This window comes from Zingiber officinale, chromosome 11A (genome assembly GCF_018446385.1).
Source record: "Zingiber officinale cultivar Zhangliang chromosome 11A, Zo_v1.1, whole genome shotgun sequence".
Lineage (NCBI taxonomy): Eukaryota > Viridiplantae > Streptophyta > Magnoliopsida > Zingiberales > Zingiberaceae > Zingiber > Zingiber officinale.
The window spans coordinates 78,677,097-78,748,980 of record NC_056006.1 but is presented as its reverse complement, the minus strand read 5'-3'; the positions used below and the strand labels follow the sequence as shown (position 1 = coordinate 78,748,980).

At 40.0% G+C, this 71,884-nt stretch overlaps 4 protein-coding genes across 15 annotated transcripts; 3 read left to right on the top strand and 1 right to left on the bottom strand.

Moving 5' to 3' along the window:
• Positions 1-28,726: 28,726 nt before the first annotated feature.
• Positions 28,727-36,744, top strand: LOC122032902 (chaperone protein ClpC1, chloroplastic-like). The gene is made up of 10 exons (XM_042592217.1): positions 28,727-28,879; positions 30,031-30,637; positions 31,482-31,597; positions 31,675-31,797; positions 31,880-32,065; positions 32,221-32,436; positions 32,518-32,735; positions 34,702-34,777; positions 34,844-34,933; positions 35,160-36,744. Exons 2-10 carry the CDS (start codon positions 30,076-30,078, stop codon positions 36,336-36,338), a joined length of 2,766 nt encoding a protein of 921 aa, XP_042448151.1. The 5' UTR covers positions 28,727-28,879; positions 30,031-30,075; the 3' UTR covers positions 36,339-36,744.
• Positions 36,745-38,223: 1,479 nt separating this feature from the next.
• On the top strand, positions 38,224-40,805 carry LOC122030958 (protein LAX PANICLE 2-like). 8 transcript variants are annotated; one of them, XR_006125684.1, is made up of 5 exons: positions 38,224-38,605; positions 38,700-38,753; positions 38,834-38,906; positions 38,987-39,940; positions 40,024-40,805. XR_006125684.1 is itself a non-coding variant. In XM_042590001.1 (5 exons), the coding sequence occupies exons 1-5, from the start codon at positions 38,238-38,240 to the stop codon at positions 40,228-40,230; spliced, it is 810 nt and encodes a 269-aa protein (XP_042445935.1). In that variant the 5' UTR covers positions 38,224-38,237; the 3' UTR covers positions 40,231-40,805. The 8 variants fall into 8 exon arrangements, 6 of the variants coding, with proteins under 6 accessions (XP_042445935.1, XP_042445934.1, XP_042445938.1 ...); XR_006125683.1 differs by having other exon boundaries at positions 38,685-38,753; XM_042590001.1 differs by having other exon boundaries at positions 39,833-39,940.
• A 4,417-nt stretch (positions 40,806-45,222) lies between these two features.
• On the bottom strand, positions 45,223-51,296 carry LOC122031913 (glutamate-1-semialdehyde 2,1-aminomutase, chloroplastic-like). Its single transcript, XM_042591138.1, has 3 exons — positions 51,023-51,296; positions 47,054-47,227; positions 45,223-46,504 (listed from the first exon to the last, which is right to left on the bottom strand). The coding sequence occupies exons 1-3, from the start codon at positions 51,197-51,199 to the stop codon at positions 45,437-45,439; spliced, it is 1,419 nt and encodes a 472-aa protein (XP_042447072.1). The 5' UTR covers positions 51,200-51,296; the 3' UTR covers positions 45,223-45,436.
• A 10,212-nt stretch (positions 51,297-61,508) lies between these two features.
• On the top strand, positions 61,509-65,967 carry LOC122031086. 5 transcript variants are annotated; one of them, XM_042590150.1, is made up of 5 exons: positions 61,509-62,074; positions 62,444-62,550; positions 62,690-62,916; positions 63,050-63,791; positions 63,979-65,967. In XM_042590150.1, exons 2-5 carry the CDS (start codon positions 62,496-62,498, stop codon positions 65,733-65,735), a joined length of 2,781 nt encoding a protein of 926 aa, XP_042446084.1. In that variant the 5' UTR covers positions 61,509-62,074; positions 62,444-62,495; the 3' UTR covers positions 65,736-65,967. The 5 variants fall into 5 exon arrangements, with proteins under 5 accessions (XP_042446084.1, XP_042446083.1, XP_042446086.1 ...); XM_042590149.1 differs by having other exon boundaries at positions 61,509-62,325; XM_042590152.1 differs by lacking the exon at positions 62,444-62,550 and having other exon boundaries at positions 62,551-62,916.
• The last annotated feature ends 5,917 nt before the right edge of the window (positions 65,968-71,884 follow it).

Below are 71,884 nucleotides of genomic sequence, written 5' to 3'. Positions count from 1 at the left end.
ACACCCGAAGCGGCGGACACCGGACACAGGAGAGTTTAGGATCTCATGATACCCACACTATAGTAGTCACGGGTAAATTCTATCTCGTTAATTCACGCATAAGGCCTACGATGTTTAGGAGGGATCAGATGTCCTCACATCATAAGTCCATATCATGGTAGACCCGATAGGAATAGGTAAATGCAATAGCACCCCGAGCGTTTACGTAGCCGCTTCTCGGGATAATAGGAGCTTTAACGAGGAGCAGAGTTACAGCCGACGGAATCTGAGAAGTGACTGTACCTTAGCCTAGCAGGTGCTCTTCTTGTGTTGACAAAGCGGAAAGAATTTTGACGGTATATAATAGTGGTGACATATAAAATGACAGACGACTGCCTCCATTGAAATCGGGCCACGACAGTGAACTTGCAATAGCTGCTCGGGTGGATGCATCTGCAGCATACATTGGCAAGCTTCAAGAGCCATGGACTTGGTCGATGTGTAGTGTCGCTAACTCTTTAAATTTAGACAGAGACTTGCCTTGTGGTGTGTCTGACAGATAAAGCATCATACATCAATGCCCCCAACAGTGATGCAGAGCTTTGGTGAAGACATAATATAGACATCCCACAAGAATCATCCCATAGGACGCATACAAAAGTCACCTAGCTAAGGTCCCAGCTTCATCTCCATCGGCGTATCTCTGCTCATCATGATAGTGGATAGTCTACGATATTAGAGTTCTACTCCTTGGCGATGATATCCATGCCAGTAATGATCAAGCTCGAGAATCACAAAGCAAGGTTTATTAGAACTGGAAGTGGAAGTCTCAACATCAGAGAGGCAGTGTGCTTGGCGGTTCGAGACCAACTGGCAGCGATTCAGATGAGAGGCTCACGGGAGAGACTTTTATCGATGATCCCGGTTTCCGTTCCAATGTACAGGGAGGACTTGAAGCGCTTGGGCTAGACGAGAGACGCTCCACTTGACCGTTCTGGCCGAAGGCAACCCTACGCCGTCGGACCGTGTTAAGGCAACGTGAGGAGGTCTTCTTATTCATTCAGGAATGGAGAAGACATTCTCATGGTTTAAATGTTGTGGGATTAGGAGAACGAACGGTTTGATATCTCTAATGTTGATAAATATTATCTTAGATGTCTACCCGTGGAGCAACTAGCCACCATCTCAAGAATAGCACGGTGTGTGCAGCCATCATCGAGTGGTGCATGAATGCCTTTAAACTCAGTTCATGACCTTCCTCCGGACAGTACGATGTAAATCGGTGGCGGTAAATCGTGTACTCATCAAGATGTCATATGCCTAGATTTCAAAGGGGGTTGGTGCAACATCTCCAGGTTCCCAGTGCGCAAATCAGTAATATCGTGGCACACACGTGCTTACATTAAGAGGCTCCTGGGCGGTAGATCTCAAGTGCTCGCTGGTACGAGAGTGTGAACAACATGCAGAGCTAAGCTAGAACATGATGAGATGCATTGCGACGGTTGCCCTTATCGCCTATCTTTAGATCCGGACAAAGGAGTGTTCAAGGCCGCCAGCAGGCTCCAGAGGTAACCTAGGAAGTTAATACAGAGTTCTAGTATTCGATCTGAAGCTCGAGATCAATGTCTCGGGACCAAGCGTGAAGTCAGACCTGTCAGCTAGAGCTCTTTGAAGATGTGTACATGACGATTGTCACAGCCACATATCATCGGCTAAGATTCCTCGATTATTCGTTGTATAAAGCGATGCGAGAGTCCATGCATCGCGAAAGACGTGCACCATACCTCGGCTAATAACCGAGCCCGTCGATTAGAAATCACAGACAGATCGGTACCATGGAGGCGGTCCGTCGATTGTGGTGAGATTGTTACGCACCACAGTTGCGGAGGCACAACTGGGGGTGGGGCGACCATGACAAGGTTGTTAGTCAGACGAGGATCAGGCGAAGCTTGAGAGTGTTATAGCATGGCCCCATCTTAGTGTTCTTTCTGGCTAAGGTGATACTTAGCGAGACCGAACTCTTTCAAGCACGATTTCGATAGGTTAAGAGATGAAACTCCTCCACGATCGAAACAATGTTCAGTAGGTTAGACTGTAGAATATGAGCGCCGGGAAATTAAACTTAATATGCGATACGGGTGGAACCAAGAGGACGACCATGCCTACCCTAGATCCGTCGGCGGAGGATATACAGAACCCGGGAGCTGGAATATGACACTCATTCTCGCCTTGGCACCACACTGCTTGATGATGATGCTATGTGGTCGGTGGATGGCTCCACGGCCCATGGCCCAGAGGCTAACTAAGTACTATCACACTTGCGTGGTCTCGAAGTAGTACATCAAGCGAGGCTTCAGGCCAAAGCTCTCAGCAGTCAGAGCTTCCGCAGGCAGGCTGTTAGAGAGGCAACCTATATCTGTCCCCGATGATATATTAACCGTTGGGTGACGGCGCCTGTAGCCTGAACTGTGCGCAGGTTCTTTGTTCGTGATCGCCTGTGGGGGGCCCCTCAGCGAGCCACCTGGCGTCCATGTATCGGCGTACACTATCGGACTCATGATCGGTCCTCGATACCACCCGATAGAGCTTCGATAGCGTGAGAATATCGGTGACGATCCTCAGCCTTAGGTCCGAGAGTGTTCACCGACCGTGACTCTATGAGTCTGCATGCATCGTTAGGTGGTATCGGTCAACTTGTCATCGTCGCCGCGGGTTCACTCAATCAAAGCCTTTCATAGGATCCAAAGTAACTCATAGATAAGTCGATCAACGATCGATCTCATCCATCCTTATGCCAGTTGCACCCTTGCGCTCTCGCATTATAGACTCTTAACATGACTACCTTAGTATACGCTACACAGATAGTCCGACAATTACTTCAAGGTACAGCCTTCTTGAGCCTCATCTCACAGACCTGGATCACCATCGCCGGCTTCAACTTTCTCAGAAGAACAAGACTGCTTTGGCTTCCAGACGGGCTTTCACGGGACTTTCACCACTGGCTCCACCACCAGACTTTCACCTAACTTTTCTCGCCTTTTTCTTAGGGTAGAGTCTTCGCCCCGCCGCATCCGGACTCGGGGATTTAACTTCCTTCAGCCTCTCATAGGACGATTCACTTTCGTGACTGTGACCACCGGCTTCACCGACTTTCACCGCTTAGCCGCTTTATTCCCGCCCCACAGTCGCCTACTAGGCACGGAAGGCTCATCCCTAGTCCCGGAACAGAACGGATGAGCCGCATGCTTTCAACCCATCGACGGCTCCGAGTTGGGTCAGGTCACAGACGGCAAACAGGCTCTCAGGCGACTTCCAGATGACAAGCTCCATGCTGGGACTCTCTCCCAGCTGCCTGCTGGACTCTCTATCTTTCCCCGTGCTAAGCTCGCTTTGGACTTTCGTGTGAATCAATCACCCTGTGTTGATCGAGCTCTGACGAGTGCCCAACAACCAGTTTTTTGTTTGTCGAACATCAAGTGCACAGGTTGCTGCCAGGGTTCGAAGGTCAAAGGTTTTGACAAGGGTTGCCTGGTGCCCAATCTCCCCATCGAATAACTTCGTCGATTCAGCCATAATACACAGGTAGGTCGTCCGCGGTTGAACAGGTCGAACGACCTTGACTTCCTTGGGTTGCACTTGACAATCCCACGACGATACTGTTCTTCCTTGAACCTCCCCAATCCTTCTCTCGTACACCACATGAAAAGGGAATCGAGGTCGGGTTCTAATAGGGTCCTACCATTGAGACCTTAATTCCTCGATACTAGGTCAACAATGTTAGTGATCAATCATCGAGTTAGAGTAAAAACCTCAAGTCAACCCTCGACTAATAGGTAAACTCTAGGTCCACTCTTCGTTGCTGTGCACATGATGTCTTCGAGTTCAACAAATCAAACTGGTTTGTCCTCACAGCGCAATAATAGGACGAGGTCTGCCGACTGTCCCCAGCAGTGTGGACCGATCTGACATCGGTGGACGGATTAGGGAACGGCAAGGACGACCTGGTGAATTAATTTAAATTCTTCCTCAAGATTTGTACCTCTCTCGTAAATTCAAAATTATAAAATTTGAAGAATCCTAACATATACTATCATGGAAAATAGTTTTATAAGAATTTCAAATCTTGATACAAAGTTTAAAAACTTGAAATAGTTCAGTTACCTCAACTCAGTATCGATCTTTTCAAATACTATCATAGAAAGTCATCTGGTTTTTCAATCAATTTTGAAATGATTTAAACCATTCAATTTAGGACCAATCTAGCTAAGTACATGACTTGTATATAGCTTCCTATGACTCGAATTAGCTCATCTAGGATACACGAACTACTGCACCTTGATCTAACTCATAATCCTAATATCTCACACATCAGGTGTAACATGGTTTTGAATGATGGTTTATTAAAATGAATTAATAATGAGATTTAGACATAAATAATATCCTAAAGTAAAAAACATGCAATGAGTATGTCGTCATAAAAGTATAAACTTAAATAAGGCATGTAGCCTAGTATATATCTTGACATTTCAAATGATAATAAATTAAATATGATGTCATAACATGCATATGGCAAACAATACATGAAAATAATATAAAGGGTAGAAATACCTAATTCATTAGTTGCTATTTTGATAATTTTGATTTTGCCACAATCTATGCAAGTAAGCTGTATGCATAGACCAAATATTACTAAGATTTAGACACATATTGATTAGATCCCCAGAATTTAATAGTTTGCACGTCTAATCTCATTTTAATTAACATCATCATTCATTTGAGAGCTTGATTACCCTCTAGAAGGCCACCATGACTGGGTTAACTACCCATTCAGGTGCGCTTAACATCGTGGGATGACGCTTAGGAGAAATATTGAGCCTAATGTCTATTTTCAAATACTCAGGGACTTCAACAACTCCTAATCGACCCTCAGCTTTAAGCCTTGGTCATGGACTCACGAATCAACTCTGGTGACTTCCCCTGTGACCTGTGATGGTCATTCACAGGGTCTTGTCTCATGTTGACTATGATGAGACTGAACCATGAAATTGGGTCAGGAAACCTCATGCATCCCAGGGCTGATTTCAATTCTAGACCTAAGTCGACCCGATTTTGACTTCACATGCGTCTTGACTCTGAGACTTGATTTCCGCTCTAATACCTCGAGTTTAATTGTCATTTTATCTGAGATATCCCAGTACACACGCTCAATTGAAATGATTCTAGGGTTCTAACCTCGATGAGTTAATTTAGGTTAGCATTTTGATTGTCTAAGACTATGTTGGCACCCAGCAAATGTATTGTTCCTAAAGTTATCTTATCATATAATTGTAAACTACTATGTGTCTTGTTGCAAAATGAGACTTTATGTTGCCTAGTTTCACCTCCCTATTGACGCTTTGTTGCCTTATCCTGGTGCTCCTGACTGTTATATTGGGATACTGGGCGTGGGCAAGCTTTCCTGGCCGATTCGGTGGCCGGTGGAGTCTCTCCAACCCCTGACACTTACCTGTAATGCTCTAATTCTCCACTCAGCATTATGTAGTAATTTATTTGAAATTAAATGGCTTGGGTTACCTAGGTTGAGGATGGATGCGCTTTCATCCTCCGAGGAATAGCTCTCTCTGCCGATCTCAGAAGACTTCTCTTCCTGTTAGATGTGGCAGCCCTCAAACCCCAAATCCATGCTCATGTGAGCTACTTGGCTCGGCTCGGCCTCTCTTCTTGACTGAGTGCGGTTTCCCTCATGGAACTGCAGTTGTTCAACTCCATTATCCTTAAATCATTGGAGAAGTAAAAGCCAGATTTCTAACTCATGATGGTTGGTTTGCCCTTCGTCCTCGCTCTTCTTCTTCGAAGTTCTTCTATCGATGGAGTAAAACCCTGCCTCGATTTCTGGGTTAGCAAGTACTTCATTCTATTTCCCGTGTGTGATTCGCGTAAAGTTGGAATGGGCGCTCCAATACCAATCTAGGCCCACTCCGTGATCAGCAGCCCACCGACTACTGTAGATGGTGCGCGGCCAAGGTGTGTGAATGCCACCAGTCTTACGTCTCTAATGTTACGTTATGTGGAATATAACATTGTGAACGTGAAATCAAACCCGCGGCACAGATAGTTGGAGATGAAACTCACCGCGTGTGTCAGGGGTGGGCGCATTTATCAACTGCTGCTTGAAACCCGTTATACGAACTCCCTTCCGGGTCCAGAGAGAACTGCCACCAGAGTCTTGCACGAAGACGTGAGAGGATTAGACAGAGGAGAAACAAGCAAAAACGAATGTAACCGTCTCTCGGCCTCCTCCTTCCGATGAAGGAGATCCCTTGCCAATGACATCATGAAAACCGATTCGAAGCTCACGTAGCAAACAAGAAACCAGCTTCCCATTCGACGGATGGAGGGGCCGGAGGAACCTTATTCACTTCCAGAGAGAGGCCGACCCTCTCTACCTATATAACCTGAAGACATAAACTGATGGGTCGTCGCGCAAACCGATCCACGATCGGTTCCAGATTGGAAGTCCACTAGTCGCCTGTCAGGACCGGATCGCACCATTGCGGAGGACAGCCACAGCCCAGCATGATGACGATCAGGTGCGATCTTAGTATCGTCTCTCCTGCAGTTAGATCGATTCATTCAGGTTCGACTTTTCGTCACCAGACGAGTTTACAGGTAGTGATCACGCCGACGAGACGTCAGTCCTTCGAAATCACCGTGACCGGCGGCTCCAGCCTTTACGAGCCGAGGCGAAGGTGAGCGAGCTTCGAGCCAACGGTCGGTCAACCTGACTCAGTACCGTTCACATCATGTTTAGTCATGCCGCACTCGCTGTTGGACCTTCACACCAAGTGTAGGGTCATCTTGGGCGAACTTCTTCTCGTAAGCGTGTTGGGCCCCTCACTTGGCCCTGACTCTGAACCGGTAATGTCAGATCACGCTCCATCCTGATTTTCATCGGCGCCCTGCGAGCACTCTGGGACTGCAACTCTGCACCCTCGAGACTTCGCCGGCCGGCTCCGTGACTTTCAAACTAGGCCCCACTGAGTTCTGGCAATCTGTCACGGGAGCGGTGCCACTTCATTTTCCAGACGGGAACTTTTAAATCTGTGACCACCAGACTCAGGACTCCGCCTGCCGGCTAAGATTGCATGTGATCACGACCGCCGCTCGCCTCGCCAAGGCCGCTTTCCTTTGTGACTGCTTCCTCATCCGCCGATCCCTCAGCAGAGATGATCCAGATTTTCACCGATTTTCACTGGCCTGTGGAACAGCTGAGCTACTACCGCCACTATAAGGCGCTCTGGGCTTGGGAGCCCTGCGAGCAAGAACGAGGTTCCTCTTTCACCATCGGCAGGAGCCAAGGCTGCAAGCCTGGAGCTACGCGAGCGACAGCTCTCTCAGAGCCTTCTTGCAAGTTCAGGTTCCATGCTGACCTACTAGGTGATGACAAGATGCTCCTCGTGGACTTTTGAGCCAAGTCCTCTCCAACGTTGACACTGACCAGGTGCACCTGAACAACCTCCAGAAGTTTTGTTGGCCGAGTCGAGCAGGAGATAGGGGAGGGTCGATCAAGGCGGTCGAGTCCGGTCGACTGGGTCGACCTGTAATCTCCCATCAAATGCGACCATTATAACCATCAACATCATAACTCGAACGGTCGGGGTCTCTTCCTGGTTTGGCTTCTGTCAACCAGTCAACCTCGGACCCAGGGTCCACCAAAATACTCAAATGTTCAAGGGGGCGAACTTTTATAAAATAGGGTTGATTGCTTAGAATTCTCAAAACTATTTTAGAAGTATTCGATTTTTCGAAATTTTGAGAGGATATTTGGATTAGATGATGAGGACAAATAAGCACTAGTCGGAAGAACCCAGACTCATGGGGTTCGGGATAATTCTAGTAACTACTCACCATCAGCCAGGCGTACGACGAGGAATGAACAATTTATTTTGTTAGGTCAAAATTACGATAGTACACTTACTTATAAGAGAATTATTAAGGGTTTTATTTTGACTAGAGAACTTTCCACACCTCAACTTGCGGCCTCTCCCTCTCTTTTCATCAAGACCAGACACTGCCAGTGCGCGTCGGACCTCGGCGGCAACATCAGCGAGGGGCCGCCCCTCACCATAGGCTGATGGGGAAGTCAAAGCTCAGGCTGCTTGAGAAGTGAAGCGAATAATGAATGACCCTCTGCGCAGCAAAGAAGTAGCGGTTATTATTGTGAATTCATTAGGTTAATATAGTGAAGACCGAGCGATCAGGAGAATGTGAATTAAGCGATCTAGTGTCATTAAAATTATTGTGTATACAAGGAGATGCTACATTTTGACGATTTTAGTTTTAAAATAGAAGCATTTTATAGTTCTAGTCTTGTCACCACAGACTAGATGTGTCAACGAATGGAGGCTCTTAGTTACCCTGAGGTTAGATAACTAGAAAGACAGACAGCAGGATGATGGTCATATGATTTACTTTGATTGCGCACTGAGTTAGTTAGATTAGATATCCTGGCCTGGTCGTCCGTAGTCCTTTGTCCTTGGAATAATCAGTAACTAAGTGACTTGCAAACAGTTGAGTTGAAGACCTTAGACGAATCGCCTAAGTTAAAAACGGCAAAGATGTTTATATTTCCCTATGTGGTTTAACCAAAATAGTTGAACGAAACGCGGCTTCAAAGATCGGCATGCTTCTCCACTACTAGCTTATGCTGGCATTTTTATGGGTATATGTGTAGTTAACACATACCGCCTTTGTTACAGCTTAGATGATATAGTACATTATGATTATATTATTGTTGATGTCACAACATCCTACGGGTGGGTACCGGGTGAAGGTGAATGCAAGGCCTCAGGTCCATGGGCTATGTGGTGCATCGGGATGTCCGTCACGCTCATAATTTACCCTACGGATGGTGCGAAATCGAGAGGGTCTAAGACTTCGTGATTACAGTACGCATAAGAGGCGAACATCAGAGTGAGTGGCTGGGGGACTAAACCTACTCACGGGCAGGCGCGTCTATCTAGATCGATCAAGATTCAAGGCATTGTTAGAAGTAACGAGATTAGTCATCGCATCAGCAGACCGAGGCTGTATGGCGATGTCGCCGGCCATTGCATCGGCCTTATGACTATTGATTGTTGGCAGACGGGGTGCAAAAAAATAGGTCGGTATCAGATGTCGGATGACAGAATCGATACGAAGAACTTGCGATTGCCGGGCTTCATTGGCAGCTCTGTCTCAATACAGGCCGGAGGGATCTCGTCATTCGATTAACTCGATTTCAGTTCATCAGTATCTGGTGCACACCTCACCACATTCAAAACAATAGAAATATTCAGGTTATTAATTCAATATAATACTAACAAATAAATAAATCTACCATAGTTAAACACTTAGGTCCAAAATGTACACACAAAAGAGGTTACTAGACTTCTACACTCTATTTATAAAACACGGATCTTATTCAGGTCAGTTCCCTCTTCCACTCTTGATACATTACTTCCGAGCTACATTATCGGCTAGTCCACTTTCCTTTACCTAGGTGTTAGAGATAAGGATAGTATCTAAGCAAAAAGCAAAGAGAAAACATCACCATCTAAATCGTCACTGTGATGCAATTATGCTTTAAATCATGCCGTGTTTGAATATCACTATATACGCATCGGGTATATCCTACCAGCAGGTATCACGTGGCGTGTGAGATTGATAAATATACGTACTAAAATCGATATGAAGCTATCATGTATAGGCAACAGCTGACCAAATCGGATGAAATTCGAGGCTTTTGATCTGAACTCGAATTAATGTTTTAAGCCGGTTGGAAAACTATTTCATATAATAGATAAAAATACTAAATGCTGTTGGGGAGGGCTCTCCTCCGTACTTCATTTGCTGATACTACCCGTCCTAGGGGATCAAAGTTCGATCTAGTAGGGTTTACTAGCTGGCTAAACTGACCCCAGGGTCCAGGATATCTAATCGCTGCTACATGCCCCAATGTTATATGCAGTCAATCTAGGTTATACCTCAGGGGAATTAGGTGTCAAACCAAGTATCGAGCAGAGCTCTCATCACCGTTGGATCGTCATAATGCTTGAATGAGTCCTATTTAGATGCTACAATGATTCTTACACAAATGCTGGTTGCATTCTCTCTTCTGGTGGTCTTGACCGAACACCTAGTAGTGTTTAACCTCTCTATTAGTGGGACTGCCTTAGGGCATGATGACATCAACCTCATCAAGGAAAAAAGAGACGTCAGGCCCATCAAGTACACAACCCCTAAACCCACGGGGTTAAATATGTGTGTGTTGACACAACTATACCTCCGTAGAGAATCAAACTAGCTTCCGCGGTGAGGTTTCACTCTGGGTGCTGTCTGACTTTCACTGATTCATAAGAGACCTTAGGGATGACCTCGACGATCCGTCCTGGCTCGGCCTGAGAAGAACCCGTGGACGACCAAGTCGTCCGAAGAATCGGTCCGGCGTATGTAAAGAGGAAGGAGGAAGGAAGAGTGGGTTTGAGGATGAGATAGGTCACAAGAAAAATAACTCATGAATTCCCTATTTATTTAAGACTTAATCGCGCTAACCAGTAAATTTTATTGTCTCCTCGGCAGCAGACACCGTGGGTATGAATCCTAAACCATAGGTCTAGTTGATTCCAAGCTCGCGGTCTCTTTTACCTTATTTTCCTACCGCCACCGAAAAAATTCGATATCTAAATCGTAAAAATGGTAATATTTATATCACTGGTTCTTCGTTTAAATCTGCCATTAACCCCATTAAGTTTGGTACTGTGGGCTTCGTTATGCTATCCGACAAGGCTCGCTCAAGCTTGCCTTCAGGAGTCTCAAGTTGTGCCATGCAAGCAAATAACTTGACTTGGTTCTGTTACTAATCTCGATTCCGCCTCCTGAACGAAATGAATAAGACGATAGGTGAGGTGGCAGGTCATCTGTAGATCGGCTGGCGACCCGGTGTGGCGTGCTTTTCACCTAGAGAGACGTTGTGAATGACGTTGTGAGTTGGCAGCTATGTGCTGCTTCCCTATACCGATCCGGTCCCACGCAGGCGTAACCTTCGCAGCGACTCCTAGGATACCGTGTGAGATGATCTGGCCACCTTGCTCTCTAAAGACACATGATGTCGGCGGCTCATTAGACGCGGCTCTGGTCAGTGCCTCGTCGCTCATATGTCGGATATTCCGGATCCGAGTACAGATGGCGTATCGATACGCTTTGATCATGCCTGCTCATTCTTTCGTCACCACTCATCGTACGTGTCGGAGTCACCCTCTATTAGGAGAGCCTGGGTGCCACAGACGTAGTGCTTGTTGTGCCATGAGTCCTAGGCCTAAGATGTGCACAACTCTAAATCTCCGAGCAGTCTGACTTACCGCTACCGAAATACGCTCGCTGCCATGATGCGAGATGGAAATGTGGAACCGAACTTGAACCTTGAACTAACGCATCGGGTACTCAACACACCTCTTTCATTCTTCTCTCTCTACGGATTCAGGTGACCACGAGTGCAGCGATCAGTGACGAGATACGGTATCAGCTTCTTTCCATATAGTGGATATCTTGATAGCTAGCTAAAGTGAGTGTTACGTCTTTGATTATTACCAGGATAGGCGAGTTCTCAAATCCCACTATAAAATCCAGTAGATATCTCTCCCACTTTCATCGGTGTTGCAGAGAACCTACCTGTCGCGGCTTCAGCACTCTATGTCGACTCTAACATACAAGCTAACGATCTCGTCGCTCAGCAGTTTCTTCTGATGACATTTGTGTTTGGAACCAGGAGTGGAGTCATAAGTCGTGAGCTCATCTAAACCTCCGCTGTATGGCCTCGTGACCATCCAAAAAATCGGCTGCGTTATTATGGATACCTGATCTTACATCTACTCTGTCTCTTGAATAGGCGTGGTCCTGATCTGGCCGTCCTCATCATCATCATCAGCCAAACAGCAGGTGTAACTCTAGGTCGTAGAGTGTGCCACATGAGTTCGCGAAATCTCGATCTCCTCTCGATTACAGGGCGGTGGCATACAGAGATAATAAGGTGTATAATTTGGTTTTCGCGGTACGTCTTTTTCTTTCCTCGGTAATATGCATATACGCATCCTTGACCAGCATGACCAGCTTGACTAGCCTACACTTGCCGTTGTATTGATCCATGCGAGTGTGAAAGAAATCATGGATCTGGCGACTGACACTCTACTGCAGATTCTTCAAGTAATGTCTCAGTTCGAAGTAGAACGTTCCGCCGATCGTGTGTCAGTTTTCCCATAATCCTGAGTTTCCGTCAATCAGCTATCACTTTTGCACCCTGCAGGATCAGCCCTTCTAATCCCATTTAGGCCGATTTAGTCATATGTCCGGTAAAGCTAAGGGAGACCTTTCGATCTCGAGCGAAGCAAGTGCTTCTCTGTGTCCGTCAGTCTCGTGTCCTTTGAATTTATGTTTGCTACGTCGCCATTGTTGTGAGGAGGCTATCTGGAAGTCCTCTAAACTTTTTGTAATTTGCAATCGGAAAAGTCGATTTTCACTAGTTTCGTTCTCTGGTCTCCGATCTACTCTATCTCTCTTGCGGGGTGCCATACATGACATTATCTGAGATGATGACCCAAGACCCGAGATAATTCCGCTGTGAACTGGCATGTGATTCGAGATTGATACGTCCGTCGGTCTTGGATATTTCTTCACAGTCACGAGTAGATGAAGAATCATCATGACACGATAACAAACTTATTCACTCGAACCTCATGAGATCTATGATACAATGAGAGCAATATTCAAGGCAGGCACTCACCACGAACTGTAATAAGTCGTGGTGTCCGAATCGTTGTCATATCACCCTCGACCGACTTTGATCGATCAGTCGAATTTAAATACCCTCATTCTGGCGAATGTCATGTGTCTATCCGGAAGGGAAGGAGATACTGTGTTAAATGGACGATGATTCTGTGACTCTTTCCGAGGTTCAAGCTCAGCATCGATGACAGTATACACTTTCAAATAACAGGGCTCCATGTGAGTGACTGGTACAAGCCTGAGGCCTTGCCGGCTTGCCAGATGAGTCTTTTCCTGGAGGCACGCACGGCGGCTGAAATAGTGTGAAGGTTATCAAAATTCAATCTCCGAATCGCAAGCTAGGTGCTCTAGAGGCTCACGGTATCACATCTCGACCTACGCGGTGTCTACACACGCTCTGCTCCCGCCGCGGTCCAGGTAGTGAGTATTGCACTACGAACTGTGCTGGGTTACATCATCATGGTGGATCCATCATTTCTGCCTCTTCAGTAACCGCGAGTCACTTAAAGCGGGTGCCAATAATAAGACTATCACAGGCACTTCCCGGGGTTGGCGCTGTTCTAAGCCGGGTTGACGAATGATCCATCTCTACGGCACTGTGGAAGTGGCACTAGTCTAGAAAGGTCCATGCTTCTCACAGGAGAGATGGCACTTCGTCAGGGATGGTGGTGTGATGCGCTGTGGAAACGCGCCCGAGAGATGAAGAGTGGAAGTACGACCCGGCTCAATTACTGCTTCGCATGGAGCTTCTGAAAGCACTTCGCGTGAGCGCCACTGAGCTGCTAGACTCGACAAATGCTAAGCTAAAGCCAACTTAAGTCGAATTCGACACTCTCCTCGTGATCGAGTGCCGACTGGCGTCGGGGGCTGAGACCCTACCGTGAGTTCGACCTGCGCATATAGGTGAGGGGTTTACAGCCTCGCCGGGCGAGCTCTGAAAACTGCTGCATGCCGGCCTATAAGGCTTGTTGCTCTTTGCTTGTGCCGAGGCCGAACAGGGCTTGGAACCTTTGCTTGCACTTTGGGCATATCTTTTGGCATGCACCTGTATCTGGCTCTCTGCGGCAGCAAACCAGTGAACCACACAAGCCGATGAAGATGCCCTCCGGGTCCCGATTTACGCTACTTACTGACGGACTACTAGTTGCCGGCGCGCCGAGCTTCCGCTTGCTTTTTGAAACTTGAGGACTTCGGCGCTTTTGTTGCTGCTCTTGAGGAGACACCTCATTGATTGCTCGTGGGTCAGGCACCGCCTCAGACACCTCGGTGTGTGTGATAATGTATGCCAGACACCCGACCTTTGCTATAGCCTAGCCTCTTGAGCTCGAGCGGATGCGTTCCCCTCCGGCCGATTAGCTACAGTAGCATAAACGACGAACACTGTTGAACTGTCTTCACTGACTCACTCCTCAGCCGAAAGGTGTTCGAGCTGCGATTGAGTTGCTACTGACAGAAACGTCAACTCTTAGTAGTAACCCGTGTATGTTGTAGACTCAAGAATTCCTCTCAAGACATTCCACTGCACACTCGCGATCTGTAACCGTCCCACATGCGGCGACTGTTCCACCTGTCGATACCGCTGGCTTCGATGAAGAGGCACTGTGTGCCCGAAGCTGCGTGTGTAGAAGAGCGGCCGAGTCACCTCTTGCCAGCCCACTTCCATCGCAGTGCATGATGCTCAGCATTCGAGAAGAAAAGCACTGCTTCTGGCGCACCGCACCGAGCAGGTTCCTCGCTTGTCTGAGTTCTGAACTGGTCATAATCGATCTTGGCACTTGCTGCATGTCGTGTGGTCTCAACTGAAGACTTCATGGTTCGGGATCCGTTTACTCCGATAAGCTGGCTCGATGTTGTTATTTCGGCGGGATCACTCAGATGGCCGTCAGAATCGAGCCACTGCCGACTGGGTAGCCCTCACTGAGAAGCAGGTCAACATTCTAAGAGAGCATGAGAATACAATACTAATTATAGTCGCGCGTATAACTAGTGTTGCTTTAAAAACCATCACGTATTTCAAGTGCATAAAACATGAATATAACAACATGGGCGTAATAAGTAGGGCACTCTTACTTGGATGGCGGGGTGCGGGTTCGCTCTCAGTCTGAGGATGTATGACACCGCTTTCGTCTCTGTACCCCACTCATACACCGGTACCGTAAGGTTTTTAGGCTTGTGTGGGCTGGCAATAATTAAATTTTACCTCTAATAATGGATTGAGACAAGAAGTAAAGACCTCGGCTGGTGTGTGCGGAATCGAAACATCCTACCGCGCGGCTGACAGAAACCAACTTCAACACTATCTCCTGGACCTGTGATGATCATGATCGCGTCGGCTCGGGATCTCCTCGGATGGATGATGCAGCTCATCCGGACCGATTCGGATCGCACACGATTAACGGATCTCACCGCTCCAGACTGGCATTCACAACTTGATCCGGGCACAATCGAATCTATCGCATCTTTGTACGTGCCGGCTATCAAGGTACAAGTATCGATAGCGAGTCCGGAGACCGATGATCAGTCCCGTCAACGGGCATCGGATTCCTCGGTGCATTGTGCGTGCGTATCGTAGTTCGTTGTGCGCCGTTCGGACCCGGAACACACATAAAGCACATCACCAACACAAGATTTAAAAATGAATATTCGCGGTCATCCACTAACAACCACAATAAATCCAAAAAGGCCAAAGAAGAATTAATTACACCTCTTTAAGTCATGCTATAATCGGATTTTTTACCGCTCCTACCATCTTGATCGATCATTGACCTCAGTGACTTTCGCTGAGTCTTTCCTTAACTTTCGGTTATGAGGAGGAAATAGATCTAAGCCAAAAACGAGAGAGAACCATTACTTACTAAATCACATAATGCAATTGATGCAATTATGCTAGGAACTGGCGTGCTGAAACACGCGCATGCATATGGCATGGTATTTACATAACATAAAATAAGAATGACAATAATGTATGTGTGTCTGTAACGTTTATAACTGAATATAAGCGTACTTATATGGCTTAGGCTTTAACACCCAAATGAGCACCGAGTGATGTGAATCTGGTGATCGGTCGAGTCAAGTACGATCCTCATTATTTTAAGGCTGTGAAAATTCTAATATAGAAAATATATGTTTTGACGAGGCTGCAGCGTGCTGACTGCTACATACAAGATTACAGATCTTAGGCTCAACAAGTCCCTGTAGGTTCGATCTAGGGTTTACTAGCAACCAGGACCACATATGAAGGTCACCCTATCTAATCTCTGAATGTGATGAAGTAAGTCATCGAAATATTGTGCTGAATCTGGGTTATTCGACTTAGAATTGAATTGTATCCAACCCAGGGCGAGAGAGCACCGTTGGGCCGTAGTCCGTATAAAGCTGGAATAGATCTACTAATTTAGATGCTAATGCATTATTGTGTGCATATAATGCTGCATACTTTCTTGTAGTATCATCCACTCAAGCTATTGCCCTCTATAGAGGACTACCCAGGCACCTTGAACAGATGACATAAACTCCCGAAGAGAAAGGCGTGTCAGATCATTAAGCCTCTAAGTTACCAACCCTAAACCGGGGTAATGAAACTCTAAGCGACATAACTCGAAAACCGAAAATGCACGTAAAATCAAAGTAGCTATTATATCGCAGTTACCCTCGAGTGGTTCTCCCACCACTCATCGATCATATTCAGATCTTGTGTGGGAATGACTCGACGATCAACTCCGTCCTGTCCCCCGCCCGAAGAACTCTTTTGGGTCACCTAAGATGCGATGATCCGTGAGGTACGTGGGGGAGTGTGGCGTATGGCTATGTGAGGATTGAGAGAGGAGATTCTGTGATGGAAAAAAATAACCTCTCCCATTAATTCTTCCTATTTTATTAAGACTTAATCGCCCAACTACACTCCACAATCAATATAAATTATCGTCCCTCTTTCAACGACCTGTGATTTGTGCTAAACATGTACTAAACCATGGGTCTTGTGTTCTCGATTTGCTTATTTCTGTTCTATGTTACCTATTCAAAATTCCGAAAAATATCTAAAATCAAATGGTATTTATAATAGCTAATTTTGGGCGCAAGATGACAACACATTTTAAGTTTAATCAAGACATATATTTAAAAAGATGTTTTAAGCGTAATGAGTATATGCGTATTTTGTGTTGTGAGTAGATGGTTTTATTGCTTTAGATGTATTTTTCCCTTATATCAAAGGTAAGAAATGGATTGTCAAGTCACGAGGCGTCGAAGGTGTCTGATCGATGGTGTGGTGTGTGGTGCACGGAATGAAGATCATTGAGTTTGTAAGACTTATTCACACTTTTACCGACACTGCATTCTAGTGGTTTTAATGCTTAATTAATAAACCTTGCACTATGTCGTGTTAGAATGCTAGTTATTAGATATTAGAATGTTTTCCATGCATCAGATAATTGTGTGAGTTGTAAACAGGTAGTCTTGTCAGGAAATCAGGAGTTTAATAATCAGTCCGTCGAACTCAGGATCGATGCGGATCGATGGATCGATTGGGATTCGGAATAACTTAACAGATTTTTCATGCTCACATGTGCGGACCCAGGCCTGTAAGGCACTACCGAGATCCACGGCGCCCCGCTATGTGCAAGCCTGTGAGCGATTCTGTAGGGTTTTTGATCGATCGTCGATTGGCTTCGATTGGATCCGACAGGAGTGGATCGGCCCGGATCGCGGTATAGATATTGATCCAATATAAAGTAAAGTAGACGATCACCTTACCGTTGGATCATCGACCGGACATCGGATCATTGAAATCGGAATTGTAATGTGGATCATTATCGAAGCTGATGAGTAGCCATCCATCCGATCGCACTGTCAGAGAGCCACTGTCACCCGGCATCCTCCTCTTGGAATCCAGAGGTCACCGAATTGAAAGTTCACCAAGACAAAGAAGAACCTAGTCATAGATACCCTTGTCCCTTTACATTCCGGTAGAACAGAATAACAAAAAAATTGCGATTAGCAATTAAATTTAAATTAGACAGACGCGATAGATATTAGGCGTCGACGCCAATGTGACGATCTATGTCATAGTAGTAGAAGAGCGTAAGGCGGTTAATGTTGATATTCTTGAATGTTGTAATTGTGTTGTTTACTTGTTATAGATTATGAACTTTTGTTGTGTTACTTGATAGTGTTTATATTGTGATCCTTATGTTTTGAATGTAAAGAGTGAATTTAAAGGAATGTGTGAATGTTGTGTTTTATTAAGAAATAGAAACTCAGGTAGTTTGATGTGATGTTAGGTTAGTTAGCCGGTGTGCCTGGGTCAGGCGGGAATTTAATTTAGGAAGGAAGTCGAAGCCGTAAAGGGAAGTCGACAAGTAACCAAGCAACACAGCGGTGGGAGGAGATGAAGTGGCCAAAGGTCAGAAGTGCCCAGGAAGGAAAGATGAGAAAGCAGGAAGAAGGAGCGCAAGGTTTCCGGGAAAACGGACAGTCGAGAGAGGTCGTTCAAGCTTATGGTCAGAATCTGCAGAGAGCCAAATCATCAGATAAGGTCAGCGTCAGACCGGGCCAAGTCTGAAGCAGAAGGGACCAGTCGTCGGGTTGACTTTACTAGTGGGCCCATTCAGTCTGACTTTATCCGATCGTTGGACATAATTTTATCCAGCGACTATTGCACATATATTTGATGAAAAAGTTTATCCTCAGAACCTAGAACCTTCGAGAGGCTGTGGACTAAATACAACCTCAGTCGAGAGTATCAAAACACTTATAATCGATTCTCTTATGTTTTGATTAGTTTTAGCTAGCGATCAGAGAACTCTCTTAGATTGTTTAGTGACCTTCACTCTGGATTAATCTAATTGTAAAACAAGTAACTTTTGTCTTCTTCGGTAGTTTCTATATTTACTGATTGTTAGATTAATAGTCAAAGTTCAAAAGTTTTGTTTGTTTATACTTCCCCTCTAGCAAGTCCAGCTAAAGCGATTAGATGCTATCAGCGAGTAGGCACCAAGCGACCAGAGGATTAACACTAAACTTATAGATTTGACCGATCGATGAAATCAAAATTCGGATTTGGTGGAAAAAAATTGAGTATTCTTTAAGGTTTGATTGTTTAATAATGAAATGAATGTGCTGGGGTGGTAGAAGAGCCATAGATGAAGAGACAGACTCGCGACGACAGGTTCCATGCTCTGGTGTCTATCTGTCAAATTGAAGCTCACGATCAGTCAAGCGGAGCTCTCGCATTACTCAACGAAACTACGATGACTCGAGAGACGGCGATCAGGGAGAACCATAGCATCGAAGAGGACTGTACTGACACTCAGAATAAGGAACTCGTCCTCTCTAATGAGAGTAGCGAGAGAGATTGGTGACGATTCTGACCACGAATGGACATCATTAGATGCTATATATATCTAGATCTAAATTAACACTTTAAATTATTTTCAACATTGAAGTCCCTGACAGATTATGCAATCTAAGAGATTCACAACATTGTCTTAAAGGAAAATGAACAGACAAATTCAAAAATCTCTACAATGTGATTTACTACATGATGAAAATTTAAAGTTATTTAAACTAAAAATTTAATCATAAGAGAAAGAAAGTAAGATACCTGATGGGCAAAGAGATATTACATCAATCAGCGAGCGGCGAGAGCGAGGATGTATGTAACAGAACCTTGAGCGGCCCGGTCAATATGAAATCTAAAGGTGACATTAGTGATGAATGAAAGCACTTTGGGACCCTCAGACTGATGTGGCAGTGGCGTGACAGAAAACAAAAGCAGTTGCGAGAGGGCACTCCGTTGCTAGAGGTGATGAGAAGAAAGACGCCGGACAGTCTACGGGACGCTGACACAAGGATGGTCAAGTATTAAAATGAAGTAGTTAATTAATGAGTTAGAAAGTTAGTTTAAGAGTAAATTTCAATATATCTTCGAGTTAGAAAGATCATAACCAAATAAATATTAAAAATTAAAATAAATAAATAGTATAAAATCATACATGTACACATATTAAAAGATATAATGGTTTAAATTGACATTTAAATATCATAGAATTGAATAGGAAAATATCGTATATAATCTGTTTTTAATGTTCAGGAAGGAATCTATTTAGGGTTCAAATCATATTATAATTATATTTTGAGCTCAGGAGGAAAATTAAATATTTACTATCATTAAAGATTATCTGTAAGGTGTTCACCAAAGCATGCTGTATGGCTAAAGGTGGGGGGCCATCAAATGTTTAATTACTAGCTATGAGTTTAATTTTAACTAATGCTTTTCAGTGTACGAAATCATTAAATTAAGTATTTTTTTAGAATAACATCCTTATTGTAGGAAAATTTCAATTTTTGTGTTAAATTTTTTAATATTCCCAATTTTTATCCCTATCATGTCTATTTAAAGAATTTTCAATTTTTACCTTAATTATTACTATATATATTTTCTTTAGAATTTGAAATTATCTAAAGTCGCTCTTTAATCGATTTAAAACTATTTTCTAGTTTATATAAACTTATAGATCAGAGTTTAAACTTTCCATCCAAGTTAGCTCTATGTAGAGAAAGATTAAGCAAGAGAGTACTGATTTTTTATATAATTTTTATTTGCAAATATTTATAACTATTTGTTTTAATTTACTTAATCCCAGGTTAATATCGAGGATGTTAGTACCAGATAGTTTGATCGACTAACGGGAAGGTCAAACGTCTGTACAAGTAATGAGAACTGATGCTAAATGCTAGCTAGTGTATGTATGCTCAAGCGCAGTTCTTCGGGATATAGAGAGGAGAACTGTGGGCTGCAGCGCAAGAGTGGGAACCGGACGAGAGCGCAGGCGAAGGTTTCGAGAATGAAATGAATCAGTGAGCCTTATTTAGTAGGATGATCATCAGGGGCGAACTAGCGAGCATGACGAGAGTTGGAAAGGACCAAAGTGAGTTGATTACCAATCGACGGACGTAACCTGGTAGTAATTTTATCAGCGCGATGACATTCTGGTACAGTTGCGAGAGAGTAAAAGTTATCCTCTCGTGGTTGTGCTGAACCCCTGGGTGACTATAACTACACTGGTCTGAGGTCAGAACACTATATGACTTTAGTTCTAATTGGAGCTTAGTCACAAAGCTAAATAGAAGAAGATTGTTTAGTGTTTCGATTCGATTGTAACTGATTCACCTAACCTTTCTTTTCTTCGCCTTCTTATTTTTGACGTCACAGTGACAAAGGTCGTAGAAAAGTGAGAGGTTTGTTTATTTACTGAGCACTCTCCCCAGCTTAATGCGGGACCAACAATTGTAGGAGTTAAATTTTATGATATAATAAATATTATTTAAAATATAAATAATAATAATGGCCGGCCCTGACTTTTCAGGGCCCTTGGGCGAAAAGAGAAAAGTGACCTCTATAGGAAAAAAAAATACTAACATACAATCTAATAGAGTTTAATAGAAAAACTTGAAAATCAATATATTCATTTAAAATATAATAAACTACAAAAATATGTCAAAGATTCAAAACACCACCATACAAAATATTTTATTTTCAAGCCAAAATGCACATTTGTAATACAAAAAAATCGAACAACTATTGAAATCTAGATTTTTATTGGCAAATCATCAATAATATCTTAATAAATTTTAACATATTTATTTACAACTTTCTAAGTGACAGTTTTGCTAATAATGCAACAGTGAACGTTAACTATAATGACATATTTGTGAGATCAATTTGTAGGGATATGATATACAAACAAGATTCGTGGTGAATTACTAGAAAAATCAAATCATTGATATAGTTCAAAAGATGACTTTGTTTCTATTGGTAAACATATTTATAGTACTTGTAATTTAGAAAATAAATCATCAGCATCAATATCAGATTTGTCACTATATTTTAGAGCAACTTGAAGATTATTACAACACTCATGCAATCTATTATCATTCATTGAATTCAATTTAATAATTGATAAAAAAAATAATATTCAAACTAATTTATTAATTTTGCATATTTAAAGAAATATTTTGAGAAAATTTGGTATCCGATTGTGAAATCTCTTCATGATAATTTTCATTAAATTGTTTCTTCCTATGAGTTATACGTTTTAAAGGAAAAATAGGATCAATTTCTATTTTAGATGCAATCTCTTTCGCTAATGTCATAGCAGATTGGAAACCTTCCTCCCTATATCTTTCAAAATAAGAAATCAATCCTCTCAAAATCTTTATTGCAATGTCAATTTGCATATCTTTAGATTGCAACTTTTTGCTAATCAATTCAATTTTTTTCAAAACTTTCAAGTTCATGTGTTACTAAAGATTCAACCTCACTCCTAGTCTTAGCATCTTCACTAACTTTCGATAATTCATATAAAGCTTCTCTTATCTCATTTGGCTGAGTTATTATGGCTGTGATACTATTAACATGACTTTCCCATCTTGTTGTTGACAATGACTTTAGAGTTAATTGATGAACATGATCTTGTAAAATCTTCCACCTTTTTGTAGAACTAGCAAATAAAGTATACATGCGTTGCACAACTCTAAAAAATGACACAGCCTTAACACAAGAATTTGTCATATCACAAATTGTTAAATTAAGAGAATGACAAGCACATGACATATAAAATGCTCTTGGATTTATTTCAAGAAATCTCTTTTGTATACTTTGATTCTCTCTCTATATTATTCCTATCCATATTACAATAACTTATATTAGTTTAATAAATATAAAAACATACAAGTGAAATGTCAACATGATATAATAAAAAATAATGAATAATTAATTATTTTGACTTACATTAACTTGGGCCAATTTATTGTTCACAAATTCTCTAGTACCTTGCTTCCTTTTTTGCATTCATGAACCTATATTTCATTTGATATGTTGTCAAATTTAAGCATTGTATCATGTTGCCTACATACATCATCATTAAAGTAAATATTATATAACTCAATAATTGCAAATTATGCATAGTAAGACATTTCACAACATAAATAATCCTTACTAAAATAAGTTTTCAATGTTCTTTCTCTTTCTTAATTTGTACTCGGACCTTTTTGTCAATTATTTCATTCTTTTTCAATATAATTTATAAATCAGTCCCATTTCTTATGTTGGTAATATGTTCAATGTCATTCTCATGTTATCTAAGTCTGTCACTTAAACATTTTCAATCGCTAAGACCTTCATTTGCTAGCAAACTTTTATTATTCACTGATTTAAACAATTTACAACAACAAAAAATATATACTTTGTTCACATCTTTCAAGTACACGAGCCATTTTCTATCTTGATTCTCTCCATTGGTAATTTTCTTGTGTAACAAGAATATGAAAAATATCTTGAAAGCGCATCTATAGGGAACTTAAGATTACCTTCTCTTATAGGACCTTTCTCTACCAAAAGATCTCTTGTTTTATTATCAATGTTAGTTCTTCTTGATTACTCAGTTGTTACTCATTTGTTACATGATCGTTTAGTTCTTCTTGACTTTCTTCTTGTAATTCATTAACTAAATCTTTAATTAAAGAGCTAGCTTTAAAAAACTTATGAAGACCACCTTTTTGAGTTTTAATAATCCGTTCCACTCTTTTTCTTTTGTTTCTTTTCTAACTCCTAGATTGATATTTCTTTGAAAATATATTTGTACTATATATTTCAAATGTAAAAATAAAACACACAAAACTAGTAATAAAGCTAGTAACAAAACAAATACAAGCAATACAAATAATAGTGAAAGAGCAATAAAACCTAATTTATATTTGAAACAATTAATATAATCTATTCTATGATGATTATAATTGGAATGATTTGTTTTAACCCTTTTAAACCTGTAAGAAAAATCATAAATGTTGTTGCTCACATAACCCCATTATCATGATAATAAGAAAAAAGATGAATAACTTTGCTTCTAAAGTGTTTATATATGATGAATAATGATATTGATAAAACTAAAATTTAATTAGAGAATAGACTTTTAATTAATTTAAAGATTCTGGGGAAGAGAAGGAGGGAGGAAAGTGTGTTCAATTTCTTCATAGGTCTCATCTTCTACATTCTTAATGAAGACAAAATTTACAACGATTTTCCAATGTGTTGCCATTGAGCTCAATTACAGTTAAGCATTGTTGTTTGCAGCTCAGCGCTGGTGCTGTCTGAGACATTTCGTATGTGGTCAATTCCTTTCTTCAACAGTCGTTGTCTTGTCTCTCCAAATATGATATTCGTGATAATATTGACTTATCTCGCTTGGTTTTGGAATAATATAATTTATAATCACTTCTATTATAATTCATTCAAAATATTAAATTTCAAATAAAAATATAATTTTCTAACATTCAAAAATAATATCTATAACATTAGAAGAGAAATTTTAATGACACAATGATATATGCAAGAGTAATGTAAGTCAGGTGATGAAGGGCTCTGAAGTGTGAAACTCCCATTTTTGTGGTTAGCCGGTACGTATACACTCTTGAGGACATTTATCTGAAAGATATATTATGTGCGTGGATGGTGACGTAATGCGGCTAAGCTGGCAACCATATTCGATCTGTTGCATAAGCAACAGGCATATCTTAGTGGAGGTTTCAACAACTGAGGAAGCGCTTCCAGCCGTGTCATCCAGAATAGTATTTTAGAAAATATTTAAGATACAATTTAGAAGGAAAGCGAATAGGAGATTGAACTAAAACACAGTAGTCTTTAATATAAATACTTAACTCATGTTGAAGAATGTCGAGACGAGATGAATACAATGTTACAAAAACTAACATAAGAATTAATATGTATGAATTATTTACATGCATGTAGATGTCACTATCGTGGAGAGAATAACGATGATTCCTTAGTTCCTCTTTTTCGCTCACATCTTTGATAGTGATTCAAAATGAAGACAAACACTGCACCGCAAATGGTATTCCAAACCCTAATACTATTGGTACCAAAGTATCGATAGGCTCCCAATAAAGTCATGGAATGAATATACTTTCGACATTGCAAAATAACAGATCATTTAGACCAAAGCAACTCATTCAAGTACATCTACTAACAACATAACATTCTATTGAACTAATAATTCATCTTCAGCCATCCTTCACCAACAACTTTGATTTGATGTCGATCCAATATCCTAAAGATCACACATTAGACTAGAGGATAAGACAAAGACATGAAGCGAAGGCTAAACGCTAACTTTTAGTTCTCAATCAAGCTGGGCGTATCATCATGAGCTATGGTAACCGCAAACTAAAACAAAATGATGATGTTCTATATCTAATCAACAAAAAACATTTTCGTACAAGTTTTGAGAGGGGAACAAAAATATAGGTTTCCACAAGAGGATATTTTAAAAGAAATTAATGCTATATTGTTCTGCTAAATAATAGCATGCAAGCAAAAATAGTAGCTAATTTGATTTAATTTTCCAAAATAACAACCTGTGACAAAAAAATAACAAACAAACAAATATGCTCACTACATATACATGAACGAATAACCTTAAAAAGTGTGTTTTTCACCTAAGAGAGCCACCATAATAGCCAATAGAAAATGTTCACAAGTGCCCATTCATAAAATTCAAGAGATGACACAGAGAAGCTTTAAGAATCAAGAAGAGTAATGTTTTGTAAAGAAAATATGACAACAATACTAGCAAAGTAGCACCTCTAATTTAGAAACATTATGCTTTTAAGTAAAGTGAATAGACAAATCTACTGAACTTCAGGATGTATTAAAGCAAGATTGCAGATTGAATGTTGATAAATAGCAGACAAAATACTACTTACATGGCCACTAAAGTCAGGATGATCTTCTCTAGCTGGAATTAACACATTCCTACAAATATCTTTTCGATTAATGCTGATGAACTTCAAACTACCACTCCTAGGGATATCAGGACCATTGCTATGATACTTTCTTAAAGAAGTTTCAGTAAAACGATCACCATCATCATTTGAATCAATGATTATGCTTCCACCGTCAGAGATATTGTCCACATCAACCAGTGAAGTATGAACCTTTTCAACCTCCAATTTCAATACACCTTTAACAGACTTGTGTACCTTTCTTTTAGGATCCTAAAGAAATCACGAACAAATTAATAATCGATCAACTGAATCCATCACATATAAAAGAATATTGTTTATTTTATATGTGACGTAAACATCTAAAGGTTATATAACCACAGAATATAAAATTAGAGTTTACGGGAAACCGTAGTAGTCTGATACTCACTTTGAATTTGTTAAATTGATATCTCATATAGACATAGACTTGTATCAATCAGAAGGCCAAAGAAGTGATTAGTCGTACATAAATCGGCTTTACTGATGATCTCGATAGATTGAATAAAAAATACCAACTGATGTTGATGGCCGGGGGGCAAGTGGTAGATGCCATCGAATCTTAGCTTGGTTACATGCTGAGCCGTGGATAACTCGCACGGAATAGCGCGCTCCACGTGGGAGGCACACACAGAGGCAAGTGAGGCTGGCACCCATTCACCATGGTCTCAGCAACACCAAACTAACACTAACGACAACCAGCTTAGATGCATGGCCAATGACGAGAGGCTGTGAATGCAAAAAGGGAATCTCAGGCGAAAGAAGGTGGAGCTGCCAAGGTCAGAGTGTTTCGAGGAGGTTCGAGCTTTTATTTAAAATAAATATATGTTATAGAGATTCAGGTATACCGCAATTGAACACTAAGTAGAGATAGATTAATTAAGTAGACAAGAAGGCGTTATTATTATGACGTATTCGTGACCACTTGAGAAATGATTGTATCTCAGACCGTGCTTTAGCCGATGGCTAGTAATTAGGTCCTTGTTATTATGTAGCAACTATTAGCGGGCCGCTAGCATTGCGATGCATGCGTTAATGATGATAGACTGATCCGTTTGGGCGAGTGAATGAAAGAGCAGCAGTGAGATTCGCACTGACATGATGGCGCCTTATGGTTATGCAATGGAATAAACACGCAACTTACGCGAGATGGAGTAACCTCAGGCGTACGGTCCTGATCGAAGAGGACTTCGCTTGGAGGAGGAATTGAGATCGGCGAGCAAGAGCGGAAGTTGTTTAGGAGGAGGACACGATAGTCGGTAGGATTAAGAATAGAATACTCCAAGTGTCGGAGATGAAATTATGACATTCGCGGTCAACAACATTATTCAACGTTATATAGACCAGCTTGTAGGAACATAATTGATATTATCCTTAGAACTAGACAGTTTTTTTAGATTGTGTACCGTTGTTCGATCGGTCTTTGACTTGGTAAAAGTAAAATCAGAAAAGACAATTTCAAAAACAGCATGTTTTTGTGGTTAAATCAAAATTTGAGAAATAATAAGTCTTGAAAAAACCACTATATTCTTCCATACATCCTTTTTCCTCGAATTTTCTTAAATTAAATGGTAAATATATTTTTCGCATTTATTAATCCAATAAATATTTTTTTTGATTTTATTAAAATAATCTAATAATATACGATAGAATGTGATTTGAGCCCATCAGAGTCCCAGCTGTCTGTCATGGTCAGTGGCTCCAGTAATAAATACTCCTATATAACATCGAGATCACTAATAGTAATTAGAGAGTTTTAAAAATGGTTGTTTTGTTGCATCAATTTGTGGTTGCAATGAGCAGCCATACCGAGTTTGTTGCTAGTCTCAAGTTGCTAGTTTAGTAGTCAGCTTAGTGATATATTGACTGGTTAATATGTCATATGTGCTATTGATGAGTTGATTATGACTTTCAATTGCAATCACTTATATGTTATAAACTATCGCCCTAATTTGATATACGCTGGTATGAATATTAATGTAATTAGACTAGTCTCTATATCCATGCTCTTAGCATCAGTATCGGATTGCTACGTAAGCGAACTGCGGCGAAGTGATTGTTACGTCGACATTTGCTCAGGTGAGCGACATTCTGCCATTACTTCAATATTATCCTAGCGAGCGGTAGTGACACAATCATAGCGGTGTCATATGAATTTAATTCATATACCAACACTATGATTATATAATGCAAATGAAATCCATGTCACCAATACTTGAAATGATTGGTGATCTGGTCATCGTGCCATCGGGGTAATCGTATAAATAGGTTAATCAATTTCTCGTATATTTCTTGGGGTATGTGGGTATGTTAGTGTTTTAAATCGTTCAACGCATGAATTATGAACGATATATAATGCCGGTAGGCGCCTGTGTCCTTAAATGTGGGAACTATCGCCTCATCTGTCGATACGTAATGCGAATCACCCATCTCTTCTCATTAACGAATTCGACAATGAAAATAATATCATTATTCATAATTCCCAATGCTCCTGTATTCACATTCTATATATTATATATATTTTCAGACATATATTTATTATTTATATTATCACTCGCTAACCTCATAACTATAGATATTAATTAGTATATTCAGAATATATTCACATACGCCTATAGTAGATCATCAACTATATTATTCAAAGGCCCTTACAATCTCATAACCTGGTAAGTCTACATTCCTGACGTCTCAATTCGTCGATCCGCACGTAACTATGCAGAAAAAGAATTTGTACAATCGGCCGTGATCAGATTGATCGTGAATGATTATCGTTGTATTTTAGATTACAGAGATAAGGATGCGTAGATCGATCAACCGATGACGCCACGCGGCGTATGTTTGTCCACGTCGCTCTTTGACAATCGGGTCTTCTAAACGATTCCTGACATTGCTGTGGTAAAAATCTTACACCGTCAGATTAGTTTCCTCGAGTAATCTATCTTCTTAAAAAGACCTGCCAAACCATCCACCCTCTTCTATGGGTCGCTACCCAGCCAAGAACCGAATCTGGAGATTCTAATGACTAATGGGGCCCATGACATCTCAAATGAAACGAAGGTAAGAAAAACGAGCGTCGCGGATGCTGTACCGAAATAATTTGCAATGCTTCAGAAATAAGTTTCTTCTTCTCCTGATCTCGTATCTTCCCCGTTTCGTCTTCTCTATTTATCTATTGGCCGAGGAGACAAAGAACTAGTTTTCCTTTTCCTCCGCCTCCGCATCGGAGCTTCGTCTCTCTTCGGAGGTAGCTCTTTCGCATCCCTGCTTCTCTTCTGGAGTTTGTACTAATTCTTCTCTCATCCGTTGCAATCCTAAGCGTTGAATCCTGTTCTTGTCGATATGTTATATCGAGAAATTTGAGTACTTTTAGGGGATTTCTCCCCTTCTTTACATTTCTTCTTAGGATATGTTGATATCAGTGCACTTTATTGTGTTTGATCTGATTGTCGATTAGAGATCTAGTGTTTGATTAGATAGATTTTTAGTTTTTTTGGGTTTGCGGGCGGTATGTGTGGTAAGATGTAGCTCGCGAGAAAGAAAATTGTCGTGATGCGCATTGTTGCTGTCGTTCCTTTTGTAATTCATCCATTTTCAATTTGGAGTGGCTGCTTGGAATGTGTGACGTAGTACCTGCCTCAAAGCGGGACGTTGCTTTTATGCTCGGAGTGGAAGATGCATTTGGTGTTCTGAAGTTGATATGAGGATTAGATACCTGTTTCACAAGGGGATACCTCTTATGAATCAGGTTTTCTGTATGTTTTGAGTTCCCATTGGCGATGAATAACTTTCTAGTTTGCTTCTACCTTTATGGACATCCCTCATAAAAAAGTTATACATGTTAGAGACTATGACCTGAATTCTGTTGTCGTGGCCCAAAATTTAGTTCCACCACATGTCCATAAAGTTTGCGTTCTTAAATTAAAGCTCCAAATGAAATTGGTTTGTGTACATGGTCTAGGAGCAACTGTACATATGGGCTGAAATTATTCCATCCTCTGCTGTTAATTGTACTTGTGCAGATTTGGGAATGGATCCGACTATATGTGGTAGTAGTCCTACTGCTACAATCACAATCGATGTAGTTCATATCATATATTTTTATCTCCCAGACATTGAATATTTGTGTATGGAAACAAAAGGGTACCATTCTAATTATTTAGCATCTAACTGTTTTTTTTATTGTCTTAAAACTTTGCTGTGGTTTAGACTTGATCATGTCCTCATTTACCCTTTCTATTTAATGAGAATGTTGGATACTAATTTTGGAGTGTCTAGCTGTTCTACTGGATTTGACAATTTCTCTCTTACAAGGATTTCAAGCATAAGAATTTGAGGGTTGCATATCAATTTCTTGGCATAGTGCTGTATTAATATGATGAAAATTCATGACTGCAGGTGTTGTGAGGATCCAAGGGTATTTGTCTCTTGTTAAAAGGACTGATGGCTGGTTCTTTGGTTCAATCAGCAATTCTTCCCACTGTTGCAGTGAACAGAGGACAAAGCCATCTGCGAGGCTCTGGGAAAGCTAAAAGAGGTGCCACGATGATACATCATCAAAGAACACCTCTACAATTGCAGGGCTTCATAGGATTAAGACGAGCAGACAACCTAGGCACTTCTTCAAGATGTAATCATGACTTTTGTTCAGTGGTTTCGAGATTTATATCTTATCCCCAGGGAAAAACCAGTCGAGGAGTTGCCAAAGCTATGTTTGAGCGATTTACAGAGAAGGCAATCAAAGTAATTATGCTTGCTCAAGAGGAGGCAAGGCGTCTAGGTCATAATTTTGTTGGGACAGAACAGATACTATTGGGCCTTATTGGTGAAGGAACAGGTATCGCTGCAAAAGTTTTGAAATCAATGGGGATTAATCTTAAAGATGCTAGAGTGGAAGTGGAAAAAATCATCGGCAGGGGAAGTGGATTTGTGGCCGTTGAGATACCTTTCACACCTCGTGCAAAGCGTGTTTTAGAACTCTCATTAGAGGAAGCTCGGCAGCTTGGTAATTTCAGATAATTCTCAATTATAGATTTCTATCACAGAACTTGTTTTTTCTTGAATTTAATTACTTATGTTTAAAGAATTATGCTAATTTGATCAATCTGCTTGTTTCTAGTCTGTTGCAAGATTTTTGTCACTTGTTTGGTATCTTGGACCTATTATGTTAATTTTAGTTATTGAAGAGAAACCATGCAAGCACCATAATGCTAACATGTCCAGAGGTAGAATAATTATCATTTACATCATAGCTGTAAAGAGCTAACACGATAGAAACTTTAGCATATTTCATTTCCTGGATCATTCTAGTTGGGGCTATTATGTAATGCTACCTATCTTACTTGAACCAACTGTGTTTAATTGAAGGAAACTTTCTAGTGTCCAGTGGCAAGAAAAGAATGGGAATTTAGAAATTGAATAAGAAAACTGAAAAAAAAAAAAAAAAACATTATTATCAAAACTTTTTCTTGTAATAATTATTTTTCTACCTGGAAATTACTTGATCTCCCCCCAAAACATGAGATTTTACTATAAAAATGTTGGGAAGTGAAAACTATGATCAATTTCTGTGAACAAACTGCCTGTAAAACCATGGATGCACTAATATAACTACTTTGTTGCCAAACTCTAGTTTTGGCATGACTAAGCATTTGTTTACTTAACAATAAATGTTCATAATTATTGATTCTCATATGCTTTGACTTTTACTAATTTATCAACCAGTACCATGCATGAGTGGTAGTAGCTCTTCTGCTTACCTTTTACTTCTTTGGCTTCTTCCTTTTTTTCTTATCTTTTGGGCTGGGCTTTTAGCTTGGAGTTCATTGCCTATATTGTTAAAACTTCAGGACATAACTACATAGGGTCAGAACATTTACTTCTTGGCCTTCTTAGGGAGGGTGAAGGTGTAGCTGCACGGGTGCTTGAGAGTCTTGGAGCTGATCCTAGCAACATTCGTACCCAGGTAAAGTATTGTTTAACTTTGTTTCATATTAATACAACCCTAGTATTGAGGTAACTTTGATCTTCATTATGGAATAGGTCATTCGAATGGTAGGAGAAAGCACTGAAGCGGTTGGTGCAGGGGTAGGTGGAGGAAGCAGTGGCAATAAGATGCCTACACTTGAGGAGTATGGAACTAATTTAACAAAGTTGGCAGAGGAGGTAATCTTTGGATCCTTTGACAAATGATTGTTTATTATTATCTTAAACATCAAGCATCTGAGCAAACTTGATAACTACACAGGGAAAGCTAGATCCAGTTGTTGGCAGGCAAGCACAAATAGAACGAGTTACACAAATTTTGGGCAGGCGGACAAAGAATAATCCCTGTTTAATTGGGGAGCCTGGTGTTGGAAAGACAGCTATTGCAGAGGGACTTGCTCAGCGCATAGCAAATGGTGATGTTCCAGAAACAATTGAAGGGAAAAAGGTGTTTAACTACTTATCAGTCATGTGAAGTTTCATAAAACAGTTGAAATGACATAGTGACCAGGAAAACCTTAATGAGCATATAAGATGCTCATTGTCTATATTATTCTGTATTGTGAACTTTTGGCATTATTTATTTCTAACGTTGTAATTTAGGTGATTACTCTTGATATGGGACTTCTTGTTGCTGGTACTAAATACCGTGGAGAGTTTGAAGAAAGGTTAAAAAAGTTGATGGAAGAAATTAAACAAAGTGATGAAATAATACTATTCATTGATGAAGTACATACATTAATTGGAGCAGGAGCAGCAGAGGGTGCCATAGATGCTGCTAATATCTTAAAACCAGCTCTTGCAAGAGGTGAATTGCAGGTATGCCCATTGCTCAATTTTCCTATTGCAAGGTATATGAACCTATTAAATCTCAGTTATAAGTTATTGATTTTGTGTTAGTGCATTGGAGCCACAACACTTGATGAATACAGGAAACACATTGAGAAGGATCCTGCTTTGGAAAGACGTTTTCAACCAGTAAAAGTTCCTGAACCAACAGTGGATGAAACAATACTGATTCTTAGAGGGCTACGGGAAAGATATGAGATTCACCACAAACTTCGTTACACTGATGAGGCTTTAGTTGCTGCTGCTCAATTGTCCTATCAGTACATTAGGTTGGTGCATTGTATTCTGATACATCCTTTTTATTTTACAATAATCCTTGCGTCTATTCTATGTAGCCTTTGATTGATTTGTCTACCACCCAGAACTTTGCAAGCTTTTATGATTTTGTTTTGATGCTTCTCCTTTTACTTTTTAGACAACTGCATAGTTACCAATGGCCCATCATTGTTTTGATTAGTTTACATGGAATTGCCTGAAGTGCTGCTATTCTTTTTTTTTTGTGTTTATTTTATATCTTTCTGAACCATACTGGTTCAATCTATTTGAAGGTATGTGAATTTCAGTGTTGATATGTATACTACTATATGTATTTTCATGCAGATTGATGCATTCTGGATAATTGGTAACTAGGATAGAAATTGCAGTAGGGATATTTCTGCCATCAGAATCATTTTAAATTCTCTAGTATTGCGGTATCAATTTGAGGAACCAAGATATTTATTTGTTCTAAAATGTAACTGGGTTGGGTTAGTGTGCTTTAACAAGTTCCAGAATTCTGCCTCTATCACCCTTGCAATTTATCATTACCTTCTATGTGATTCATATTATCTCAAAGATTATTTAACTTCTTTTCAGAAACTATTTTGTTGAATTATGCCACTTTTCATATTTGCTGTGAAAAACATGTTGCTCCTCATGACTAATGTGTAAATCCAAGATTTGAAATCTTGACTCGTGTTGGAATTTTGGTATTTAGTCAGAGTGATGTGGGCTTGATATTGTATCGTGTTGTGCCGATATTATTTCAATACTTATTTACTTTCAAATATAAGGTGTATATCAATTAAATTTTTTTTTTATAGATATTTGAGACTAATAGGATACCATTGCAACCATCCTCCTAATACTAAAAGGAGTGTAGACCCAAATTAAATAATTATACCATGGCATAGGCATGTAGTTTTGATATTAATTTATCTAAATTTTTATCAACATATCTCGATTCAACACTAGGAGTTGGATTTGTAATGACACCGTTAGAATTGGAACTGATACAAATCATCGGATAAGGATACACATATTTTATTGAGCTTTGGCATGCTGGATCACCATATAATGCTCTGAAATAATGGATATAATGTTCTCATATGATGGATTTACAATATAATGCATAGAGTTATAATAAGTAAGAAGTACAATGAACTTGATCATAGTAAATCTCAAACGCTCACATATTTTTTCATGTCTTGACAATCATGAATTTCATTTTATTTGCCACTCTTATAATATTGGTTATATGTTATATCTTATGTATAATATGTATATAAGTATGGAATCATGAGTTTCCAAATTGTGAAACTATGAATTCCTCCTCGAATAAGTCCCATTATTCAATAATGACGTAGATGCGAGCAAGCGCTGCTCCCATTTGCAGTCGTGTTGATGTGGTCTTCCTTGATTTGTCTGCTAAGCTCACTCATTCCTCTGATGCGATTCCTCAATCGCCGCTTTGATTCCCTGTTGGTAATATCTTCATCCCTTCCTCTGATCTAGATCCTTGACTCCTATTCTCTGCCCTGCAATCAACATTAGAAATCGAATCTAATTCCTTTTGTCATATCGCATGTTGGTTTAGAGCATGTGTGACCAACTGAGAGAATAACCTGTATTATAGGGCACTATAAAAGCACAATCAACATGCATGGTACAAGCGACACCAGATAATTTACCATGTCAATGAGTCTCATGTCCTGGTGTGGGATTGAGGTGAAGCTTTTTGTCCTTGCTAGGCAACACAGCTCGATAATTGGTTCCCTGTTTAACTCATAATGTTCCTTTATGTTATCGAGTTCTGTGAACTATTTGACTTGATTTTCATTTTTCTTGATTTTACAAACAAACTAATTGCTTACAAGCATAACTTTTTCCCAAGGAATTTTACATATCATGTTGCTAGTATGATCTCTGCAGTTATTCATAGTTGTATATTGCTTATATATTCTGCTATGGCTTCAGTGATCGATTTTTACCGGATAAAGCAATTGACTTGGTTGATGAAGCGGGATCTCGTGTTAGGCTTCGCCATGCACAGGTAGCTTGGTACCTTTCTAGCATGTTATTCTATCATATTTGCTTCAAATTAATAGTTTTTTGACAGCTTCCTGAGGAAGCCAGGGAACTGGACAAAGAGCTTAGGCAGATCACCAAAGAAAAGAATGATGCAGTCCGTGGTCAAGATTTTGAAAAGGTAAATCTATTTCAATCTAAGTTTTTGAGTAATGAGTTGGTGACTTTGATGATCTGTTTAAGCATATATCATCCAGTGGATGATCTCCAGATCTCCAACTCACAGTTGCTTTGCAACCAAATACTTCATACCAGTTTTTGTGGTTTTGTACAATACCCTGTAGCTGTTCCTAATTCCTATATATCTGAATCTAAATTATCCTTGTATTTCGGCAAATCTTTTACAGGCTGGGGAACTGCGTGATAGGGAGATGGAGCTGAAGGCTCAGATCTCAGCTCTGATAGACAAGGGCAAAGAACTAAGCAAAGCAGAGAGTGAGGCAGGTGATGGTGGTCCTCTGGTAACAGAAGTAGACATCCAACACATTGTATCTTCATGGACTGGAATTCCTGTAGAGAAAGTCTCTACTGATGAGTCTGATCGCCTCCTCAAAATGGAAGAAACTCTCCATAAACGTGTTATTGGGCAGGATGAAGCTGTTCAAGCTATAAGTCGTGCCATTCGTAGAGCTCGCGTGGGTCTTAAGAATCCCAATCGCCCAATTGCTAGCTTCATATTTTCTGGTCCAACTGGTGTTGGAAAATCAGAATTGGCAAAGGCACTAGCTGCTTATTATTTTGGCTCTGAGGAAGCCATGATCCGGCTTGACATGAGTGAATTTATGGAGAGACATACTGTTTCGAAGCTCATTGGCTCGCCGCCTGGTTATGTTGGTTACACTGAGGGTGGCCAGCTTACTGAAGCAGTTCGTCGCCGCCCTTACACTGTCGTCCTCTTTGATGAGATAGAGAAAGCTCACCCTGACGTCTTCAACATGATGCTCCAGATTTTGGAAGATGGGAGGTTGACAGACAGCAAGGGGCGTACAGTGGACTTTAAGAATACCCTCCTAATTATGACCTCCAATGTTGGTAGCAGTGTGATCGAAAAGGGAGGACGGAGAATTGGATTTGACCTTGACTACGATGAAAAGGACAGCAGCTACAACCGAATTAAAAGCCTTGTGACAGAGGAGTTGAAACAATACTTTCGTCCAGAGTTCCTTAATCGGCTTGATGAAATGATTGTCTTCAGACAGTTGACCAAACAGGAAGTCAAAGAAATTGCTGATATAATGCTCAAGGAGGTCTTTGACAGGCTGAAAGCCAAGGATATTGAACTACAGGTGACAGAGAGATTCAAGGATAGGGTGGTGGATGAAGGTTACAACCCAAGTTATGGAGCCAGGCCACTGAGAAGAGCCATAATGAGGCTCCTGGAGGATAGCTTGGCTGAGAAAATGCTAGCTGGGGAGATCAAGGAGGGAGACTCGGCAATCGTTGATGTCGATTCAGAAGGAAATGTCACTGTTCTAAATGGTGGGAGCGGCTTGCCTGAATCAGTTCCCCCAGCTATTCCTGTATAGAGTCTGAACCGTCAGAGTAGGTATGGAGCTACTACGGCTCAAGTTAAATCTTTGAACTTTTGTTACAGGATTCAGCTTCATTCACATCTTCGGAATACTAAAAAGAACATCATGTGTAGTAGTAGCATAGTAAGGAATAATTGAAAGATAGGACTGAGGTGAGACGTAAGCTTTGCAGGAAAGATTGCAAGTTGCATTTAAATGTTGGTGCTGGTGAATTCTATGCGATCTACATCTCTTGGTTACTATGTTTGGTATTGTTATGATCATATTACAAGTGATGAAGACTTTGAGCAGTATGGGGTTCAGTTGAATTGGATAAGTGTATTTGCTTCAACTGGTTTGTATTTGTCAAGGTGGATATTGCTTGGTTATGCTATCTTAATTAACAAAAATCATTTTAATATGCGAGTCAAAGTCACATCTTTAATTAATAGAGTAGATAATGGACGTATGATATTTTTAATGTAATAGTCCAGGATCGATTATCATACGTTTATGGTCTGTACTTATATTTATTTTCTTCTATATTTATGGAACTGATACTAGAGGGGATATTAAGATAACAGATTTTTTTTTTTTTTTAATTAACAGAGCGATCACAAATATCATACTTGATCTTCCTCTTAGATCTATTCACCCAAATGAAAACATGTGAGTCAATCAGCTCAACATGATTTTTAACAAAGTGTAGTTTTACATTAACTATAGATACGTCATTTTTATAAAAATCAATTGTTTAAAAATTATTAAATTAACATGGATATCATAAAAAAATTCTTTTACTCTGAATTTGGAAAGTGATGAATTCATTGCAAATTTAAAAACATCTGATCTGTTTGAACTTGATTATCAGGCGAATAATTAAAAGGGACATTCAAACAAACTAATAGCGCGCGGATTCTTTGGAGGTAAAGATGATCGATAAAGGGACATCCAAACAAACTTTCAGCCGTCAATTTAATCTGGATTTAATCCTGACTATCGTCGTTAATGATGGCCCTGCATGCATCACTTTCCACAAGCTGACAAGAATAATTGATCTGAAGATAATTAATTAATTAATCTCGCTCCTTCCTTCTTCTTAGCCACTGCCATCCAATTTCAATTATTCTTTTTTAAATTCGAAAGATATATAATCTGGTAAATTAGAGAAAAAGTCATAATCATAATTTTAACTTTGTCTCATGTCCAAAAAAAAATTTATTTCTATTCTCTACATGTAAAATTTTATTTGCTTCAACTCTAGCATGCAAATATAGTTACCTAATTTTTTTATCAAAATTATCCCTCAGATTTTTGTAGATACAAAAAGTTCAAAAATAAATATAATTCCTCTTAAATTCAGCATTTTAAATTAAAATTGAGTATATTTTCTATCAAATTGAGCATCGTTTTTTCCTGTTTAATATAATTTCTCCTAAATTTAACACCATTTAAAAAAAAATCTAGTATATTTTCTATCTAATTAAATATCATTTAAAGAAAATTTAATATATTTTCCATCCAATTGAGATAGAAAAAGAATCTATTCAATTTGATAGAAAATACTAGATTCTAATTTAATGTGCTGAATTTAAAAGAAATTATACTAATTTTTGAACTTTTTATACTTAAAAATATCAAGGATAATTAGGTAAATTGATATTCACTATGTTTGATTAGGAAGTGGAAATAATAATTTTTTTCAATGGAGACCGTATACAAAATTTTATTTGTGATTAGAAGCTGCACCCAAATTTTCCCATATATTATTTGCCTGCTAATTATTTCCCTACCTTAAAATATATGTGTGTCATAGAATTAAACAAGTAATTAAGATAAGGTAGAAGATATATATGTGTGTGTTATGATACCTCAAACTCTCTACTTTCCTAGATAGATGCTCACGTTTCCTCCATGCTCAATATCCTACCAAGAACCATTCTAATTGCTCGTCAAAACTTGACCTCCATGGATGAGGAAGACCCCTCTTCTACCATATTACTCCATGAAGAACAAGAAGAGCAAGAGGAAGAGGAGGAGGAGGAGGATACGCCAACTAGTGACTGGCTGAAATTGGCACTCCCAACATCGTCGGACCGACGACCTAATTTATTAACAGAGCCACCGCCGGTGATACAGCCGTGCATGCTACGGTCAGAGACGCCGGAGTTTTTTATGAGAGCGGCAACATCAGCACCACCGGATGTGAGAATGAGGGTGGTGAGTCCACCAAGAAGATCACAACCTGATGTTTGGCTCATACTTCAAGCTGCTCAAAATCAGTGAGTTGAAGGTTCAACAAATGATTAGAAGTAATATTAACATGTTTTTTTAAGAATAAATTAATTAATTTTATGTTAGTTATGGTTCTTGCAGATCAGGTAGAGAACCCTATTTGCCCCAGATAGCCAAGAACTATTTGAGGATAAAGTAAATATATATAGGCTTATAACCCTCTAGCTTCTCATCATGTTTTTAATAACTTGTTTTATTATTCTCAATGATCAAAGGGATGGGAGATCAACACTCAGATTGCTTATGAAGTACTTGGTGAAGAAACTAGGATTGGAGGATGAATCAGAGGTAATTAAAGTCGATATCTTAAAATGCTATATAATATTATATTGCTGTAGTCTAGCTATTTGAATGAAAATTATATGCAGAAAGAAAGATAGAGCATGCATCAGAGAATAATTAACAAAGTAAGTGAAAGAAAATAAAGCTGCAGATACATTTTGCCTCTTATTAGTTGTCTTTTTATATATATTTTTTCCGATGATAATTTGTGCACAATTGTTCATACGTTGTTACTGGGATATGGAGTTACTTGAGTTTAGTTGAGTCGATGCTGGTATTTTGGTGGCACATCATTTCTCACTGATATAGAAAGAATCATGATAGAGAATGCATGCATGTCACGTTTATCTCTCTCTTTGGAACATATACATGCCATCCAATGTTCTTTCAATGAGATTGTCACTAGTTCTTCATTGTGATTAATTATCCTTGTGTTCTTGCATCGAGTTTCATTGTCATACAACCAATGAAACATGATACTTCAAGTGCAGGACATGCATTATGTGCAATTAGCTTTTGTTGGTGGATGCATCTCTATCAGTGCTTGAACCCTGTCCAATAAGTTGACATCAGTTGCCCTATACATCAACTGGTAGCCAAATTATAATTATTGTTCTTCTAGCTCATTGTTAATTGATGCTAGCTGATGATGAATAAAAGCAGGAATACATAATCACACAAGCTAACTAGGTGCTAATTAACAAACCTGCAGTACACTGTCATGCTCTTAGCTTGCTGGTCTCACGTTAACTGCATGCAATTATTAATCAGACCCTAACTCACATTAATTAATTATAATTAGTTCAGAATTGTAGATATTAAAAACCCTACACATTAAGGACCACTTTTCGACTCTCACATTGGGTGATGGAGAATCCTCACCAATTGGCTTTAGCATTAATTTGTTTGCTTCTTTATTTTTCTGATTGAAGAAGAGAATTAAGGGAGGAGGTTGGTTACCTATACCTATCAATAGCGAAGTAACCATGCATCATCTGAACCTTTTCTCAGTTTCACTGCATTATGAGCAAGCAATCTTGGTGAGACGACTCGATCGATATGTACGTACATAATATATCATGTATATCCATTCAAATACTGAACTCTCATGTACTCGTATCAGGTAGAGATCACATGTAGAGATCAACAGCTCCATCCCTTTTCGACATTGCAGTATGTTCGGAATACCATTTGGTGCTCAGGCAATTCAATGATCATGACTCCTAACTCACCAGCAATCGATCACGTCATGACATTACAGTACAGGAGAAGCAAGCATGCATCCGTCTCTGGACCACTCTCGTGTAGCATTCCGCTGATGTTTTTATGAGGCTTGTTCAGATCTGTCTCCATCCAGCTGCCAAAGAGAAATTACAGCACAAGAAGTTTTTTTTCTGCTTCAATCCAATGCCGGAACAAATTCTTTACTTCATTCTTTACTTCGCTTGAGTTCTTAATTTACCCATAAATCTATGAATGTTGTTCCCGTATGAGATCGTCTATGGGTGAGCCATCGATAAACTGTCTTGTATGTTGATGAAGTTGCCGAACTTCAAGGAAGGAGCTTAAGTCAGTTTTTTATGGGAAGAGGGAGAAAAAAATGATTAATCAGGCTGGATAACGTCGAGTTTGAGGTGATCGGTCCGGCCCCATGAAAGTTTTCCATCGGCCACCAAGATAAATCAGGAAGCGCTCGGGCAGTCCAAGAGTCCAGTATCCTTTAATTACGTGTCTCATTTAAAGGAAAAATTCCTACAAATTCGTCATAGTTGGGATTCGAACCATGGATGTCTGTGTGACAACCTAGATACCCTGCCATTGTATCATAGCCCCGGAGGCATGGGGAGAGGTAGAAGATTGATAGTGAGGAGGAGATGTAATTATATTGTTATATGTGTGTGTTTATGAAATGGTACTTCTCTTGTCATTAATTGATGTCGTATCATAGTAGAGAAAATGTCATCTCCCCATATACATGAGTTATGTCATCCATATCCACACTGTAGAATATCGTGTGGGGTCATGCCATGTCGACCATATTGTCTACGTGCTTGCCCACGTGTTATTTCACATGTTACACCAGTCTCTATAAAGTGAAAGAGGGTTGGGAGAAGCCTTGGATTGATGAGAATGAGTGGAGGAGAGCCAGTTGGCGGGGCGAGAGGCATTGGAATGTTGGATAGGCAAAGCGATCAAGTCAAGTTCTCAGTGTTGATGTGAACCGAGTCGAAGGAGTCGGAGAAGCTAAGTCTCAGGAGTCAGGTAGACCGAATTAAAAGAGCCGAGGGAGATGAGTATGAGGTGTCGGAGTGAATTGAGCCAAAGGAGTCGGGAGAAGACGAGTTGGGTGAGTAAGGGTCTACTTTGACTTCTACCTCAGCTTGATCAAGCGATCATCCAGCGCTAGCAAGGTCGGTCCTCACCACGTGTAAACCTCTGTATCAAATACTAATCACAAATTGGTTGTAATTTAGGAATTGAAACAACAAATAAAACTGTTTTAAACAGGAGAGTACGTAGTTATCATACGAGTGTTTTCAGAACAAAAGCTGATGTAGACGAATGGATAAACTAATTAACCTCGCCAAGAGGAAACTTCTTGTAGACAGAGAGAAATAGGTAAAATGAAAATTCTTATTGATTGTGAGATGATAATTACAGGACTTTAATAAAAGTTAGAGAATAATCTCAATTAATTGACTTAGCTTGTCTAAATGGAAGATAACAAATCAAAGGACAAATTACCAAACAAAGCGAACTATTCTAAAATTGAATTCGAAATCGAATCTTAGTTTGTTCTTAATTTGCATCACAACATTTCTCCAAACGATAAGTTGTGGACGAAGTGTTATAATCTGGAAAAAGACTGCATTAAATCCTGTCAATGAGGCAATCATTCGGTTGTCGACCTGAATCGTCCAAGAGTCTCGTTTAGAAATCAAGATAGAAACTCAATTATTTGACCATACTGATTGATGCACCGAATCTTAAGAGAAATTTCATGACAAGCCAATAGGAAATCATTATGAAGGGTAAAGCAAAGCCCTGAAAATTCACATGCTGTACTAGGTTCCTAAAAAGAGACTTGTGTTTTGAAGATCTTGCTTTATAAAGCCAAATGAATAAGAACAAGAATAATAGAGAAGGGGAAGGAGCCAATGGCTTTTCAATTCTGCAAATGACTTGGAGCAATCAACAGCACTATTAATACCTAAGCCATACACATACATCTAAAAGCACTAACAGCAATAGAGATACGATGCAGATGATCTCGTTCACTATCACCGGGACCAATATACATGATTAGGACAAGGACTATTTCATCATTTACCATGAAAAAAAGGTCCTTGTTTCACGAAATATTGAGAGAGTAGTTTGGAGATTATTGAGATTCCTTTTATGCATTGGGTGAGCAGGAGACTTGCCTAAGTTTCTCTGTTACTCCTCAAAATAATCTAACAATAAAATCATATCATTCGTACAAAAGTCATCAGTTTAAGCTACACAAATAAGTAAAATCAACTACCTATCTATAAGTCTCAATTCCTTGATCACTCCACTAACATGAGCTGAGAGAATTAAGTTTTTACTAGTGTTAATCCTATCAACAATTCTTTTGATAGTATCTAATCAACAAGTGTTGCTAGAGTGGCCACAATCATAACAAATTGAATTAGATCACAAATTATCAAATTAAAGGAGTAGTGCAGTTAGAGCTTTATAAGGGGTGGAACGATTAATCAACATAGATTTCTTTTAATTTAAACAAAAAAAAAAATCAAACAAAGGCAAAAATAAATAAATAAATATTTTTTAAGAAAAAAAAATCCCACTAAAGAGTTTCCTAACAACATAATTAAGGTCATACTTTTAGGAAACTCGCACAACCAATCTCACTTTCAGTTTTGATTGAAGGGAGAAACTTTGAGATGAAGCATAATTAATTTGTGATTGAAACATAAGAGAAGAAAGGTCAAAACTCTGGTGCAGAAGATCATTATGCAGAGTAATATAGAGAGATTAAAATTTATTAACTGCATGCTTTTGACAAAACACTAGCTATCAATTCAAACAGCATACTAAACAATTTGTAGAGTTGCCTTCACTGTAGGTTCTAACATAGATTCAAAGGGATGTGGAAATTTTAGAAGAGTAATAAGGTCAAGCATGAATAATAAGAGCCACTTAGAGTAGCCAAGGAGACTGCCTATAAACCACTCAAATTTGAACGCAGACATTTCTGAATACAGATCTCAGAGAGATCCTAGGCAAGTCATCCTTGGCTACCAAAGGAAAGGATCTTATCTTCATGCAAGGCCACTCTTCTGCTTGCTTATTTCTTTAGGATCGAGTCCACTGACACAAGGCCTTCAGAAATTTACCCCTATATATAATGAAGGAAAAGAGATTGAGCTTAAAAAATTTCAATATCAAATTCTCTCTTCTACAAGTCATTTTCTCTGAGCCATATTGCTAGTCTATTCTCACTCTTTCTCCGTACAGAATATATTCTACTGAATTTCAACGAATGGTATTTATGTGGTCACTCATTCTACTAATTTTATGCTGATTTAATGTAGGTATCAACAAATAGTCTTACAATTCAGTACAGCATGAGTAGATTAATCTTGCAATTTCTCCCTTGGTTTTGTTAGATATCCTCCCTGTGAATTATTGAAGGTTTCATTTAGTTCAAGCACCTCCATGGTCTCATTGACAGTTACATGCAATCCTACCATTGCTCTTTCGATATGCTCCTACCAAATATGGTGTTAATTTTATCTAAGCATTGAACTGATTTTACTGCACAAGTTCACGGCTCCTCCTACTTCATGTGTGTGCCAGTCATCCGCCAGTCTAATGTAACATAAGTTGTTAGATATCTTGCGACCATATATCTATGAACCTAGAATACTATTTCTCAAAAAATTATTATTCCCTCTCAATCCTTCACTGTTCCTTATATTAATTACCTAGTAGGCTAGTAATATTTATTTTAATATGTTGAAAGTGTGGTTTCAACACTGCAGATTCTTATTTTGTTCTTACTCTTTATTCCTTGAGAATAATTATTCTGTTCATTCTCATGCAAATTTCATTCTGTGAATAAAAATGTTCTGTAAATCTATAACAACATTGCAACTAGTTGCTTTTAGCTCTCTATGATAAATATATTTATTTATATTTGCTTTTTCATCGTATGCATATAATCTTACCTAAACTGGAAAAACATATTCCATCTTTTAAATATCTACTTATCTTCTCAAATGATACGAGCAAGTGGATGGAATTCATAAAAACAAAAAACTTGTCTTCCATGATTTGAGCATATTATCCCAATGCAAATAAGTAAAGTCAATCATTTAGATTAGGTCTTCTCCAAATTGTTTCTGACCTTAGCGATCCGCTAAGGTCAAGGTTTTCAAGTCATAGCAAAGCAAGTTTATATAATATGAGAAGCTTCTTCAGTAAAAAAGTAAGGTGCCGTGACTGGTTGCCTTTACTCAGTTTTGACAGGAGAAGAGACAAAGTATTAGAATGCCACAAACTTAGGGCATCTCTAATTGTTAAAGTTTTAAATGAGATTATTTTTTTCCCCTGTAGTTTTCAATGTCATATCAAAGGCATAAAATCTTCTATTTTCTCGGTACTTAAAAATTTTTTCTAGGAACCTCAAATCTTATTATTAATTAATTAGTAGCTACCTATATGGTTAATTTCGAGAGAGAAAAATAACTTTAAATTTTTAATATGATTTTTAAATTAAAAATCTCAAACCTCATGCGACAATGATTGAAATTTTTTATTTCCAATTTTTAAATTTTACAAATCTCTTTAAATAATTTTACATTGAATTCCAGTTATCTTTAAGGGGCAGAGATCCTCTGATTAGGATCCCTGGATCAATTCTGGACCCTTGTATATTCATTAGAAGGATGGATTGTACCCCACCTATTAAATAGGTGAAGTCCAGCTCATCCTACTAATGAACATGCAATGCCTCCTCTGATCCAGAAGAGACACTTTTGGACCCGTTGTTAAGGGCATGTGTTATAGTCAAAGTCTAAAATGTAGTAATTAGAGGCACTTTCGGCACCAAAATTGATGCGATTTGGAGGGGGAAATCAATTTCATGATCTTTCTAGCATATCAGTGCCATTTGCTAGTACTGTTGGAACCTTTTCCCAGTAACACCACAGGAACTTGAAAATAATATTTGTGGAATAACGAATCAAGATAAGATCAAGGAGTGATGGTGGACCAGTTGTGAAGAATATTTCTGGCACCACGGTTGATTTGGTTATGAAGGAATTCAAAAGAATGAGATTCCTCTTGTGAAATTTAGAGAACATTATGGTCTGAGTCAACAAGAATACATGTCAATACATTTGTTTCAAAAAGATTGCTGATGCACCACAAAGAACTCAGAACAGACATTATCAATTCACTACAAGATGGATTTCATGGAACTACAACACATGCAGACGAAATCAGCTACAAAAAAATGATAATCACTCGGGAGGTGGATCAGTCATTCAAATCCTTTTAAGCACTCTCTCAGCTGCCTCAATTGTTTGTTCAATATCTTTAGAAGTATGTGCTAAGCTTGTAAATCCTGCTTCAAATTGCGAGGGAGCAAGGTACACACCTTCCTCCAGCATACCCCTGTGAAACCTTGCAAACTTAGCGGTGTCACTCTTTTTTGCATCATCAAAATTGTGAACTGGCCCAGCGTTGAAGAAGAACCCAAACATTCCACGAATATAGCCACCGCATATTTCATGCCCAGCTCTCTTCCCAGCATCTAGAATTCCATTGGTAAGATCAGAGGTAATTTTGTCTAGGTACTCGTATGTCCCTGGCTCTGTTAACCTCTTGAGAGTGTGAATGCCTGCAGTCATAGCCAATGGGTTGCCGCTAAGAGTTCCTGCTTGGTACATTGGTCCAGCAGGAGCCACCATCTGCATGATGTCTTTCCTACCTCCATAAGCTCCAACTGGAAGACCACCCCCGATCACTTTTCCAAGGGTGGTTAGATCAGGAGTTATGCCAAAATACTCTTGAGCCCCACCATAAGCCAGACGGAATCCTGTCATCACCTCATCAAATATAAGGAGAGCACCATCTTGTTTTGTGATTTCTCGGAGGCCATTCAAGAATTCTAGTTTTGGAGGGATGAAGCCAGCATTCCCCACAACTGGTTCAAGGATGACAGCAGCAATCTCACCTTTGTGGGTTTCAAATAGTTTCTTTACAGTTTCAAGGTCATTATAAGGAGAGGTCAGTGTATCGACTGTGGCTCCCTTAGGAACACCAGGGGAGTCAGGGAGGCCAAGAGTGGCAACTCCACTGCCAGCCTTAACTAGGAATGCATTGGCATGACCATGATAGCAGCCTTCAAATTTGATGAGCTTTTGCCGGTCCGTGAATGCACGAGCAAGACGAAGAACACCCATACATGCTTCTGTGCCTGAATTAACAAAGCGGACCATTTCAATACTACGCACTGCTGAGATGACCATCTCAGCCAGGACATTCTCTAACACACAGGGAGCACCAAAGCTTGTGCCTTTCTTCAGGGCCTCAATCAAGGCAGCATTCACCTAAAATGAAAAGGCCAAAAAGGCAAATTGGTATTGAGATCAAAATAGTTGGGCAATACTTGTCATACTGCTTAGGTACTTCTCAACATCAGTCTTCATGCAAATAACAAAACTATGCTGCCCATACTAAACGATAAGTTGCATTTGATTTGCACAGAGAGAGAGAGAGAGATAGATAGAGAGAGAGAGAGTAATGATCAAAGCTAGCCATTTCCTCAACAGAATCCTAGAATACCTACCTACACATTTTCATGCCTAAAAAACCAAAATGGATAACCAAGGAACTAAAACAATTGCAATTTTCCAGCAAGAGAACCAAATACCCACTAATATTCTAGCACCGCTGTTCCATTTCTTTGATGGGGTGACTAACTATCATCAAAAGATAATCTAAATTTCCCAATGTCTAATAGATGGTTAAAACCTCCCAATGGATATGAGCAGGGTATTTCAAGAATATGCCCTTTCATTTTAAAGAATTTGTTTGAAAGAGAAAGTCAAACAATAAAATTTTAAGAGCCAATAAGATATGTAGAAAATGAAAGGTACCTTGTCATCTGCATGCCCGATAATAGCAGGACCCCATGAACCAACGTAATCTATGTATTCATTACCATCCACGTCCCACATACGAGAACCTTTAACAGAATCAAAGACTATTGGTTGCCCACCCACTGATTTGAAGGCTCGAACAGGGGAATTTACACCTCCTGGCATCAATTCCTGATAAAAAATTTCTTCCATTATTTCACTTCAAAAATAATAGCAATATTATTTAACAAACCGTAAGCTAGCCAATGATGAAAACAGAGTATGAAAGCAGGTACCTACAATAACATATTAATAACTAATCACAAATTGGAATCTTATTTGCCCAAAATATGATCATTGCGGAATCTCGTTATAATGATGAAAGTTCCATGTATCTAGAGAAACATGTGTAACTGATTTTTAAGAATGGATGGATAAATAATCGCGCCTATAAATAGAATTGTTTAGTCAATCCATTGAAAGTGAACACCAGTAATGGGTGGAGTTGTTTTTGCATCTCACATACTAACTAGGGTTCAATCCCAAGTATAAGTTGTATTGTCAAGTCAAACCTAAGTAAACATGGTAAATTGTGACACCCAGGTTTTATTCATTTAGGAAGGGCATCTGTGTGCTGTAAAGTAAGATAAGATGCCCTCAAGAGGCATCTGATGCGCTCTTATCACAATAGAAGAGATGTGACGATGGGGCCCCATGTGCACCCGGCATCCCCTCTATAAATAAGAATGCTCAACGACCCTCGCAGAGCATTCTGTAGGATCGAAAAGAATTTAGATATCTCCACAATAGCATGATATTGTCCACTTTGGGCCTAAGCCCTCATGGTTTTGCTCTTGGGCTCTACCCAAAAGGCCTCATGCCAATGGAGATATCTTTTTCTTATAAACCCATGATCTTTTCCATGTATTTTCAATATGGGACTATGTTTGCAACCTTGCAACCCCAACAATCCCCCCTCAAACAAAGGACCATGGGCTTCCCATGTCCGATCTTCGACCCACCAGGTCTTCCTGCCCCTCGGTCTACTCGACCTACTAGGACTTCCTGCCCCTCGGTCTACCCGACCTACTAGGACTTCCTGCCTGGTGTCTGGTCCTCTTGATCCGAACATAGGTGCCCCCACTTTCTTTGTTCGAGGTCAATATTGTACTCACATGGTTCAATCAGACCATAGCTCTTGTGCACAGTCGGCGGTTAAACCTTCTGGCAGTCCAGGCTCTGATACCAATTGTAGGATCGAAAAGAATTTAGATATCTCCACAATAGCATGATATTGTCCACTTTGGGCCTAAGCCCTCATGGTTTTGCTCTTGGGCTCTACCCAAAAGGCCTCATGCCAATGGACATATCTTTTTCTTATAAACCCATGATCTTTTCCATGTATTTTCAATATGGGACTATGTTTGCAACCTTGCAACCCCAACACATTCAAGCGCACCTTGAGCTCTACTCGGGAAGTTGCAAGAAGCTCGTAAGATCCTGTTGAAATAATGTTATCTGTGAGTTCTCACCTCCTTATTGTTATTATTTCATCTGTTCTACCCCGCCACCAATTTCAATTTCTGGTATCAGAGCAGTTGTGTGAGAAATTCTTCTTATTATTTGTAAAAGTTTAAGAATAGTTGGTATTATGCGACCTAGTTGCAAAAGAACAGATCCTAACTTGGCAATAGGCAAGAAGGCCGTTATAAGCCCAAGGGCACATTTGTGTGAGCAATATCAGGAAGGAACTGCCCTATTCAAGAAGTTTATGGGTAATTACATAATTACTAGAAACACTGCTTCTTATAACAAGTCTAAGAAACATAAGAAGTTAGTTTGTGATGTTGTTTAAGCGTTTATAGTTGAACACCATTCTTTCTTTGCCTCTCAAGAGATAGAGCTTTCAGTTTCTCTAACAAGTCTTCAGGGAGTGGGGTTGTAGCAACGTCCCTTTTGCCTACAGCACTTAATTTAGTTTGTATTTCCTTTAATGATTCAGCTATTTGAACCAGAAGTTGGATCTGTGTATTATTTTGTTTTATAATAGCAGAAATACTTGGAGATCCTTGATAGTCGCTTGGTTTTGCGAATCCGACGGGTGGAGCTTCTAATTGGTCAGTTGCAGATATTGCATCTCGATAAGAAGCAGTGTTTCTAGTAATTATGTAATTACTCATAAACTTCTTAAATAGGGTAGTTCCTTCCTGATATTGCTCACACAGATGTGCCCTTGGGCTTATAGCGGCCTTCTTGCCTATTGCCAAGTTAGGATTTGTTCTTTTGCAAACCAGGTCGCATAATACCAACTATTCTTAAAGTTTTACAAATAATAACAAGAATTTCTCACACAACTGCTCTGATACCAGAAATTGAAATTGGTGGCAGGGTAGAACAGATGAAATAATAAGAATAAGGAGGTGAGAACTCACAGATAATATTATTTCAACAGGATCTTACAAACTTCTTGCAACTTCCCGAGTAGAACTCAAGGTGCGCTTGAATGCTCTGCAAGGGTCGTTGAGCATTCTTATTTATAGAGGGGATGCCGGGTGCACATAGGGCCCCATCGTCACATCTCTTCTATTGTGATCAGAACGCATCAGATGCCTCTTGAGGGCATCTTATCTTACTTTACAGCACACAGCTACTTGCATTAGCAATTTCGCACATAGGTCAAGATGAATTTCATACTGTTAACTTGAGCTTAATTATATCAGTAATGTGGTATATAGAAAGTTAATTGGATTTTTTCACTCAACCTGAAAGTTAATTAACAAAAGATGGTTGAACAGATACAAAGAGAAACATAAACAATTTTGCCAGCTATTGCTCAAGCCAATTTTGAAAAGGAGAGAAAAATAGTTACACGCCCTCAAAAATTTGGCCAGCATCTAAGTAATGAGTAAATCTTGTTGCTACAGAAATTAGAGAAACTAGAACGTGGAACATTCTAGAATATGCTGTTTTGATCAATATTAAATAAGTACAACAAGATTTGTATTCCTATTAGAAAGGGATTTGCTAAGCACATGTTATTCCTCGATGAGCTTTAATAAGCCAGCAGTGGTACTGCTGAAGTCAAAAGAGGATCAATGTTCCAAATGTAAATTCCATTTACACCCTACTCAAAATTCTTGCACAATAATATGAATGAAAAGGATCATACACATACGTTGCTAAAAAGGTAGTTATGCACAACTTCAAGAGTCCGTCCTATGAATCCGGATAATGTACAGAAGGTTTAGGTCACATCAAAATTTCAATTCTAAAGCACAAATTGTCAATTTATAACAAAAAAGATAGCCATTGGTATAATAGGATCAGATCAGATCAGATAATGATCCAAGTATTCGTCTCATGCGTTGCAGGTCAAAGCTGTGGCTAATAAGGATAATGACTGTTGAAGTGCGATAAAAGAAAATAAAAGGCACAGCAAAATTTCCAAATTACAGCGTGTTAATTGAGAGATGAAGTTCCTAGCCACTAGTGTATCTTTGCAAAGAGTTAGAAGGAACTTGATACGTGAGGTTAGCTAGTGAAGTAGTACCTCAAGTTGAGATAATCCAACTGGTTAACGTTTCCAACATTCACTTGCATAATTGAAAACGAAAAATTAACAAACCAGCAAAAATTCTCAAGCGACTAAAGATTGATAAATTTTGCTATCATCAAAAAAATTATGCTTTCTTAAATAGGTTGTATAGAAATATAAAAAAAAAATCTCCTTGAATGTTAGAAAACACACAACTGTTCAAGGTTATCAGAAATGTATTAAAAAACATATATCTTTGGCTACGCCAATATTCACAACTAAATTACTGCCAACACTTTGCTACAAAATTTCACTTACAAGTCATTATCAAGCAAGTAATTGGGGATTCTTATGCATTATGAGACGATCCATGAAGTGCCAAACGACCAGTTTGCAATCAGTAAGAGTTGATCTAATAATCTATTCCCCAAGCGATGGCGACAAAGGCTAACCTTGGCGGCGCTAAAAATCTCCTCGGATTTTTGGAGCGCGTAGTTCTTCTCGACGGAGACGGCGTTTCGAACGGTAAAGGCAAGGCGCGTGGCGGTGCGAGAGGGTTTCGCCGGCGGCGTCAGGACGGCTGGTTTGCACGACCTCCATGAGACCCCAACGCCTGCGACGCTCGCCATCGCGTTTCCTCCCGCTCGATTGGGTGAGAAAAGAGATAAGGGCAGAAGCTGCTTGTTTGGCGTTTACTTCAACTGCGTCGGGTCATCGCAGACGTAGCCGAAGCTTTTGAACCAAAATCCGACGCAGCCACGCAATTGGAAAAGGGCGGATTGAAATGCGGATAAGCACAATCCATCCTTGACCGTCCGATCAAAATCGGAGGGAAGAAATTCTAACCTCCATTCCTTCACTATTAGCATTATTTCACAAGGAAAAAAAATACTTTATAAATCATATAAAAGAATTAAAAATACGATAAAATTGTTGTGACCTTGATCAAGTACCATGATCTTGAGACTTCACACTAATAGATGACCTTTTTTAAGAGAATTAAAGAGTTGAAATTTTTTATAAACAAACTTAACAAATGCTCTAAGAAGCATTCTAACAAACAGTTAAGATGTCGATGGACAAATGCTCTTCGCGGCGACAGAAAGCTCTGACATGGCACTGCGGCAGCTCATAGTGCTGTGGGCCTTGCTGCTGCTGTAAGCAATAGGAGAATGATTTGAAGACACTGATGACAATCTGTTGAGTTCATAAAAGATCTGCAAAAATATTTGAATTCATTCCCTAATTCGATTTCACCTCAAAATCTGCAAGTGTAAGATATATAATTATGAAGAGGGTGGAGCCAGGCTATCTTTATTCTTTGGCACCAGCACAAGGATGGTGTTTCTAAGTGTAGTTGCTTTCAAAAACAAGTGTGACAGAGAAAAAAACACTTTTGATCGACTGCTTGCGAGAGCTTTTTCAGGCTGACTCAGGCAAACAATGATTGTAGCTCTCGAATTAACCTGGTGACTGATTAATCAATCGAAGTGATTAGTAAGTTTACTAATCTCCTGCAGTTTGATTAGTTCATTGTGTTAAAGTATGAGAGTCTGTTAATATAATAAAAGTCTCCCATTTGTTAATCATACCTTTATTTTTAAAAATAATTCTGGAAAGGGTAACAAAATATTGACATAAATTCAAACGATACTCTTTTTATTGGAAGCGTCCAGGAAATTTCTTTTTTATTTTTTATCAAAAGAGTGCCTCAAAATATTTTTATTTCTAAAACTATCAATATTTTTTTTCCGGTGTTAGAGTAGCTATGTTTCGTTGCTACAAACACTGATCAATGGTATTTGGGAAAATTTGTATGCAAACTCTAATTATAATTTAAATTTTGCATGTAGTCTTCATTAATAAAAATTTTTATTTTCACTCTCTAGTCAAACATAATAAATATTAATTTATCTAATTGTTTTTTATATTTTTAGGTATAAAAATTTCAAAATAAATATAATTTCTTTTAAATTCAGCATATTAAATTAGAATTTAGTATATTTTCTATCAAATTGAGCACTACTCTTTTTTTTAGAGATAATTTTGATAGCAAATATATTCAATTCTAGTTTAAAGTGTTGAATTTAAAAGAAATTATAATCATTTTTGAAATTTTTGTACCTAAAAAATCTGAAGGGTAATTAGATAACGATATTTGCAACAGAGAGTTGAAGAAAATAAAAGTTATAGAAGGAAGTGAAAATAAAGTTTTTTTAGATATGAGAACTGCATGTAAAATTAAAGTTGTAATTGAGGTTTTTTCTCTAATTTACTGTTATATATATTATAACAATTACAAATCGTATAAGTTAAAATATAGATAATTTTCTAATCAATACTAGTTAATATTATATCATATTAATTACGAAATCATAACTATTACAATTATCTAGTTAAAGTAGCTATAATTAGTAGTAATTATGAAATCGTAGTTGTTATAATTGTATAGTGATACGGTGCATAAAGTGGAATCTGATAAGGTCAGACAGTCAGAAGTCAAGAGAACGTGGTAGTCATAAGTCAAGAGAATGTGGCAGTCATAAGTCAAGAGTATGTGGTAATCAGAAGTCAAGGGCACTTGGCAGTCAGAAGTCAAGGGGGTGTGACAGTCAGAAATCGAGGGGACGTGATAGTCAGCAATTAGGGAAAGGAGTAGGACCGACTGACGTCATCTAGCGCATAATTCCCAGTCGGGTGGTTACATATCAAGACCCCAGATCAGAGGCATAAAACATAGCCTGGAGTAAGGCCCGACCTTCTTCGACTGGTCTGGTTCCCTCAACTCGATCTACATATACAAGCTTGGTACTTTCAGTAAGATAGCTCCCAATCGACCTTTTAGTACTCCAAGCGTGAAAGAGGGGACCCCCGTCGCAGCTCGTCTCCCTTATCAAGACTTGAGCCAGGCGCCACATCCTAATAGCCATCCCGAGTTGCCCGTAGCTAAATTCTGGTGGTACAGAAGGCACTAGGCAACAATAATGTCAAGGAACCGTAGCCGCCTGTCAGAGAATAACTGTCATATGTCAGGGAATATTCGAATGATCTGCTATCATCTACAAATGGAACTTCCTTTTAGTCTATAAGAGGGTATCACGTGTCCTCCATAACCTTATAGGCCTTGACACCCGACATTCTCTAACATCGGTCAGGCTCCAGAGGTATGCACGGTTATATAAAAAAGGAGGTCCTCTCCCTTGAGTAGGTATGCGCCCGCATTCGCACTTGTCTTCTATGGTTCTTTTCCTTCATACACTATTCTTCTAGGGAAAAAGTATCTGATTTGAGAGTTGGAGGGCCTACGCCTGGGACTTTTCCCCTGGTTTCTGATCTCTAATGTTCTGTGTGTTTGTCTGAGTGTGCGCAGAGCCTAAGTACCACCAGCTTAGTCACCGCCACCCGTTAGTCCCACACGGGGGTCCGTTTTCCCGGGCACATATGCAGGGGTGTCCAAGTCGCCTCTCCGTCAACGCTAGTGACATCGGCCTTTGTCTGACTCAGATTCCAGATATGATCAATTTGGCGTCATTTGTAGGAAGTTCCTTCACCTGTTCTGGAACGTAACGATGGCGGAGACCAGAAGAATCAACATCACCATGACAGCAGGAGAATATGAACTGTTCAAGGAGGCCAAGAGACGAGCAGCTTCCGAAAAATAGACCACTATTTCACATTCACACAAGATGCTGGCAACTTCAAAAGACTAGACCCACGCTTCTGACAAGGGGTCAAAGAGGAAGCAACCCGAGGATTTTCCTCAAGCCTTCTATTGAGATCCCTGCCCAGCCTATTATAATAAGAAAGAGCAATCGCGAGCCTCCATAGCCGAGAGTTCCCCGCCTAGAGATTCAAAGAAAGGAAAAGTCATAGTCTTTCAAGAGGAGTCGAGGGAGTTACCTAAGGAGCAAGTTTCCTTCTCTCTAAGGGTACTCGAGAAAAAACTACCGAAGGGGTATAAGCCCCTAACTATTGGAGAGTATGATGGTAGTAAGGACCTGGAGGATCATCTTCAAAAATTTTGGAACACTGCATTGCTGCACCAATACAGTGACATCATCAAGTGTCGAGTGTTCTTAAACACTATGTCCGGCTCGGCACAAAAATAGTTTGATGGATTGTCGAACGGGTCCATCACCTGCTTCTAAGATTTTAAGACCATTTTCCTATGTCATTTCACCAGTAGTAGGAAGTATCAGAAGATAGACCATTGTCTCTTTGCCCTAAAGCAAGGGTTTATCAGGCCCTTGAGAAGTTATATCAAACGCTTCAACTATAGCCCAGGACGTCCCGTCCGCTACCTCGAAGATACTGATGAGCGCCTTCTCCCATGGTCTCGGGAAGGGAGAGTTCTTCCAAACTCTCATCCGAGAGCCTGTGAAGAACTTTGATGAGATATTGGGGAAGGTCGCTAGCTATATCAACATAGAAAAAGCTCAGGCAGCTTGGCGAAAAGCAGACAAGGCGCCTGCTCCTGCCAACAAGCCGGAGAAAAGGCCGCCATAACCTCCAGCTTGGCCTTTTCCCCGCTCCAAGGATGCCCGACTAGGATTCCCGCCCGGTCAGGACTCCAGGACGGCTCAATAGGTAAAAGCTATCCAAGCACCTAGACCCCGTCAGTGGGGGCCCGGCAATTGCACTTACCACAGGTCCCACACCCATTCTATTGGAGATTGCATCCAGTTTGCCCATGACTCTTAACGTGCAGCTGAACTGGGTCTGCCTTCGCCCGAGATCACGCCCAAGCTTCAGAGGCTACTGGCCAGCCAAACTACCATGGTGGGTCAGTCAAGAAAATCCCTTCCTAAAAATACAGGTTAGGGAAGCCAGCAGCTTTAGGGCAAGGAGCCAGGGGGGATCCCCGGAGGAGGAGAATAGGGGAAATGCAACCATCCAAGAGATTGACATGATCTCCAGAGGGTCTATGGATGGAGATTCGCTAGGGCTTAGAAATCTCATGAACATCACTTAGAGATACATGCTGTAGGATGTAGTCGGGAGCAAGCTGCAAGACCCATAATTAGTTTTGGGTCGTAAGACCTGGAGGGATTAGAACTCCCGCATGATGATGCCCTAATAATCAAAGTCGTCATAATCAACAGCTGCGTGGCTAGGGTTTTCATTGATACCGAAAGCTCTGTCGATGTGTTGTTCAAGAATGTGTTCGAGGGCATGCAAATCGATGCCAGTGAGCTCCAACCAGTAACCACTTCATTGTACAGGTTCATCGGCAATGAGGTAAGACCAATGAGCCAAATCAAGCTAGCCATATCTCTGGGTAGCGAGCCCCTTGTGAGGACGCAGAGAAGCACTTTCATCGTTGTGGATTCACCATCCTCTTATAATGTCATTCTGGGAAGACCAACACTGCACAAGTTTCGGGCGGCAGTCTCCACCTTCTATCAGAAGATTAAATTTTTGATGGAAGACAGGTCGGGGAAGTCAGAGGTGAGCAACTGGTCTCTCGCAGGTGTTATATCGACATGATAAAAGTGGAGGCCCGCAAGGCTCAAAGAACCCAAGTTGGCAGAATCTATGTCATCCAAGAGAAGCCTCTACCTATAGTAGAGGAACTCATCCCTTGGGAGGAGGTCCAGCTCTATCCAGAGCGTCCGAATAGCATCATCCGCATATCAGACAATCTATCAATCGAGATCAAGACAGATCTGGTCAAATGCCTGGCATGTAATAGGGATGTCTTCACCTGATCCCCCGAGGAGCTACTAGGAGTCAAGTCCGAGGTAGTTGAGCACAAGCTACACATCCTGCCTAATTCCCGGCCGGTCAAGCAGAAGAAGCGGAACTTCTCGAACGAACAAAATAAGATCATCCAAGCTAAAGTGGGCCAGCTCTTGAAAGCATGGCACATTAAAGAGGTACAATTCCCATCTCGGCTCTCTAACGTGGTCCTGATGTCCAATTCTAATAATAAGTGGAGAGTCTGCATCGACTTCCGGGACCTCAACCGAGCTAGTCTCAAGGACTGCTACCCGTTGCCAAGAATCAACCAGATGGTGGATTCTACTTCGGGTTGTGAGAGGATCTGTATGTTTGATGCCTATTAAGGATACCATCAGATCCCTCTCACTCTGGAAGATCAATAGAAGGTTAGCTTCGTCATAGTCAACGACACTTTTTATTATACGGTTATGTCATTCGGTCTATGCAATGCTTGAGCTACTTATCAGCGAATGATGGACAAGATCTTCCGGAAGAAGATTGGGTGAAACGTGGAAGTTTACGCAGTTAACATCCTCATTAAGTCCACTACAACCACTAGCCTTATAGTCGATGTGGAAGAAATCTGTGGTACCCTGTGGCAGTATGGCTTAAAGTTAAACCCGTTGAAGTGCTTGTTCGAGGCCCGAGGGGGAAAATTCTTGGAGTATCTGGTTACTGAACGAGAAATTGAAGCCAACCCAGAGAAGGTTCAGGCCCTCTGCGACATGCAAGCGCCTAGAAATCTGAAGGAAGCACAGAAGCTAGTAGGCAAGATTACGGTGTTCTCTCGGTTCATATCCCGATCTGCAGACCGAGCGCTCCCTTTCTTCAAGGTGCTTAAAAGGGCTACCAAGTTTCAGTGGGATGAAGAGTGCAACAAAACTTTTGAGGAACTAAAGCAACATCTAGAGACCTCACCCTCTCTGTTTAAGCCTATCGTAGGGGAGTCACTTTGGGTGTATTTGTCAGCTACCCCTGAGGTTGTGGGGGTAGTTCTGGTGAAAGAGCAGGATGATGTACAACGACCAATGTACTTCTTTAGCCACTTATTGATAGGGGTTGAGTCATGATACACGACCATGGAGAAGTTAGTTTATAGATTGATACTTATGGTTCACCACCTTCAACCTTATTTTTTTACACACCCAATCACAGTCTTGACCAATCGCACCATGGGGAAGACTCTTACCAACATAGAGATAGTTGGACGTCTCATCAAATGGGCAACAGAACTGGAAGAGTATGATATACAGTACCAACCCCGAACAATAATTAAAGCACGGGCCCTGACAGATTTTCTAACAGAGATCCATCAGCCTGACTCTGAAGAAACATGGAAGGTCTATGTGGATGGATCGTCAACTCAACAAGGAAGTGGCGTGAGGATACTCCTTATATCCCTCAAGAAGATATTATGTAACTAGCGGTCCGGCTAAACTTTAGAGCTACCAACAACGAGGCAGAGTATGAAGCATTACTGGTTGGATTACAGGCATCTCAACATGTTGGGGCCACCCAGGTGCTCATTTATTCGAATTCTCAGCTGGTAGCTCAGCAAGTGGTTGGACACATTGAAGTTAACAATGAGAAGCTGTAGTTATACAGAGAAGCATATGAGAAAATGAAGGAGGGCTTCAAGGAAGTCATAGTGATTGGGCAGACAACCAAAGGGCAGATGAACTAGCCAAAATGGCCAGCTCTTTGACCACTTGGGTATTGGATAAGTCAATAGCTCAAAACTTCCTAATATCTCATATTAACCTACAGAATAATTTGGAAGAGCCGATTCATTGGAGAGCTCCAATAATCGTTTATCTTCAACAAGACGTCTTACCTGCCAAAGGGGAAGAATCCAGATTGATCAGAAAAAGAATCCATGAATACACATTGATCGGGGATCAATTGTATAAGAGGACCTTCTCTCAACCATTGCTTAAATGTTTAGGCCCGGACGAGGTAGAATATGACCTGCAAGAAGTTTATCAAGGATGTTGCGGTAACCACACAGGAGGAAGAACGTTGGCTCGTAAAGTACTCCTGGCTAGGTATTTTTGGCCTACCCTACAAAAGGATGCTCAGCAGTTAATAACCACCTGCCTCTCTTGTCAGAAGAATCAGAACCTGACCCATCGGCCAACAGAGACTTTGAGAACTTTAATAGTCACTTGCCCCTTTGACCAATGAGGTATGGATATTGTGGAACATTTTCCAGACTCTTGCCCCAGCGCGAGTAAGCGAGTTCTCACGCTCAACGACCTATCGGCCAGCTTTCTTCCAGGCTTTCGTTCCCTCGCAGGTTATAAGCCAGCAAGGCCTTCACTAATGACCTCTCGATGATTGTGTGGTATTAAGCAGAAAAGTTTAAGTGAGAAAGGAGTTAAGATACACGAATAAAGATTGAAACCTAATCAGATCTACATTCACTTGATAAAATATATGGGGCGCCCCTCAAAATCTCATTCGTACATCTGTAAAGGCATAGAGGACATCTAAGCGCTCAGAGTTCTCTTCCAGCACCAGCCGCGATCTAGCACCTCGGGCATAAGCGTTCTTCTTGACTTGCTTTCTCCGGATGGACTCGAGCCTGTGCCAGCTCAGCCTTAGTTGACTAAATGATGCATCATTGTTGAACAATGATTTCATCTTTGATCTGGGCTTCTTCTTGAAGAAGGGATATGGAAGCGGCGTGTTTCTCTTTCAAGTATGTCAGGAATTGGGTATGGCTCTCCAGGTCTGCATAAGCTTTATGTTTCAGTACTACTTCAGCCTAGGCCCGAGATTTAGTGGCTAATTAAAGTTCCTCAATTTCTTGACAAAGAGAAGATTGAAGATCCCTATCCTGTGTCATCTCGGCTAAGGCTATACATTTTTGAGTAAGCAGTTGGGTCATATGATCCAATCGTTGATGGAGGCATAACAGTTCATCCAACTCGGAATTCGAATCCATGCTTAAGGGGCGTTAGTTAAAAGAAAGTACGTCTCTAGGGAGGGAGATTAGCTCCTTTTAAAGAGGAAAGGGGGAGATGTCAACCTCCGTAAAGATTAAAGTGACCCTTCCCCCGAGGATGATTTAGCCATTAAACCGGTTACATTACCGATGGTCTGGAAAAAGGAACAACATTTATAGTCATAGTGGTGAAGTAAATGAAACTAGAATTTGGGTCTAGTCAGTTAGACCTAAGCCTCTTTCGACTAGACTTGGAAGGGAAACTTGTGATACAGTACATAAAGGTGGGGTCCAATAAGGGCAAGTAGTCATAAGTCAAGAGGACATAGTAGTCATAAATCAAGAGGACGTGACAATTAGAAGTTACGGGGGCGTGACAATCAGAAGTCAAGGTCACGTGGCAGTAAGAAGTCAAGGGGACGTGACAGTCAGCAATTAGGGAAAGGAGTAGGACCGCCTGACGTCAGCAAGCACATAATTCCCGATCGGATGCTTATAGATCAAGACCCCAAATCAGAGGCATAAGACGTAGCTTGGAGTAAGGCCCGACCTTCCTCGACTGGTCTAGTTCCCTCAACCTGATCTGCATATACAGGCCTGGTACTTTTAGTAAGGTAGCTCCCAGCCAACCTTTTAGTACTCCAAGCACGTCTCCCTCATCAAGACTTGAGCCAGGCGCCACATCCTAACAGCCATCCCAAGTTGCCCGTAGCTAAACTCGGGCGGTACAGAAGGCACTAGGCGACAACAATGTCAGAGAATCGTAATCGCCTGTCAGAAAATAGCTGTCATTTGTCAAGGAATATTCCAATGGTCTGTTGTCATCTGCGAATGGAACTTTCTTTCAATGCATAAGAGGGTGCCACGCGCCCTCCATCACTCGACAGGCCCTGACACCTGACATTCTCTGACATCGGTCAGGCTCCAAAGATACGCATGGTCATATAAAAAGGGAGGTCCTCTCCCTTCAGTAGGTACACGCGCGCATTCACACTTGTCTTCTACAGTTCTTTTTCCTTCGTACACTATTTTTCCGAGGGGAAAATACCTAACTTGAGCATTAGAGGGTCTGTGTCTGAGACTTTTTCCCTGGTTTCTGGTCTCTAACGTTCCGTGTGCTTATCTGAGTGTGCGCAGAGCCTAAGTACCACCGGCTTAGTCACCACCGCCCGTTAGTCTCATACGGGGGTCCGTTTTCTCGAGCACATATGCAGGGGTGTCAAAGTCGCCTCTCCATCAACGCCAATGACATTTTAGTCGATTTTCGTCTGACTTAGATTCCGGACAGAATCATATAGCATCTACAATCATATCGTTGCTACCAATAACATCAAAATAAAATAATTTTAAAAAGGTAAAATATACATACGTGACATATAAAGATTCTTTTAATAATAAATTAAATGATTTTCTTTTTAATTTTTACATAAATATATTTAATACTCAGAGATATGTCATCCAAGACATCTTAGCATCTTCGGTTGGATTTATGGGTTTTAATAATTTTTTAAAAAAATATTTCACCCAATATATGTATTGGGTATTTAATAAAATTAAATACATATAAATATAGAATTATGTAAAAAATTTAACAGTGTCCTATCCATTGTCGGATTATAAAGTTTAATCTCCCTGACAAAATGGTGGTTTCTCTCTCCTATTTCCTGATAAAGAAAGATGTCGGCCAACCCTGGAGACACACCATGGCCACTTGCTTTATGCGCCTTGAAGGCTACCCGACCATGATTTCCCTGACCTCACCATTGCTTCAACTTCAAGGTGTTCATGCGTTCTTCGTGACTCTGCGCTGTGTAGGCTATTATTATTATTATTATTATTATTATTATTATTCACTTAATTAATTCATCAGATTCCAATCCTAACAACATAGCTCGCCTTTTGCTTTTTGGTCAATCCCAATCAGAGTAGAAGCTTTTATGGAGAACAGCTAACGATCGGGAAAAAAAACACTCATGGATTTCACTGAAAAGCCCCCACTTAACAATTCTTTTTTTTTTCTTTCTCTTTAATTAAGAATAATTCTTGAGTAAGCAACCTGAACTTGTCATTAAAAGCATTAGATTTGTTAGAGATTTTCCCAAATTTTTCTGGTCCATTCATAGATATCTCTCGAGGGGCAGCTGAGTCAATCCAGCCTCCAATCTAGCAAGAATGCATTGGAGATTGTTGGCCCCTCAATTCCAATCTGTCCAATTCTACAATACATATCCATGAAACGATGCCTGCAATAAAATAATCAATAAAGAACCAAAAGATGGCTGCTCTTTTAGTTTGAGTTCTGTTGTTGTCCTTTACTTTCTCTTCTCTTTTGCTGCCGAGAACCAAAAAACAAGCAGCTTTGGATGCATGTTTCTTGTTTTCTTTTTTGTTCCTCTCTCACTGTATTCAGCACCAGAAAATAAGGAAGGTGGGGGGAAGAGAGTCGATGAGAATCCTAAACTCCAACCCTGTTAAGTACAGAAGTATTGTGGGATTCCAGGAAAGAGTATATTGTAGGTGGAAAAATCCAAAAGAAAAAAAAGGAAAAGCATGAGAGAGAAAGGGAATAATGAGGCCTGAGGTTGACAAGTTTCCTCAAACTGTTCTTGGAAGGCCATTTGTTGTTGTGGAGATTTTCTTTCTCTGGGATCTCCTTGTCCTCCTTCCAAGCTTCTTCCTTTCCCTCTCCTCCTCTTCCTCCGCCTCCTCTTGCTTCTCTACCTTTGCGACTGATGTGCCTCTAAAAACCAGATCCTTTTCTTCTTCCATTGTTCTTCAACGACAGATTGAATTTTTCCCTCACTCTTTCTCTAGAAATCCTCACTTGCTCACAGAGGTAACATTCGTATCTTTTGTTTTTTTTTTAGCTCCCTGTGTTCAAACTTCCTGTTCAATCGCTTTGTAAAAAGGAACACTTTTGGCTATGGGGTTTTGCTCTCTACCTTGCTTCCCCTCCTCCCTTTGTTCTGTGGTCGGAAAGTTAATTTTCAGGCGTTTAACGGAGAGCTTGGTTTCTTCATCTGGATTCTGGTTTGGTTTTGTTGTTCTTTGACTCTTGCATTAGATCTGCTTCATCAGTTGCTTTAGGTATTAACTATAGTTTATTTTCCCTCCTTGTTGTTGCAAAAACATTGATGAACAACAATTCTTTGTTAACCTGTTTAGTATGACAAATCAATATACTTTCTGAATGAAAATCCCACAGGCCTCACAATCTGCAGCAATAATTTCGTTGGCACCTTCGATTTCGCCTGGTTATGATCTTTGCCTTGATGAGTGATGTGAACTTGAACTACTTTTTCAATTTGACAGGTCCTCCATTTAAATGTCAATTCTTTCTTGTGGATTTCAGTAAATTAGTATTTTTCTTGATGAACACGAATTATCGCAAAGAAAGTATGCTGCCTTCTACAAAGAAAGCATTATCCTAAGATTTCTTGAAAATTCATAGGAATGGGAACAAAAGTCCACTCCAAAAGTTACCTGCCAGGTTATCAGCAAACAAGGGATCTAAATGAAGATACAAACTTCAGCTGGACACTGTTCTGTGAACATAAATCTGTCAGCAGGCAACTGTTCAATGAATTCAAACCAAGGGCGGCTGGAAGCTGTTTGGGATATGACAAAGACATGTTGAAGAGAACAATGCTTGAACATGAAGCTATATTCCGAAAACAGGTTTGTTCAAGAACTGAAAATGCATGAGTATTGATGCTTTTCCTTCTTTAGAAGATTGTATTTATCTATATTTTTCAGATAAAAGAATGTCTCCACAAATTCCTTAAAGTTAAAATTTCAATCTGTGGTCCAGGTTTATGAGCTTCATCGCCTTTATAGAATACAAATGGAGCTGATGCATGAGCTAAAGAAAGCACAAATGAACAGATATTTTCAGACACCTAATTTAAGCATGCTCGTATCTCCATTGCATTCTGAATTGGATGAAAAGAGATGGCATGCATCTCATCGGCCAATGACTACATCAAACGTTATAGAAGTTATTGACGACAACAAAGCCTCTTTATACTTTCTGAAGGAAGACGTGAGTCCAAGTAAACATGGGAAATGTGTTGAGAGTAGCAAACCAGAAGAAACTGAACTAAAGAGGTTTACTAGAAGAATTTTGGATCTTAGTCTTCCTGCTGACGCTTACATAGAAAAGGAAGAAGATACAAAAAAAAATAGAAGAGAAAATGTTCGTGGCATTTGGGATGATAATGGTGTCAAGTTAACTCTTGGTAGTGTCGGGATTCGTGGAATCGGAAAAACTAGTCTAAAATCAAACTGGCATTCAGATGATCAATCAATTCATGGGTTGGCTGATCTGAATGAGCCTATTAGGGATTCTTGGGAGACCGAAGCTGTCAAATCAAATATCTATAAATTGGATGGTCTGAATGTACTCTCAAAAGAAGTTGCAAATCCTTGTCTACCAACAGAATCAAAAACCAAGTTTTCACATGATTATCTCTGCAATGGTAACAGCTCAAACAACCTTGGCATGCTCACAGTTGGGATAACACAAGAACAACAAATGCAGGACAATTGTGCTGGTAAGATCAATGATCAAATATTTATGAACTTATGAAGCATTATTTCTATATAAGAGTTGAACAACACATCTCAAGTCATTCACTTTCATAGTTTTAGCATGCAAGAGCATGTTGTTTCACATACTTTTTTGTTTTTTATGCTGCTGACAGTTTGATATGCAAGTAATTCACTTTTTGGTTGTCACAGGGCATAGTAGAGATGTTAGCAATGAATATCTGAGTTCCTTTGAGCAACTAAAGTTGAAATTTAAGAAATCAAGTTCCTTGCCTGAACAAGATACAACGGGAATTTGGTTTCGAGAGAAAACTGTCCCTGTTGAAAATTCTGCTAGTCTAGCAGTTAACTTGAGCAATCCAAGATTTAAAGCTTCACAGTTCACTCCTACATTGATGAATCTGTCGGTCTTAAACCATGTTGCTGCATCTCCACCCATTTTGATTAGCACAGAGAGAATGCAGATTGTAGACCAAAATCCAGTTGCTGCACTTCAAGGGCTTTCTTGCTTCAAGAACTCGGATGCGTTTAAACAAAGCAACAGCATTCCTGAATGTAACAAAGTAAAATGCAATGGGGATTCACAGCCACAGATGGAACCTGATAATTTATTCTTATCCCATGCAGACAATCATCGTCATGCTATTCAAATGAACTCGACTTCTTTGATCACTATACAAGATTTGCAAAGCAACCTTGGGAAGCCAAATCTCAGTGACTGTAATGGGTTTGAATCTCAAAGATCCTTGAAGGACTCGAAGTTTGTTGATTTTCAATCTGTGAAGGGTTTGAATTTGAATCAGGCACTCCATTGTGGTGAACATGGTTTTTCAGAACAAGAAAGTTTAGCTAGAAAGCATAATGAAGCTTCTGACAGCTTGGTTTGGCTTAGAGAATGGTCATCTTGCAATGGCTATGCTGACAGAAAAGAAAATGACACAAGATCAAATGTGCAACTTAACGTCGAGTTTCAAGGATTAAAAATCAAGAACCAGGATCATGCAATCAACTATGAAAATGGAAAATCAATGAGAAATGGTAGGCAAGGTTTAGAAAACGAGATTAATCTGAATTGTGAGCTAATAATACCTGTTACTGAAAATGAATCGTGTGGAGCTTCAACTGTAGGATTTCCATCTTCACTTTCTATGGCAGTGGATGTTAGCAAATCGACTTGTGAAATTGATCTGGAAGTACCAGCTGATGCACTGGAAGATGATAATATGGACATTGATATCAATCAACCAATTGCTGTGGTCGACATCTTCACTTCCTCACTGGATGTTTGCATCACATCAGCTGCAGATGCTATTGTTTCAATGTCCATAGATGCACATACTCATTTAGGTAGGATCACAAATATTCCGCCAACACCAACTACTTGTGATTCCTTGCATTTGTTGGCAGACATTGCTACATGTATGCCAGAGGCATTTGAAGCTTCTGGTGATGATGGATTGGATTTCTTCGAGTCAATGACATTGAAGCTTGAAGAGCTCAAGGCAGACGAATACGGTTGCAAATCTTTTAAGCAAGGTAAGACAAAGGATGATGAGAAACCGACGTGCTTGATGCTTTCAAGGCCTCAGACAAGGAAGAGAAGGCAAAGGAAAGATTTCAAGAATGACGTCCTCCCAGCACTCACATCATTGTCGAGGCATGAAGTGACCGAGGATCTCCGGATGCTTGGAGGGATAACAAGCACAGGAAAGTGGCGACTGACAGTTTCTAGAAAGACAAATAGGAACAAAAACAAGTCGCGCTCTCAAAGTGGGAGGAGACAACTAAGAAATTTGGCCATAGCAAATGCAGAAATGCACAATAGTCCCCTTCCAGAGCAACCTACTAACACAGAGTTGGAGAATGCTGGGAGCAGCATAATTGGATGGGGGAGGACTACAAGGAGGTGTGCAAGGCAAAGAACAGCAAATGCCTGTGCTCCTCCCTAACAATGTAGCTTTAGAGCACAAGAGTCCTTGTCGTCGTCAAGGATATACAGTGTTTCTCAGTTAAACTAGATTTAGAGATGACAAAGAGTGTAAATGTTGGTCTTGATTTGGAGCTATTTTCACTGGCTTTTAGGGAGTTTTGTAGATTCTATGGAATAATTTGTTGATTTCTACAAGAACTGTGGGGAAAAAAAATTTGACTTTAGTCAATGTGGATTGTGTACATTAAGCATGACCATCGAGTTCATTGAATCTGTTAATTTAGCATCAGCAATGATAATTCTTGTTGACGAATTTCTATTATCTGTGAACGCTATCCGCTACAGTATGAGTGGCTGCCAGTGTATAAAAGAAATGGATTTCTTCAAAAACGAGTGATGCCGACAATTCGTGGATTCTGCATGACGTTGACTTGGCAATATTCTATACTAAATCTCTATCTCAATGGCTGATCTGATCTCGTTGTTTTTATCCCCACCGAAGATACGGTGATGAAGATGGGCTTTTAAAAATTAGGTGAAAGTAGTAAAGATCGACGGATATAGAGGTTAAAATTGAACAGTTAAAATTGTAGGATCAGATGGACTATAAAATTGTGTGGACTTGTGGGTCAAGTAAAGTTGGCCGAGTAAGTCCTAAGAGTTGGTCGGATGTGAAGAGTCGATTAGATCAGTAGAGCGGCCATCACACGTCCATAGATCAGATCATCTGAACGGCCGAGGTTAAGAGCAAAACATTAGGTTATCCGGTCCACTTCCCTTACCGATCGGACCTTATGTCCGGTCGGATGCAATATGTCTTTTCGATAACAGTCAGGCCGAGTGAAGAACAGGTCAATAGCTCCATTTTGCACAGTTGAGCTAGTGATGTCCTGGCCAAGTGGCCCCCGGTCGACCTGTAACAGGACCCACATACATATTTTACCATACTCTTTTGAAAGTTTATGTCGCCGACAACAGAAAATGTCCAACAGGTAAATAGTATTTTAGAAGCTTCTGACCTGTTATGTCACTTGGATTTGCATGGTCACTTAAGGAAAAGTGTCAGAGACACTTTTCAACTTGTCTTTCTTAGGAAGTTTTAGAAAATGTATATATGCTTTGGGATGTGTGCATAGACACTACAATGGTAATATAAAAGGGGTCTCCATCTATAAGTCGAGGTATGCAATGCTTCATTATTCTACACGCTCTTTGTTGCTGTTCACTGTTAGTATTCTTTTCTCTCAAACCGAAGATTGACTTAAGCGTCGGAGGGTCAACGCTGGAGACCTCTTCCCTGGTCTAACACTAATGTTCCTAGTTTTGCAGGATAGCGCGGAGTATTCTTCTAGTCAACACCAGAGCCATGTTCCCAGCTAGCCGTCTTCTCAGCTTTTGGATAGGAGCATTTCTAGCGCCGTCTGTGGGAACTTCACCTGCATCCGAGACGTGAAGATGGAGTGTTGAGGATCGGTGGTCAGCTAGAAGGGAGTTGAATAGACGTTGACTCCAATTTTCTTTTCTACGATGTTAGCACAGCGAAATACAAACAATAACAAATAGAAAGGTAATTTAAAGACAAGAAGGCAAACCAAACTCGACACGCTCGTTTACGTGTTTCGGATATAACTTGTTCCTACTTCACGATTGTCCGTAAGGTGGACGATCCCTATCCGTCGGTGGATTAACCCCCCAATAAATTTTAGCTACCTCAAGTCTCCTTGTGGGTGGAGAAACCTCACCACAACTCTTACCAAGACTTCCTGTAACACAATGAGCACTTGAGACTTTGGTGACAACTAATTAGGGTTAACCACCACTAATTTCGTTAACCATTGCCAGCCACCCCAAGCTTCAATATATAGACCTTGGGGAAAATAGTCAAGCTGATTATACCGTTACCAGTTGACTGGTGCCAGGACCAATTGATTGGTCCTCTATGAAATTCGATTGTTATAGCCCCAACGACTCGATACCAGTCGACTGGTACATACACTAATCGACTGTCCCACTTCAGTTCAAACAATAGAAACATTCTGTTCTCCCTAGATCGACCACTAGTCGATTGGTATATACACCAGTTGACTGATAAAATCCTAAACCTAGGTTTTTCCTTCTCGAGTACATTTTTCTCACACTCGTGACCCTCACAACTCACTTGACTCTTCATAACAACCTTGACCTCTTACCTTCAAGCCTTCTCCCTTTGGCTCTCATCCCTCAGATGCATTCAAGCCCACGACTTTTGCGTAAGCCTCGAAGTGCGCTTCCCTCGTCTCTTGTCCTTGCTGCCTTGTCCAAGTCCCTAGGATGCTCCATCCTTCATCGGACCCAAAGCCATCAAGCTGAGTCATATGTGTATCTTGAAAACCTGCATAACTAATATACATATATCAAATACAAGGGTAAACCTAACTTAAACCCTTTGTTCAAATATCAAAACACAGGGTCACACGGACCCTCAAGATTGCATCCAACAATCTCCCTTTTTTTGATGTTTGACAATACATTTAAGTTAGGAAAAACATAATAGCAAAACAACATGCTACTAACACATTTAGACTTACACTGACAATGCTACACACTTGGACTTACAACGCCTAGAAAATATGCAGCATGTATTGGAACCTATCACAAGGCTCCTCCTACACCTAAGCTCTCCTTTGAGGTAGGATTTCTTGCAAAGGTATTTAAGGTTTTCCCAACAAAACCTTACTTCTCTCCCTTTGTCTAATATCAAAAAACTTCTAACAATATCCCAATTGTCGAAGCTTGATTATCCAAACTGACCCTAAACTCATGTATTTATCTCCCAAGGATCTTATACACCTATACGAGTTGACCTGGTCAAAATCAGTGCTGAAAATCAATCGACTGTCCTAGTTACCAGTCGACTGCCCTTATCGAAATAAACTCACAAAGACATTTTATGTTCAATAACACACTATTACCAGTCAACTGGTAACTGCATCAGTTGATTGGTATCACCTTTTTCAGTCCAAACAATATTTTTGACCTAACTTCAGAAATAGACTAAAAATTTCATAAATATCTAAAAATTTCCAAATTTTATGGAGAGGTCTATTTTACCTGTGTCTACTTGAAAAAAATATATTTAAAAATACATCTATCACCAATCTCAAGATTGACGCAAAATTCAAAAATATCTAAGTGGCTTAATCGAACCTTGACCTAAAGTCTTAGTTTTGGATTCCTCTTGATATATTTGCACATATCAAACCTCAATGCATCCCTAGCATTAGTTATATGACATCTATACATCCAAAACCAATTTTCATGTAATATGAACCCAATTTCATATTTCCATGCATGAAATTTAACTAAATTTTGCCAATTCCCTGGGTTTGAGACTCAAGTCTGTCTCTAAACTACTTTGACACATTCCATGGCCCTTCTAGACTTCCAAGTAATACCCACTTGAGATCCATTCACCATATGTTCTAAAGGCTTTTTGAGATCTCCCTAGAGCTCTTAACCTTAGTCACCTCCCTAGGTGACTATCTATTATGGCTAAACCACAATGATGTCCCTTAGAAGATCTCCTTATCTTCTTTACTTAGGCACTTCATCCTTGCCATATACTCATATGCAACCATAGTATATTTCTTCTCATTGGCCTTGGAAACAATAGATCAGTATCCTAAACCCGATCTATCATTTTGGGGTCTTTGATTACCCAACATCATTTCTAACCCTTTAGATCCAACATTGGATCTTTTTAGGATTTTCTCCAAATTATCAAGTTTTGTCTTCAAAGCTTGATTCTTCTTTTCTAGACTCCTAATTCTAGAATTAACTTGTCCACGTTGGACAGTCCTAGACCTACCCATTTTTCTAGACATATGTCTCCCCTTCTTAGGATTAATGCTTAGGTTCTCTGTTACCTTCTTCTCCTTAGGTAATGAGAATCTAACATGTCTAGATTTATCATGTATATGTACCTTAGGGTTATAATCTACATTGACCCCTATTTCTATCGTGATCTCTAAAACCAAAATTATGCATGGATAAATAATGAAAATTATTTCTAACATGCATGGAAAAATTTAAATTTGAATTGCAATTCAAATTAGGGTATACCTCCCTTACCCTTGAAGCTCCCCCTTGACTTGAGATCCTCTTCTTCTCCCATTTCTTTAAATGTGTTAACTTTTTGATCTTCCTCTTCTTAGGGCACTTGGTGTGGTAGTATCCTTTCTCCCCACACATGAAGAATACTATACGTATTCTCCTCTTTTGGACTTCTTGACTCTTACAACCCATGTTAGTATTTAAAATAACTTGATTGAGTTTGAGATTTACCTTCTTCTTACCCAATGGACACCTACTCTTGTAGTGCCCCTTCTCATTGCACCCGAAGCAAATGATGTAGTCCTTTGACTTGACTTCAGTGGAGATGCTCACTAAGTTGACTACTTCTAAGACTTCTTCTTCATCCGTCTTGGCTTCTTCTTCAACCCTTGATGTTGTTTCCTTATCCATACTTGTGGATGTCATTTCCTTATCCTTCTTCTTAATCTTGTGTAGGTTTGGTTCTTTACCTAGAACCATCTTCACTTTGCTCCACAAACATAGGCGTTCTTATACTCGCCTACATCACTTATCATGTCAGAAGGTAAAATATCTATTAATATTAATATTACCTTTGAATTTATTTTTGATCGTGAAGCTTGCTCTTCTATCTAATAACGTGGTCGGAGTCTCTTTCCTTTCTTGTCTCTTGGGACTTCGAATGACTCATCAACAACCATCATGGTGTCCTAATCCGTCTTGAAGAAGGCTTTCATTTTCATCATCCAATATGTGATGTCCCATAGACTTCCTCCTTCATACTTTGGAGGTTCAATCAAGCCGGTAAATTTCCTAAAGTTGCTCTTCTCGGCGATTAGTCTGATGAAGTACGACCTTGCTCAGATACCACTTGTTGAGGATCAGTGGCCGGCTAGAAGAGAGGTTGAATAAACATTGCCTCCAACTTGATTTCCTACAATATTAGCATGGCGGAAAACAAACAATAACAAATAGAAAGCTAATCTAAAGATAAGAAAGCAAACCAAACTCAACACGCTCATTTACGTGGGTCGGAGATAACTTGCTTCTATTCCATGACTGTCCGTAAGGTGGACGATCTCTATCCGTTGGTGGATTAGCTCCCGGCAAACTCCGACTACCTCAAGTCTCCTTGTGGGTGGAGAAACCTCACCACAACTCTTACCAAAACCTCATGGAATATAATGAGCATTCGCCAACCATTGCCAGCCACCCAAGCTCCATTATATAGAGCTTGGGGAAAATAGCCAAGCTGATTATACCGTTACCAATTGACTGGTGCCAGGACCAGTCAACTAGTCCTCTATGGAATTCGACTGTTACAACCCAACGACTCAATACCAATCAACTGGTCCACTTCGATTAAGACAATAGAAACATTCTATTCTCCCTAGCTCAACCACCAATCGACTGGTAAAACCCTAAACCTAGGGTTTTCCTTCCCAAGTACATTTCTCTCAAACTCGGACCCTCACGACTCACTTGACTCTTCATCACAGCCTTGACCTCTTGCCTTCAAGCTTTCTTCCTTTAGCTCTCGTCCCTCGGATGCATTCAAGCCCGTGACTTGTCCCAATGACATCATTTGTGTATGCCTCGAAATGTGCTTCCCTCGATTCTTGTCCTTGCTACCTTGTCCATGGTCCCTCAGATGCTCCATCCTTCACCAAACCCAAAGTCATCAAGCTGAGTCATATATGTATCCTACAAACCTACAAAACTCAAATACACATATTAAATACAAGGATAAACTTAAATTACACTTTTTGCCCAAATATCAAAACACATGGTCACATAGACCCTCAAGATTGCATCTAACATAGAGGGCGTTGGATGACTCACCACCATGACGTTAACCTAAGAAGAGTTAGAAATATTGATAAATGCCCGAGCTGTAAAGATGGTGTAGCAGCAATAGGAGATAGCAGCCGAATGTCAAGCACTGCATGACTTAGCTATATCGGTGACAGGTTAGCGAGTTGACCAGAGGACTCGAGCAGAAGACCCTACTGGCCGCAAGCCGAACCATCAGCCGATCGACGCCTTCTAACAAGCATCGAATGTGTTGATCCTGTACCATTAGGCATTATGCCACAC

Excerpts from the sequence above, each read along its gene's own strand:
- LOC122031086 (XM_042590150.1), top strand. The coding sequence starts at position 62,496 with ATGATCTTTGCCTTGATGAGTGATGTGAACTTGAACTACTTTTTCAAT. Across the intron at positions 62,551-62,689 it reads CTACTTTTTCAATTTGACAG|GAATGGGAACAAAAGTCCAC; the intron begins GTCCTCCATTTA and ends GAAAATTCATAG. Across the intron at positions 62,917-63,049 it reads AAGCTATATTCCGAAAACAG|GTTTATGAGCTTCATCGCCT; the intron begins GTTTGTTCAAGA and ends TCTGTGGTCCAG.
- LOC122030958 (XM_042590000.1), top strand. The coding sequence starts at position 38,238 with ATGCTCAATATCCTACCAAGAACCATTCTAATTGCTCGTCAAAACTTG. Across the intron at positions 38,606-38,684 it reads CTTCAAGCTGCTCAAAATCA|TTATGGTTCTTGCAGATCAG; the intron begins GTGAGTTGAAGG and ends ATTTTATGTTAG. Across the intron at positions 39,941-40,023 it reads ATTATGAGCAAGCAATCTTG|GTAGAGATCACATGTAGAGA; the intron begins GTGAGACGACTC and ends TACTCGTATCAG.
- LOC122032902 (XM_042592217.1), top strand. The coding sequence starts at position 30,076 with ATGGCTGGTTCTTTGGTTCAATCAGCAATTCTTCCCACTGTTGCAGTG. Across the intron at positions 30,638-31,481 it reads AGAGGAAGCTCGGCAGCTTG|GACATAACTACATAGGGTCA; the intron begins GTAATTTCAGAT and ends TTAAAACTTCAG. Across the intron at positions 34,934-35,159 it reads GTGGTCAAGATTTTGAAAAG|GCTGGGGAACTGCGTGATAG; the intron begins GTAAATCTATTT and ends AATCTTTTACAG.
- LOC122031913 (XM_042591138.1), bottom strand. The coding sequence starts at position 51,199 with ATGGCGAGCGTCGCAGGCGTTGGGGTCTCATGGAGGTCGTGCAAACCA. Across the intron at positions 47,228-51,022 it reads AGATTTTTAGCGCCGCCAAG|GAATTGATGCCAGGAGGTGT; the intron begins GTTAGCCTTTGT and ends ATTTTTTATCAG. Across the intron at positions 46,505-47,053 it reads TCGGGCATGCAGATGACAAG|GTGAATGCTGCCTTGATTGA; the intron begins GTACCTTTCATT and ends TTTTCATTTTAG.